At 51.9% G+C, this 70,771-nt stretch overlaps 1 protein-coding gene across 2 annotated transcripts; it reads right to left on the bottom strand.

The window, feature by feature from the left end:
* Positions 1-36,087: 36,087 nt before the first annotated feature.
* Positions 36,088-64,841, bottom strand: THBS2 (thrombospondin 2). 2 transcript variants are annotated; one of them, XM_068550726.1, is made up of 22 exons: positions 64,506-64,841; positions 61,756-61,824; positions 59,800-60,356; positions 58,539-58,623; positions 55,773-55,969; positions 54,038-54,178; positions 53,369-53,465; positions 51,811-51,978; positions 51,387-51,563; positions 50,469-50,642; positions 49,856-49,983; positions 49,621-49,773; positions 48,983-49,201; positions 46,485-46,592; positions 45,548-45,707; positions 43,979-44,097; positions 43,119-43,353; positions 41,580-41,807; positions 40,831-41,102; positions 40,193-40,290; positions 38,916-39,055; positions 36,088-38,017 (listed from the first exon to the last, which is right to left on the bottom strand). In XM_068550726.1, exons 2-22 carry the CDS (start codon positions 61,799-61,801, stop codon positions 38,010-38,012), a joined length of 3,510 nt encoding a protein of 1,169 aa, XP_068406827.1. In that variant the 5' UTR covers positions 61,802-61,824; positions 64,506-64,841; the 3' UTR covers positions 36,088-38,009. The 2 variants fall into 2 exon arrangements, with proteins under 2 accessions (XP_068406827.1, XP_068406828.1); XM_068550727.1 differs by having other exon boundaries at positions 51,811-51,975; positions 64,506-64,840.
* Positions 64,842-70,771: the final 5,930 nt, after the last annotated feature.

The following is a 70,771-nucleotide window of genomic DNA, read 5'->3' as shown; positions in this document are numbered from 1 at the left end:
CTCAGAGCTGAATTGTGACACCAAAGTTTGGAAGTTGTTCAGCAATCAACATTAATTTATTTTTTGAAAACAAATTCCAGCAGTACTGATCAGTTTTCCCCAAAGTCTATGAACCTCCCAGAATCCATAGCGTAACCAGGAGATGAGGTCCTGGGCCCCCGTCTTGTCCTTTCCTGCAGCACTCTTAACCGCTACTGCTTATCCCAAAGGAGCAATCTGCCAGCTCCACTTTGTCCTGTAGACATTTGTAAAATCACAGCAGGAACAGACCACCATCCACGGCACTGTTTCCCCAGGAGAGCGGGTCTGAGTCAGTCTCCAAGGAAAGAAAGGTTTTGTGAAAAATACGCTGTGTTTTTGGAAGTATCCCAGTGAATCACCTGATGAGGAGAGTATGCGACCCTCGCTGAAGATTGCTCCAGAATATCCCCCCTTCCTTGCTGTGAAGGGACCCTTCCCCTCTGCTCCTCTGCCAGAACTTAGCAGAGATGTGACCACACCTACCCCCTTCACCGCCCCCCTGGAAGCTGCGTGGGACCATTGACTGGTCTCTTCCAGAGGAGGTTTGAGCAGAAGTGTGTGTGGCGTCCACACGCTTCACAGGAACACGCTTGCCCTCTGCTTCTGGGTTCAGTCTGACTCTTCCTCCAGGAACCGGGATTCAGACACCTTGCTGATGAGCAGCTTTGAGGACCACATGCAGAAGGGTGTCAGAGCAATGAGCACCCTGGCGCCCTGAAGACCTGCTAAAGCACAGCTGCCCACCCACTCGGGACCAGCTGTCTTTCTGGGGAGAACGATGTGAAAAAAAAGAACTAACCGTTTGTTTTGCCTGGGAATCTGCATTTTGGTGCCCTTGGCACCCCGGCTAAACCTGTATCCAAACTGGACAAGGGTTTGCAATGCTCGAGACCCTGGATGTGACAAGAAGTCACGCCCACCATCTCATCCAGTGCCCATAATGAGGCAGGCACTTCTATTTCCCAGATCCTAAGACTGAGAGAGAGGTAATATTCCCCAAAGTCACAGGCTGGGAAAGGGAGGACCGGGACGCAGATCCAGCCCTGGTCCATACGGAGCTCGAGCGGGTGGTGCTGCCGTGTGCCAGCTCCGGGCGGCAGTGGGATCACAGCTCTTCCTGTGTCATCGGCTGGAGAAGGTATAGGATGCCTCACGCCGTCGGGTCCAGGGAGCTGAGTGTGATTGATTGTCTGGGGGAGAAATCTGAGGATTTCCCTTTTCCAAACCCAAGGCCATCTGAACACTGTCGTCTGAGCTATAGGCTCAGAGTAATCAATCACCTAAACTGCATGGAGAATCCAGGCTGTGGCCCTGAAATCAGTGATAGGAGCGGCCACCTTAACAAACCTCGCAGACCCGGGGCTGAAACAACAGGCATCCTGGAGGCTGGACATCCAAGATCAAAGTGCCAGCAGGTTGGTTTTGGGGAGGACTTTCTTCCTGGCTTGTGGACGGCCCTCCCGTGGCCTTTCTTCTGTGCATATATGAAAAGAGAGAGAGCTCTGGTTTCTCTTGCTCTTCATGTAAGGACACCGGTCCTACTGGATCAGGGCCCCACCCTTATGACCTCATTTAACTTCACCTCCTTAAAGGCCTTATATCCAAATAGAGTCATGGGGGTTAGAGCTTGAACCTGTGAATTTCAGGGAGACACAATCCAGCTATAACAGGGGTTGATCTTTGGGACCAGCCCATCTTCCCCGCTGAGACCCTGTAAGACTCACTGGGAGGGAAGAGGAGTTTCATTTCTGCTGAAACAAACAAACCCATGTGACCGTCCGACACTGACTCACACACGTTTCGGCAGTTTCACGATCCACGTGCACCATTTTCCTAGCAGCCTGGCCTTCGGTTCCTTGAACCCAGCGTCTGGTCCCCCGGCCACCTCTGCACTCCCTTGCAAGGTCACTACAGCCCCTCAGAGCTGCAGTCTCTGCGCCCCACACATTGACCATCTCCTCTGTCCTTCCAGCTCCTTCCCTCTGGCAAGGGACGCCAACCACCCTTTGGTCTCATGGAGAGCTCTAATCCTTTGACCTTTCACCTTTTGAGGGTCAGTCCCTTATCTCTCTATGTCCAGTCTCCCTCCCTCACTCTGTTTAGATTCCATAAAACTCCTCCTTTCTTGCCATCCCAGCATTTGGGGAATTCCCTGCTTTGTGGACAGGACTCTGATCGAATCACACGCTCTTCCAACTCCGTGTCTGCAATTATGCAACAGACGGTCACTGGTGGAGGAGCTCCCAGGACGATGCAGGGACCCCAGCGTCCCTCAGCCTGCTCTCCTGGCCCGGTCCTCTCACCCCCAGGGCCTCGGTCACCACCTCCTGCCCCCTTTCTCCTCGGCCTCCACCTCCTCTGTCCTCATCCCCACACTCAGCTCCCTGGAACATTCTCCGGTTCTCGGAAGCAAGTCCCCACGGGCTCCTGCCGTCCTACCCGCTCACCCCCAGCGTCGGTGCCTGGGAACTCTGAGAACTTGTCCTTGTCTCTGTCCTGAGCAGATGTCCTGGACGCCCTCCATCCCGCCCACTCGATAGCTTTCCTCCAGCAGAGCTCTGCTTATTTTTCCAGCATCATTGTTTTCTTACGGGATTTTTCCGTCAGCAAGAGCACACGCTGGTGTCTGCCCCAGTTAAACACAATCAAAACAAGCCTAGCAGAGCCCTTCTTTGGGCCACACTCTCCTGCCAGCTCCCTTTGTAGCTGAGCTCCTTGATGGGCTCTGCACTCTCGTTCCCCAGGGCCTCCGCTCCCCCCACCCTCCCCGCCCAGACCTCCGTCCTCACCACCCACTGAACTCGCCCCACTCCTGTCCCCAGTGCCCAGCCTCGCTAATCAATGGCCACTTTCTGTCTTAGCCTTTGTTGACCTACCAGCAGCACCTATACTCTGTGTGATCAGGCCCGTCGCCTCCATCCCAGCTCCCCTCCCCGAGACGTCCACCGGCACCTCTCCCAGCACCTCCATGAACTCTCTCTCCCCCTCCCCATGGGAGGGTGCCCCAGAGCATGCTCGCCTCTAACATACTGTGCAATTGGCTTACTTAGGTCCCTTCTTTATCGGCTGTTTCTGCTTGTAGAATGTAGGCTGCCCAAGGATATATTTAATTTTTTTAATTGATAAATTCTGAGCATCTAGAACAAAGCACACACTCAATAGAAGTGGGCCCAGAGGTTTGTTATTGGTGAGGAGTGACCGCGGTCCCCCGCCACCCGCTGACCACTGTCTGCCGGGTGCTGCCCTAAGTGCGCCCCGCGTACTGCCCTGCTGAGTCCGTACACACGCCGACCCGCAGGGCTCTGGTCCTCAGCACGTCCGCCCTGGGGGCTTTGGCCACGTGCCGACAGGAGTCACCGAGAAGCTGGAAGGATGCGGTAGCTGAGAGTGGCCGTGGCGCCTGTGACACTTCCCACCACAGGACGGCCGCCCAGTGGTGACCGTCCCTGGACACGTGCCACCCGCCAGAGCCCTGAGCCCCCCGGACTGTGTCCCGGCTGCAGTCACCGTGGGCCACATCCTGTGCTGAGAGGTGACTGGTCACCCTCCCCGCCCACGTCGGGGGGCACGCGGGCAGATGCTACCACGGCGCCAGCAGAGGCCAGTCCTGCCCACGACTCTAAGACCCGCACAGGGCGGTTAGGGATGGGGGGCGATGGGCGGAGGGTAAAGCGCACAATTCCAGTCCAGACGGGGTGAATGGAGGCAAGGACGACAGGAGCTGTGAAAAACGACAGCACCTTTATTCTTTTACTTCAGGGGCATTTTCAGTGCACCTTCTACTCATGCTTTTTGAAAATTACTCAGCAGAAAAAACTGCTGTATTTCCCAGTTATGGAGTTTAAAAGAACACTTGCTCAAAAATGCATGGGATTTGTGGCTTAAGCTTGCTTTTTCATTAAAAAAAGTGACTCCTTAAGGTTCAGGTTGTTTGAAAAAAGGCATAGCATTGCACGCGTAAAACCTTATCTTCGTTTCTCATATCCATCTTTAAAAATAAGTGAAGAGCACTGATTCTGGGACCAGCTCCATGCTGTGTACCCCTCCCCGTAAGACAATAAATATTAAAAGAGAAAATCGAGTGGTTACTAAGGAAAAGATGTGGTCTTCAGCTGCATCAGGACAGACAGACCCTCCCGAGAGGCTGCGGGTAGCCCGGAGCCAGGGCTGCCTCTGGACTTGCAGGTGGGCGTCCAGCAGAAGGACGGGTCTGTCTTTTAACCTCCTATTGTGGGGTTTAGTTCATGAGAGAATCTCAGCTTCAATCTTTGCCTACCTTTAAAAATAATAAAAATTGATCCCTTGCTTAGGAAACACCCCTATTAATGAAAATGAAGCATGCTTTGATTTTAGAAACAGGCATTCGAGGTGATTTTTTTCTTTTCAATGTTATATGAACACAAACAGCTATGATTTAAAAGATCACTTACGTGTTATCAATGTAAATGTGTTAACATAGCAGTTTTCTAAAAAAGAGCTCTCTTACAGAACTAGAGATAACTCGTCAAATGCTCATTCTTGAATAGTTTGTCAGTTAATAGGGACTAAACTCTCCTCCGGTCGATTCGAGGAAACATCCAGGGCGGCCAGGTTAAGGCTGGTGCCCTCCTCTCGGTGTCCCTCTGTCCTGACCCGTGTCTGTGGCTCACAGGGTCAGCCAAGATGAGTGGGTATTACATCCAACCTTCTCCACTTTTGGCTCCCTTTTTCCTGCCAAAGCTCCTTTATTGGTTGATTCCGTTGGGTTCTTTCAGGTTCTCATGCTTTCTTAGCTCAATACTTCAAAGATACAGATTGAGGCCCTGGAGTGTTTTTCATTGTGTGATTGTACCCGAAGTTCATGGAAAATAAACTGTCTAAAGCAATGCCAGTTCTCCTTGCTTATTTACAGTTTAGGTGGTTAAAGAGAGCATATCATTTTACTAGTGTCTTCAGACGTAAACCTTTTTCTTAAAAAACAGAAAACAAAAACCCTGTATATTCCTTGTGCTTTATTTCTTTGACCTCAACTTTAAAGCTTGAAAAATGTTAACACGTGGAGGCCAGTTGTTGGGATGGCATTCGCGTTGCTCTGATCCATGTGCCTTGGTCACAGTGGGCCCTCCTTCACCTCGAAGGTGGTCCTGGACCTCACTTTTGAAACCATTTAAAGGGTAAGGACTCCTCCTGCACAGGTGACCTGGGTCCTGTGTGTTAGTGGCCCCTGTGGACAGCAGTCAACTGCCCCCTACAAAGGACTGGCAGAGACCATTTTATGCCCACTTGACTGGGCTCAGGGACTCCCTGGGGGCTGGTCAGACAGGATTCTGGGTGTGTCTGGGAGGGTGTTTGTGCATGAGATGAGCTTTCAAATCTGTGGACTCAGTAAGCAGGTGGCACTGCCCAGTGTGGGTGGGCCTTGTCCAATGTGATGAGGCCCCAACAGGACAAAAAGGGGAAGGAAGGGCAAATTCCTCTCTCCCCTGGAGGTGGGGGGGTCCACCTTCTCCCGCCTCAGACCTCAGGTCTCCCGGTTCTCAGGCCTCCACCCTGGACTGAATGACACCACCAGCTCCCCTGGGTCTCCAGCCTGCAGAGGGCAGATCATGAGCCAATTCCTAAAATGAATCTCCTGAAATCAAGCATTTCACTGAAAAAACTTGAGGTATTATCAACAGAAAATAAAAGTGCCTCTACTCATCACTATTTCCTGAAAATTAAGTACTGAAACTATGTGTGGAAATGAAAACAAAAGTCATGTTCCTTTGCCCTTATTATCCCAGTCTGGCTTAAGAGGGGAGGGAAAATCATTATCTATCCATCTGTTTATCATCTATCATCTGTCTATCCACCTCTCTATCTATCCATCATCTATCTATCTGCTTATCATCTATCATTATCTATCTATCCACCTATCATCTGTCTATCTATCTATCACCTATCAATTATCTATCTATCATTTATCATCTATCTATCATTATCTATCTATTCACCTATTATCTATCACTTATCTATCAATTATCTATCTATCATCTGTCAATCATCTATCAGTCATCTATCTATCTCTCATCTATCTATCTATCTAATCTCTCATCTATCATCTATCTATCATCTATTATCTATCATCTATCTATCTATCATCTATCTATCATCTATTATCTATCATCTATCATCTATCTATGTATCTATCTATCATCTATCTATCTACCTATCATCTATCTATTATCTATCTATCATCTATCTATCTATCTACCTATCATCTATTATCTATCTATCTATCTATCTCTCTGTCTACCTATCATTTACCTATCTATCTATCTATCTATCATCTATCTATGTATCTGAAATAACTTCAGGAGCACACACAGGAGGCAGCCTCAGCAGGAAGCAGCGTAGTCAGGAAGGTTTAGGAAGGCAGTGGGACAGGACAGGCCATGAGTCACATGTACACGTAGACCCTGCAAAGCAACCCCGTGCATCTGAACGAGGTGCAGTGCCCTCCACTACAGATGATGCATCCAGTTGGCTTCTTGGTGGCCTGGCAGGTTGCCTGGCTGGTTAAAGACAGCACAGCCCTACTTCCTCCCTGTGGTCTGATCCCTCCCCCATGAAAGAGGGTCTATCCTCTAAAATGGACTAAGGAAGGGGCGTGGATTCGCTAGAGTGATTGACTGAAGCAGCTGTGCTTTTGGAGGCCAGGAACTAACCCTGCACGGAGACAAGAGGAGATTCAAGCTGGGTCATCAGGGCCCCAACCCCTTTCCTGCCTGGAGGCCCTGTGTGCTGAGGCAGAGCTGCAGGTCCTGATGCCCCTGGGCCACCCGGGAGATGTGAGACCTGCCCGCCCCACCCACCCCCTCCTGCAAATGCAGCTGCCAATCACTGTCCGGTCCCAAAGGGCAGCTCTAGGGAAAGGACGTGTAGAGCAGGTGGGAGGCGAGGCCCAGTGAGGCCCTCCGCCAGCACCTCGCTTGGCACTGCCTCAGCCAAAGCCCATCAGGACAGCACTGAGCCCCACACCAGGCCCACTGGGTACCCAGTGAAAAGCCAAGCTGATGTGGCTACTGGAAACGCACCCACACACGCTGATCTTCCCTGGTGGTCCCGTCTGTGTGGTCTGAAGAGCGCTGTGTGCTGAGACGCCCCACCTGGACTCCTGACACCATTTACCTGCCTTATCGTGGGTCTCCCAGCTGTAACTACTCCACATCACATCACATGGGTCTCATCGACTATCTCTGTAGCTCTGCAGAAATTGTATGAATCTCGGCCACGAGGAAAGTTGTAAAGGTTAACTCATGCAGGATATGTTCATAAAATAAAGCTGAAGTCCACCTTCCCCTTGTGGGGCTCCCGTGGGTCCTCCAAAGCTGCTGCTGGTCTCCCCCACTCTCCCCACGTGAGCAGGAAACGTCTGCTGTGATGGGGCTGTGATTGGCTGAACCAGGCTTGGCTCTGGACAGTTCAGGAGCCTGGGCAAGACGGCGGAGTCCTGGGGGCATGAGGAAAAGGGGACGATGTCGGGATAGTGACGAAATCCACCCACAGGTCAGGAGGCGTTTTATAGACAGCACAGCGGTGAAGCGTGTTTCCTGAGGGTTCACCACGTGCAGGCTTCATGTGAACCTGTTCACACAGGTTTTCTCGGGTCCCACAGTCACTCTGCCTTGCTCAGTGATGAACTGAACTCAGGAGGTGGGGAACTTACCCAAGACCCCGCATTCGGCCAGAGCTCGAGTCCCCCCGGGAGGCCCTCTCTGGGGCCAAAGGGGAGTCACTGGGCTTTGTCTCTGCACCTGACGGGGTCCCGTGAGGATCCAGCGCAGACAGGACTCGACCTCTCGGCACCTTGGCTCCGGGGACTTAGTGAAAGTCAGGGCCAAGTGCGCAGAGCATCTGTGAGGACAAGACCAAGTGCTATGTGAAGTAGCCGGTATGGAGCAGGGCGGAGAAGGCCCAGCAGGCCTGATGGTGCAGGGGACGTGCACACAGGCAAGCTCGGGGAACAGGAGACCCCAGCACTGGGGAGCCGGGCCCTCTGAAATGAGTTCGTCACTGGGCAGCAGTCCAGGCCCCAAATTAAACCGAGGAATAGCTTCGCATGCCAGGAAAGGATGTGTTCTTGGGGATGTCGTGATGGATCCCTGAGTCTGTGTGAATTAGGCTTCAGCTTCAGCGAGTAGGACAGATGTTCCAACAGGGCCACGCCCGGGGAGCCAGAGAGAAAGGGCCCCATCCAGGGAGCCAGGCCCAGCCTGAGGGTCCAGCCTCCACACCCAGAACAGGCCAGTGGACTCCATGGGGGCCAGGCTGGCCTTGCCAGGCAGCCTCTGGGCTCAGGCTGCGACTGCCAGCAGCTTGAGAGTGTGGCCCACTCACCAGTGGGGTCAGGCTCACGTCTCTCCCACTAAAGTGGCTTCCTTGGTGCTCATAAAATCCAATCTTGGCGCCAGCATCCAGCTGGCCTGCCGTACCCTCCCGGAGCAGGGCCTCCAGCCCTCCAATTTGGTCCCCAGAAACCGTTTCTCTATTTTTAGGTCATGGCAAACCTGATGGCTTTTACTGTTCTCTTTCTCAGCTGTCTTCTTTGTCTTTCCAAGCACAGGGAATAAGGGCTCATTTTTATTACTTTCCAGTCACAACACAAGCATTTCCTCCTCTGGTTCAAAAGCTGATAAAATGCTCTTTCATCATGGATGGTTTTATCTCGGTCCCAGCGGAGTATGGCTGGACACCCAGCCCCACGGAGACTTGGGAGGGCCTGAGGGCGGAGCCACTGTTCCCGGACGTCCCTAAATACACCCTTAAGTCACTCTCACGACCTCCACAAAAATTTGAACAAACTAGAAATCATAAGGTGGTAAATAATGATATGGTATCACAGGCAAATGGGAAATTGAAAGTTTAAGCAAAAAACAAGTCCAGAGGAACAGCCCACACCGAGACGGAGAGCCCGCAGGGAAATTGCTGTGTGCATGGCGGGGGCGGTCAGGGCGCGGCTGGCGGACTCGGGCAGGAGGAAACTCTGCTTATCTGAGGAATATTTTAAAGCAGTGTATTAATAGGAATTTTTAAATGATTTATCAAAGTCTGAGAAAGAAAACGTGGGAACCAGGAAGACTGATTTGTTTGAAAGTGATTATGATTAGCCAGAGGAGAGTTTGACGCCCGTGGAAAGGAAAGGACACGTGAGCACATTTCTGCGCAGTGTTTGCAGTGTCTTCAATCCGCCAGGACGTGGTTGCAATCAGTCTTCCATAGTTTGAGTGAGTAAAGAATTCTGAAGAACAAAGGAGAGAGGGGTGTGGGCCGTGCTCCCAGGAAGTCCCCCTGGAGCCCTTTCCCAGGACATTGGCCCAGAAAAGCACACTTTTACTTTGCGTGGTATCCTGTCTCCACCACGTGCTTGACAATCTCTACTACATGTGTAGAGGGGGCTTGGAGAAGAAGAGGTAACTGTGTCCTTGAACAATGCTTTCCAAATTTAACGTCCTGAATCAGGCTGCCGCAGTGGGCGGGGCCGTGCTGAGGTTCGTCCCGCCTGAGGGGCCTCGAAATGCTCCTGGTTGGTGGCTCAGGCCTGGAGGGGCTAGGCTGCAGGTTCAGCATTGAGGGAAGAACGTGGTGGGCGCTGGTCCCCCCAAGAGGTGCGGAGTGGGTGGCAGCAGGGAGCAGGGCCCAAGCCAGCACCTGCCCGCTGGGGCTGGGAGTGAGGTCGGGAGAGCGGCAGTGTAAGGGTGCCGTAAGGTTCAAGGGACTATTTTTCCTTTAAGTTTTGCTCCGTGTGGACTATGGATGGAAGAATTCTGGAAACATCTACTGCCGAGAGCCATTTGGAAAAGGAGGACCATGACGCTGATTATGTGACTGAACATCAGATTGTGAGCCTTTCAAGCTGTCTGCTGGGGTTCCGGGCACCCACCGGGGCCGCCGGAGAGCGCCGAGGGCGTGTCCCCCATCCTGAAGTCAGCACAGGGCGAGGGGGACGTGGCAGCCTTGCCACCAGTCCAGCCACACCAAAGTGGAGAGAGAGGTCGGTTTTATGTTGCAAAATGAGTTAAGAATAGGCAAATCCCCAGCAATTTTGTCTGGCCAAATTATACTTTTAGACGCATGTCTATAACTTTATATTTTAAATGCTCAAATTATTTTGTAATCTCCCGAAAATACATCATGTTGTTGTTTGTTTTCAAAACCTCACTGTAACCTTCATAATATTTAAAAACCTTTTCCTCCCTTTGGATAAAGAAATATTATCCGGGTAAGATCAGCACTGAATCATTTTCATGTACCTCCTCGGGAAGCGGTTTTGAGGGGAGGGTTTAACCGTCGGCGCCCTCAGGAGCGGGGCCCGGCTGCCACGGCACACAGGGCTGCAGGCCTCGGAGGCACGCGGCCTATTCCTTTCTTCTGAATGCGCTGGTGTCGTTGATGCTGTGAGACGGGAAAATGGCTTTGGCGCTTCTCCCCAGGGCGTGCGGGCACATCACGCAGAGAGCTCCCAGCAGCCCGTGTCCCTGTCCTAGGTCGTCTCATGGTCACCGTGGCTGGTCTGTCCCGCATTCTCTGGCAGGTGCCCTGGGCTGTGCCCGAGGGGTGGGACCCAGCGCTGCCTCCCCTCTCGCCGGCCCCGGCGGTCCTGGCCGTCCCCTCTCCTCCCCCTTGTCCCTCGACGATGCCAAACACCGGCAGGACCTCAGCCCCGGCCACTCCCAGACCGCTGTCCTCATCGCGGGCATATCTGCTGAAAGCCCTGAACTCTCTCTCACCTCCGGATCAGCACGACCTTTCCATTCTTCCCCGGAAGGTGTGTTTCCACTGTGTTTCCTCATCGCCGTTGTCGGAGAGAGAAGGGATAAGAGATAAGTACGTTTTATAAACAACATTTAAAAATGCTCTGGGGCGGGAGGGCTCTAGACTGAGTGTTTGACACGGATAACCCCTCTTCATCCTCCCAACCGGCCCGCCGAGCTGACATGTTTAAAGAAGAGCAAAGCGTGGGCCGCCTAGAGCCTCGGTGAAGGTTAAAGCGTCTAGCCGGTGGGACTGTGCCGGCTTGGTCAGTGGCCTGGACGTTGGTCCCGCTGTCACTTGTATTTCTTCAGGGTCAGGACGCTCCCTAAGGCCACACGGTGGTCAGTGGCCCAGTCAGGCCAGGAGGCTCGGCCCCACCTCATGCTGGAGCCCAGAGCAGAAAGTTCTAGATTTCTGTCTCTGAGTTCCCTGTTCTTTTTTTTTTTTTTCCTCAAAACTCTGGGATTTGTTAACAATGGATAATAAAAATAGCTCATTTGTTTCCTTTTTGTGGGAATATCTAGATCCTCCCGTCTTTGGAATTGGTGTAGCGCAGTGGTTAGGACCACCCGTCCTGAGGTCAGGAGACCCGAGGTCAGGAGACCCGAGGTCAGATTCAGCCTCTGCTGGTTCATCTCATCACCTGCTCCGGACACAGTTTATTCATCTGTAAAGCTGATGTAACGGCAGCTCTGGGTGGTTTGAATAATATAACTGTTGCAGAGCACTTACACAGAGCCAGGTAGGTACCCAGGAGGTTCTCCATAAAGGTTGCCTACACGTATTTGTTTTAAATTCTGAACTTTGTAAGCGATCACCGTCTGTGTACTGTTTCAGAGGCCCTGTGAGACACTGCTTTGACCAGTATTTAGTGACGCTGCCCTAACAATTCTCTTTTTCTCCATCAGTTAAGAATGACTATGTAAATTATCCAAGCTTCTGCTGCGCCATCCCCGACCACTCTTTCCAGCGATGAAAGTGCCCGGGGTCTGGCTTCCTCCGCCACCTGCCCAGCCCCCAACTCCACAGCCCATGCCTTCCCCACCGTCACCTGCTGCTCTGCTGCGGGGGACTTCCCTTGCGGTGGTGGCTGCCGAAACTCTCCCTGTTTGTCATCCCAACAGAGGTTCCAGCTCAGAGAAGACGTGGGAAGCAAGCAAACACTCTGAGCTCAGAAGATGTTTCTGAAGTAAGGAATCGAGACTACTGAGCAAAATTCACTCTGTGTTACAGAAAACAAAATTTGGTCTGTATCAAGACGTGTACTGACGAGGCTATTGAGTTTCAAGGAGTGAGAAAGAACATTTCAGGTATCCGTCCATGTCCTTAGAAGAAATCGATAACCAGGCTGGCCTCCGGGGTCTGTGTAGCAACTCTAATACCAGAAGAGAAATGCTGGCAAAATTTTGAAGAAGAAAAGGGATGAATCTGAAGTTTTGTTCCAACCGGGTTTTTCCTCCAGCACAAAGGCAGGTCCAGTTTCCTACATTCACCATCAGCGGATGACAGTACCCACGTCTAAGCTGGATTCAGAGCGGCCAGACGCATGCAGCCCTCCTCCTGCCTGCACACACCCCTGCCCGCCCTCCTGGCCACCCCAGGGCCGGGGCTCTGCTGCACCCCTGCCAGGACCCCAACCCCTCCCCCCTCCTCGGGGCTGCCCCAGTTTTCCTCTTCCTTGTCCCACATTCCTAAAATGGCTATTGATGGGGCAGTGAGTGGATGGTGAGAATTTGGAAAAGCTTCTAAATTTAGGTAGAAGAGGAAGAGAATTGAAATAAAAAAACAAGCCACTTTGAAAGCCCACGGCAGATGGTCAGTCACTGTTACAGAAATGAATGAACACACAAATGGATGAATAAAGAATGGAAAGTGTAAGTAAGTCTCCTCATTCGTGGACACACAATATGCATTTTTTAAATATCATCTTTTCTGCTTCTAATTAGTTTTGCATAGTTTAATGACTATCACATTGCATTACTTACGATAGATACTTTCTGGGCGTGGTCTTCATAAAGAGCAAAAGAGAACGCTAAGGCCAATAAATCAACGTATGTTTGAGAGAAAGTTCAGATCTGAAACCTCAGTGCGAGGCCTTTGGAGTCCTCGTCGGCCAGTGGGAAGGGTCAGAACTCTTACCGTAAGAGCCTTGGAGAGCGTGGCCCGGCTTCACGGCTGGCTCCCTGCCTACGGGCCTTCGTTCCGGGCCTGAGACTGAAGGGCTCTTCCCTTACTTATCGGACCCTCCTCTTCCCTGCCCACGAGGAAGATGAGCGATGAGTGTAAACAGGATGACATAACAAGAGCGGCCTCAAGAGTTAAGATCATGTGAGCAGCGTTCGGAGACACGGGCTGCATGTAATTTAATTAATGCGGGAAGGAAGACCTAAGCATCTGAGAATCTTTAAAAATAATATTTTAGCCAAAAGATTTATCTCACAGAAGATAATTTACAACCCAGCCCAAAGCAGCGAATGCTTGCTCATTCTAGAAAGAATGTGTCCTGTGGAGACGGGCTAGCAGCATAGTTTTAATGCATGTTCATCTCACAGACCCTCTGTGTCCTCAGTTCAGAGCTGAGCTCAGGACGACATGCGGCCTCGTGGGAGAAACGCTCAGGCCTGGTGAACAAAGGGCGTTTTGCATCACATTCTGGGCGTTTTCTGAGCAATTCCATGTACAGATGGAGATTCTCTCTAATTGACAGTGTTCTTGACATTTCACGGGCTGCTCCTGATAAATTACACCAGGAAACCTCCACCAAGAGGGAGGGGAAGTTAGGAACAAACAACAGGACGGCGACACAGGACAAGTCAAGTGTACCTGCAAGTGTGAACGAGAAACGCCTTATCCTGAATCATTGCGACTGACACAGTAATGCTGCTGACAGTAAACGCCACACTCATTCACCAATCCGCTCGGTCTGCAAACATCTCTGCATCACCGACCGTACGGCGGGCTCTTTGCTGGATGTGACAGAGCGCAGGTGTGGCCTGGCCCACCCCCCCGAGCGTCTCTGCAGGGTGACTGTCTGAAGTTCTCTTCAGTTAAGCCAGGGCCCCGACATAATCTGGGAATCAGTGATTATGGCAGACTTTTGGCTCCTAAACAAGAATAAATCCATACCATCTTCCCTACATTGGCAGTTAAAGTTTAGTCTTAAAATAGAGCTCTTTCAGTAACTGACAGGAAATATAGACTCTGGGTTCCTGCCTCACAAATGGGAAGATGTGAATGAAGTCTCCTTACTTTTGAGAGAAACTGGGTCACCTTGTAACCTCGAGCTGTCACAGAACTGGGCCGCACGCTTACCGCTGTGATGTCAGGAGAGCCGGATGCCCACCTGCCAGGTGGGACGCCCGGGGGGGTGTGGTCCCTGCGAAGTGAACGAGGATGCGGCTGCCCCTTGTTGTGCTTCCCGTCACAGTGAGACGCTCCAAGCCGCGCGTGTGCACGTCTGATCTGACCTCATGGGAACCCGGAGCCCAGACACCACGTCTCTTGTTCTCTAGAAGCCGTGGAGCTGAGACCTGCCCACTACAGGCTCCGGGGAGCCAGGGGTCTGAGGGCTTAGCTCCCGACCCCGTCACCACCAGGGAGGGGGCCTGTGTGGGCCGGGTGGGGGGAAAGGGGGGTCCTTTCCCGGGTGTCGGTCATCAGGGCTCTCAGGGCAAACAAACAAAACCTGGGTTCTAATACTTCAGGCCCCTGAGTGCTCTTGGAGCCCCTTGATCACCAGTCAGACAAAACCAGGGCCATCTTTCTGTTGGGGCCAAAAACATTTTAAATCTAGTGTTTGCTGTAATCTTAGTGGCTCTTTTTTCTCTGTGGAAACAGTGCGACAGTATTTTGAATTTATTTGAAAGGGGATGGTAGTGATTAGTAGTGATTTTTAACACGTTTGCAGAATAGGAAATGTTGCACCTATTTGCAGCGAGTCAGGAGAAATGAGAGCAATGCAGTGAGTGTCCTGGGGTCTCCCCACCTGGCCTTTCAGGGTTCGGGAGTTTTCATTCGGGACTGTTCCACCAGGTATAAATAGCCTGGTGCTGACTGATCCCTCATCCAAAATGTGGATATTTCAGAGAGACGCTGTTGGTGATGACGTACAGAAAGATTTCTTTTTGCATGTGGTCGTGAACACGATGCCAAAGGCATTTTTATTAGATTAAGCTCAGAGTCTGCAAGCCTGTGGGCTGACGTCTCATGCTGCGTGGCTTCAGTTAGATGTTGGGTGGAAAAGGCTGGGAAGGAGGAAACAGATTAGAGGCAGGAGCCCCAGGGGTCCTGGGTCCGCCGCTCATGTAGGCAGGGAGCGGGTGAGCCCTGAACCATCTCGAGCATCCCTGCGGGATCATGAAATAGACTTACTTGATAAAATTAACAAAACTGCATCACAGAGTTTTGATGAGGTGAAGTAACATACGTGAAAGTAGTTAAATTTATTCCCATGTGGCCCATGACTAGGGATCTTGTCAACACCCCTGATACTGGTCCCTGGTACCGACATCGAGGACCCGATACTCCCGCCCATGGCACATACACGTAGGAACTGCTTCCTGCTGGCACCAAAACCAAACCAGGCAGGATAAAGACATCGCTTGGGAAGCAGACGTTTTAGCGAGAGCTGATCTTTCTTCCCCTTTTCACAAGGAAATTCAGTGTGATGACAACTGCCCTCACGGTCGTGAGCAGATAAGGAAGGAGAGAACATCTCCACAGACGTGGCAGCATTGACCTTACTTGTCATCCCGTGAGGATAAAATTCACAAATAGTAAATGTAATGTGAAGCTGCAGCCACACACGTCCCACAGAAAAAGCACATCATTGACCTGAGAGAATCCATCTTGGGAAATGCTGTTGATGACATTTTCCTTCACTTAAACCAAACTTTCAATTTCTTCTAATGCTGAACCTCTTAAATGGAGCTGGCAATGAGCAAAGTCTAGAATTTGTGACCCCCTATGTTTATTATCTTTCACCTTACCCTCCGCACTCCTGCCAGGCACATGCATGTATATTCTGGAAGCTCTTCCTTGGTTGGAGTGAAGGCAATTTGTTAAAAGTGAAGCCTGCCTTCGATCCCACTGTGATGCCTTCACCACGTTTCTGGAGCACTGCCCGGGCAGCAAGCTTCTTGCTGGCCTTCATGAATATCATCTTATGCATCCATCTATGGATTAATTTTATGCGTATATCTCATGTATTAATTTTATTTTCCCAGGAAAATTTACAGAGACTCACAGCAAACTTTTGAAAGAAAGACTCATAGTGAATCACAGAAAAGTTGAAATGTCACATGGATTCTGTTTTCCATTCTTCCTTCTTGCAAGCTGTAAAATGTGATTCCTCCTTGGGAAATACCACCTAAAATGCAAATATTCCTTGGTAACAGGGTGGGATCATCTGTCAGTGTGGCCCAGATTCTTCCTGTGGATACAAGCTCTTAATGTTATTCTGAAGACTTTCCCTAAGTGGTTTTCAAGCTCCCAGAATTAATCGTTCGGGGATATCATTCAACAGAAACAGCTTCTAACGAAGGATCAGGGTAGCGAGCGTGTGCCAACAACAGCAGCTTGCAAATTAGATCTTTCCAACTGTCTTCAGGGACACGAGAGATAGAAAACCCAGCCCTAACAGATTGCTCCTCAATCACCTGGCCAGCTCGTCTTCTTTCCCTCTCTCCCTTTGTCAAGTGTAAGGGTGAAATGCAGCATTAGCAAAGGCCACCAGTTCCGCGTGAGGACCAGCCCCAGCTCACTTGCCCCCGCTGCCCCGATGTCCCACCCCGGAGTTTCTATGACACCTCTGGAGAGCTGCTCAGACAGACGTCCCAGCCGTCTGTCTTTCCGGTAAATTAGAGAAACTCAGCCCTCTCCTCGCTATTATTTTTCCTTCTCCCAAACTTGCTGACTAGCCCACCTCTGACGGCCTGCCCGCTGGGTGGTGGCGGTACGCCATGGGGGGACCGTCCTCCCTGTGGGAGGAGCACAGTCCCGTGGGTACCCAGGGAGCCCCGGGAGGCCCCAGTGCAGACCCAGGCAGACAGGACTCCACCTCCGGCCCCATGGTCGTCCCGGTGCGGCTCCTGTTCGCCCCACCGTGGACCCGGAGATGGTCCCCCACGCTGGGAGGACGAGGGGCAGGGGAGCAGGAGGGCGTAGGCTCAGGGTTGGGGTGATCAGACCGGCTTCCAGAGTCAGTGACTGGGAAGTGGCCTCAGGCCCTGGGTCCCATGTCGGTCAGGCCAGTTCTTCCCTGGGTGGAGGTGGTGATGTCGCACTGGGGGTGTAAGTACCAGGTTCTGCCTCCCTAGCTGGGCCCCCATCGGGGCGGCCCGGGGGCCCCTGGAGGGAGACAGGGCGGGATGGGGAAGGGGCCCCCTTCCTCCCCGGTTGTTCCCGGCAGCTGCCCTCCCCTGAGCAGGTCCCCCCGAGTTCTGCACCCCGACCGCGGTGGTTTCTTCTGCAGAGCTGCTCTCATCACACCTTCTGGGGTGGGGGACACCAAGCCAAGCCCCCAGCCCTGAGGAAGGCGCCCCGGGCCCGTCCTTCCTCTGCACGGACTGCACTCCAGCTCCTCTGCCTCCTCGTCCGGCTCCGGAGCCCTTCCTCCTGCCCTGGTGACCACAAGCTCCGCTTCTCCTCTTTCTGCCACCACTTAAATCTTGACCCCTACCTGGTCACTCAGAGCTGCGTTCCCGCTGTTCCATAACCGCAGCCCTTTCTGTCCCTCCGCAGGACCCTCACTGCCTCGCAGCTGACGATCGGGTTTCCTCCGGGCTTCAGATACCTCACTTTGTTTTTGGATGTGGGTATGTAAGCAGGGGCCCTCGGTGCTGTGGCCACGTTGCAATAATAGTGGAAATCAACTCAAAGTGAGGCTGATGCCCTGCTGACACACAGGGACAAATGGGGACATCGATGAGCTGGAAGCCCTCCTCCCTTCAAGGACCAGATTGATACCTCCCCAGCGTCATGGGGCCTGTGTGAGTCAGACGCTCTTTGACCTGCACCGGGAAATGTCCCCAGCGCTGTCTTCTGGCATCTGTGCTGTGTCCTCCATGCGCCGCGGCCCTTGCCTTCCTCCCTCTGAGCTCTGACACCGCCCACAGCCTGGACCATATGACAGCACTGCTTCGTGGCCGGGGTGTGCTGCTTCCTGCGTTTATCTTTGGCTGCCCAGCTGGGCGCTAAGCTCATTAGAACAAGGGCTGGGCTTTCTCTTCTCACGAGCCAGTAAAAGCTGCCATAAAACAAAAATTATGTTTGGTACCTGCCAAAGGATGACGGATCAAATGAGCATCTTCCTTTTGCTATGGGTGCAGTGAGTGATTTTTTTGTTTTTTTGGCATTTTTATATATCGCTGTATAATCAGAAGAGGTATTTGATAGCTGCTACCAGAAAGCCTCTCAGGGAGAAAGTTGTGTTTAGGAAGACAGATTCCTGTACAAGCAGCTCCAGGATGAAGGTGATTCCAGGGCAGGAGCTGGCGGAACAAGGAGGAAGGGAGGTGAGCTGCTCAGAACTGAAGTAAAGGAACAGGATGCAGATCAAAGGAGAAGGGGGGCCTGAGGACCACGGCAGAGGCTGCACGACTCTGGGGAACGAGCGCCTCGGCGTTGACCGAGAGCTGCCTGATGTACCGCAGTAATGCCCTCTCGTCGCCAGATCTCCTGTGTGCTCCGCTACTCACACAGGTCTCTGTGTGGTTTGCTTGTTTGCTTGTTTCTGTGTGTTTGTATGATGACTGACTTTTATGCAGGGGGTCGGGAGCTGGGTTGGGGGAGATGTGGAAATTGTGGAAACAGCACAATTCCTTTTCTGTATCAGCATTCGTAGAACACGGCAAGGTGGGGAGCTTCACCTGAGACAAACGCTAAGTCAGACCAGGAGGGACGGTGGGGAGGCTGGGTGGTGAGAAGCTGCACGTACAGGGCCAGCCAGTGGGGCGGAATGACAGCCCCTGCCATAGACAAACGATATATCGTCTACATACATATGTATGCAACCATCTACCCATCATCTACCTACGAGAGAGGATGCCATCTTCTGAAGGTAAACAAAGACGTTTGCCTCAGTCCGCTCAGGCTGTGTAACAGAACACCCCACACTGGGCAGCTTATAAACAACAGACACTTATTTCTCCCAGCTCTGGAGGCTGGGCCTCCAAGATCGAGGTGCCGGCAGATTCAGTGTCTGGTGAGGACCCAATTCCTGGCATCTTCTTGCTGGGTCCTCACATAGAGGAAAGAGCAAAGCAGCCTCTGGGGCTCTTTTATAAGGACACTAATCCCATTCACTAGGGTTGCACCTCATCACCCCAGTGACCCCACCTACAAATACCCTCATGTTGGGGGGTAGGGCTTCAACATGTGAATTGGGGGGGGGGGACACAGACATTTAGTCTGTCACAGAATCGACAACAAAGATGCCAGAGCTCCAGAGCCATCGGTCATAAAGAGGACACTCAGCACCCTGGAAATGGTCTTCTGCTTGCACCCACCTGCTTACACATAAAGAGCTACTGCTCGTTACAGCAACAGGTATTTATCAACTGCTCATTTTGCTCGAGACACTGCATCAGGCACTACGTATGCAGGCAGACTCCCCTCGGCTGAGCTTCCCAGATCTCGCAATATTTACAAATTGGAGTTTTGTGGCAACCCTGCATTGAGCAAGTCTGTCGGAGCCATTTCTCCCAACAGCATTTGCTCACTTCGTGTCTCTGTCTTACATTCTGGTAATTCTCACAATATTTCAAACTTGTTCATTATCATCGTATTTCTTATGGTCATCTGTGATCAGTGATCTTTGATGTTACTATTGCAAAAAGATTACCACTCGCTGTTGACTCATGACGGTTAGATTTTTTTTGGCAATAAAGTATTTTTTAATGAAGATATGTCCATTGTTTTATAGACATAGTGATATTGCACACTTAATAACCATGATATAGTGTACACATAACTTTTATATGTGACGTTCGCCTTGTTGCCGTGGTCTGGAACTAAATCCTTCAGTATCTGCAAGGTCTGTCTGTATAACAGGGAAAAAATAAGTAATTTCTTAAAGAATTATTGAACTGAAATATTAACTCAATGTTGTGAAGGCAAATAAAATATGGACGACCTTGAGAATACGTAGCAGGAGCTAACCTTGTACGGGGAGCAAGGCCTCTGTGCTGGTTGGGGGTGGAGGACTGCAGGGGAGACTGTCCCAGCGACGGCAGCAGGAGGAAGGCCCAGCCTGGGCCTCGGCTTCCCAACATCCTCACAGACCCGAGGGCAAGAGCTGCCCAGCAGAGGGAGCTCGGGGAGCAGGGCTCCAGGAGGAGGTGTCCGGACCTGCTTGGGATGAGGGGCCCGCGTGGTCAGTCGGCCGGGAGCAAGGTGAGGGGCAGGTGGGGGGGCACAGCTGGAAGGGGCAAAAGGGGCACCGGAGGTCCCGTGAAGGCTTGGACTGAGCTGGGACAATAGAAGTCACACCAGGGTCTTAGGCAAGTAAGAAACCTAGAGTTCTGTCTGCTTTCAGGTGGAGACGGAGGGAAGACAGGAGACCAGGGCAGGGCTGCGGACGCGGGCAGGGAATCTGGCGTGTTTGCTGGGAAGCAGAGTGGACCAGAGCTGGAGGTGGGCGGGAGGCGCTGGCCGGGCCTCGGTCCCCCAGGCTGGGAACGGCAGCCGGTGAGGAGGTCTGCAGGCCAGGCCAGCTCCACCTGCGCTGTCCTAGATCCCCAAGGAAAAGCACCTTTTGAGCCTTTTCCTTAGAGAAGTGATGTCACACGGAGTCCGGCAGTGGCACATTTCATAATAAACGTTGACTTATAGGCAAGAGGGTCGGATGATTAAATGTAAGTCATTCCCTCACACTCAGTGCTTTTATGTTAAAACCATCTACAGGCAGAGAAGGAAAGAACCTGACCTTCACTGAGCACCTGCTCGTGGGGTCCTTCACTGAGGTTATAACACGTGTCGTTCAGCTGCACTGAAGGAAAGCCGGCGGTGCCCAGTGTTTCTGGCCCATGGACATGTTGCATAAACACACATCCCCACGGTTAAGGTGATGTAAAATCCTGCCACCTCCGGGAACGATGATCCTTCTTCCATTCTAGATGATCAGAAACAGATACCGATGGCATTTTGCACATTTAGCCTCCCAGAAAGTCTCATATGTGTGCTTTAGCACAGTTCATACAGAAAGGCAGACACTGCCTTCAGCCTTGAGGACAACAACACAGAAGCAGTGAGACATGAGCAGCCAGGCCTGGAGTGCGGAGCAGAAGCGGGCCGCCCTGAGCTGCCCACCCTGAGCTGCGTGCCGCTGCCGCCCCCAAGGTGCAGCAGGAGCACCGTGGCGGTGGCCGAGAGTGAGGGACCATCATCTCTGTGGCTTGTCGGCTCCTTCTGTTTTATTGCTCCGGGTTCACAAGTCTCTCACTCAGCAGAGTGCCCGTTACACGACCCACCGCGGTGGGGTGGGCCGTGCTGGCGTCCAGCAGCTGGGGTTCACGGCAGGGTGTCTGTGCTAATTAGACAGCGCCTGGCCTTCCATGAGTAGGGCTGCTCTGTGTTCAACCCACCTTTGTGCCTCCCAAATGCGGGACTCGAATATGGTGACAGCCTCTTCAGACCCTTTCAAGTCCCGGCTTTAAACTCAGGCATCTTTGCTATTGGATATAAACTATACGGAATTTGACAATCTGTCACTTCCTTTATCCGACACGTGTCTGCATCATAACGTTATTGATGGCGTAGCTCTAAGCACAGTTGACTCAAAAAGATTTCACTCTGCCTAACCAGATTTCGCCCAGGCACTTGTTGGAGAAAATCCAGCTCAAGAGTCCAAGGCAGAGACAGGCTGAGCGTGGCTGGGCGCTGGGCATTGCCCCAAAATTGCCCGGGCCTACTCCAGTCCATGGCAGGTTCTTAGAGAAGCTTCCCGCACAAGCACAGAAGGACGGGCCTCTGCACCCCAGGCCCTGAACTTCGGCCACAGCTCGGTGGGCCAGGAGGCCCGGAGCCTCGGTCCCCAGCAGACACAGGAGGTGAGTTCACACGCTCTCCTGGCCCCTCCTCCCCCTGCTGGGCTCTTGGGGAAGTATTTGACTTCTTAACCAGAAGGTAAGTGTTCATTACATGCAAGTTTGCGTTTCAACATCAACAATTTCCATCATGCACCTAATAATCTGAATCAAACACCAAGAAAAGTTTGGTCTTTCCTCTTGCTTTATGGGAAACAGCACGCGTGTATGGTGCCAGCCTGCTAGAGCCTCTCCTAAGAAGGACGTGTCTGTGTTGGGAACTGGAAGTTAAGCTGCTCATTGCATTCTGTTCACGGCAGGTGGGGCCCCCGAGGACCTGACTGCCCCCAGGTCCCCCTCCCAGGACTCTTGCAGTCCAACAGGCCCTGGAATCCAATGGCACATGTGTCTTTACAACCAAATCCGTCTTCTTATGGTGGCTGGAGTGGTTTCACTCCTGACATCTGTACCCGCATAAATGTGTGAGGTAGGGTCCCTGTTCCTGATGAATTTCTGTCTTGTGAAGGACAGAAGCGCAGACAGATACTTTCAGTGCAACACAGTAAATATTTCATTGCATTTGTTGAGGAAAAAGCCTTGAAATTATAAGACAGGTTTTGCCCAATACTGTTACAATCTGTTTTAGTAATAGACTTTTTTTCGTCTGTCAATAAAGAAGTAAGTGATATGGATGGACAAATTGTATACATAGTTTTTCTACCAATAATATCTGGGATTCTTCGTGCTTTATCATTATAGCAATAAGAAAAGATGACACAAATGGAAATATATAGCAATATGCATATTATTTTTGCACAAATATTGCAATTCACCAAGTCTTTCCTACATTCCTTTATCTGTGTCTGTCGTGTTGTATAATTTAGCTGTACAAGAAATTGCAGAGGACGTGGGAAAGGGATGCTTTAATTTACCAAAATCCCATACTGATTTTGCACGGCAAGTCCACGCAAAAATCATCCAGCCCCCAGGTGAGTTCTGCTTTGGGGTGTGCCATGGGTTCTTGCTCAGGTTAGAAAAACATTAGAGCGGGGGCGGTGAGATGAATTGGGAGATTGAGACTGACATATATACACTAATACGTATAAAACAGATAACTAATGAGAAAAAAAAATATAAAAGGATACACTTCAAAAAAAAAGAAAAACATTAGGAACAAAAGAAGCTGTTAGGCTTATGGGTTCTCACTCTCTACAGCTAGAATATATAAATCCCTTTCCACATATTAGCTAACAATTCTGCCCCTCTCAGAAACGCAAGATTTATTTCTCATTTCTCATGTGGTTTGTGTCTTTCAAAATGTGAAGTCACCTCAGTCTATTTTGATATGGTCACCTGTCTGAAAGGGGCACACTGTAACTTCAATGATGGTTCTGTGAGTTCCGTGCTGGGAGGGTGTCTCCCAAGGTGCCTGTGAAGGTGCGTGCGCGTGTGTGTGCATGCGTGTGCGTGTGCATGTGTGTGTGTGTACGTGCGTGTGTGTGTGCGTGGGCGTGCGTGTGTGCGTGGGCATGTGCGTGTGGGTGTGGGTGTGCGTGGGCGTGTGTGTGCGTGTATGTGTGTTTGCAGGGGTGAGGAGAAGATTCACATGGGTAAACGTTGCTCTCATATCCATAAGGTATGTTACCTACAGATATTTCATAAAGACACTGTCCTTTATTCCAAAGCATATATTCGAAAGAAAAACAAAATGTAATTGTCTCAAATGACTTGTGAAAACGTCTATTTATAGTATTAAACCCGTAGTTCTCTGAAAGAAAGCACAGCATGTTTGGAATTAAAGTAGACAAAACTTTTGCGTCCATAAGTTCAGTTTATTTTCAGGAAAACAGTGATGATTACAGTCTAATATAATATAAAGAGATTATGAGCCTATTTAGGCAATGTAATGTTTATGAAAAATAGACAATATGTTTGAGGAGAAGTCTTGACAGTTAAAACATGAAGAAATAAGGACTCAAGATTTGTGGGTTTTGTTTAATACTTGGCTTATTTTATGTCATGTACTTAGGTTTGTCTATTTTTCATGAAAAGGCTTTCCTCTGGTGTTTCTGCTATGGCGGGAGGATTGTCGGGCTTGGGGCTCTGGTGCAGCAGGAAAGTCACCCGGTCCTTCTTCAGCCCATCCTCCCTCAGCTGTAAGAGGAGGGGAATCACCCCACCCCACCCCCATCACCCAGGTGCACAACTTACACACAAAGCCCCGATGCAGCTGGGGTCCTGGCAGGGGTCTCCAGGTGCCATGCACAGCCCTGGGCTCCTGGGGGGTTGTTGAAGAGAAGGGTCCCCAGGCCTGGGAGCACAGAGGCCACCCCAAATCATAGGCCAGGTCTTCAGACAATGGAAGGCCATTCAGGGAAGGGCTCAGGTCTCCACCAGAAACTGGAAGGGAGATAGTAACCTTTGCGTCCGCCATAGGGGAAACCCTGTGGTTACCTCCACTGGACACAGGGCCGGGCTCAGTGGGAGACCCTGCCTCCCCGGGACCAGAGGTACTGACTAGACACAGGCTGTGGAATTAACACCCAGTGAGCCAGTTTGGGGAGGTCAGGCCCTGCGTCTGGGTAGGACGGGCCCGCAGGCTTGTTGCAGGGATGGAGTCAGCTAATGTGAAATGCTTGGTGAAGTACAAAGCGTGTCTATTTCTAAGCTGAAATCGATTGACTCCTTTACTTTCTGTGCGTGAGTGTCCAAATTATTACCGAAGAGGATGAACATGTGCTCTGGTTCTCACGGACCCACGCAGGTGCCCGACGTGACTGCCGTTAACAACACCACCTGCAGGACGGGCCCGTGTGCCGGAGCCCTCCCAGGCGACGGCTCCTGCCCTGTCCTGATAGCTGTCAGTCACGAATCCTGAAGTTACCTCTGCTCTACCTGTGCCCTCCTCTCTCCCCTGGTCCTAAGAGTGTGAGATCCGTGAGGGCCGGGCCTCTGCCAGCATCCTCACGACCACATCCCACACACCTAAGTGGGTCTGAAACATATAGGATTCCAGGAAACGTTGCTGAACGGTGAGTGAATGAATCTTTCTAAGGCCACAAGTGATCATTCCTCCTCTCGGGTTCCCTAGTTCCTAACGCTGGAGCCACTCCCCAGCCCCGTGCTCGCACACACAGGGAGGATCCCCTCCGACAGGCTGGGCATCTCACAAGCCCTGGAGTGCGGAGGGGCACATCTCTGGGGGGTCCAGCAATCCTCGGCCCGCCAGGTCTCATCACGCCCTGGATTTGCGCAGCCCTGGCCGCAGGCATGAGTGTCTCCCCGGCCCGTCCTGCCGGGCCAGCGCTCCCTGCCACATCATTAGCCTCACAAAAGGCCCCTGACTGGGGTGCTTGTGGGGACTGTGGCGGCCGGAGGCCATCGGCCCCAGGATCCGGGTTCTTCTTACTTGAATCATCATAATTGCACTTTTCTGGGAAGCTTGGAATCTTGATGTCTGACAAAATTCATGTTATTTATTGAAGGTGGATGTTGCAACTCGCCATTTCATAATAAAGTAAAAGCTGGATATATTCTCACTAGCCATTAAGGGAACCACAAATTATTTGCTGACTTGTTTTCATAGAAATATTTTTTAAGTCATGTTTTGGCAACCAGTGTAGTAGCTCTTTCTGGGTTTTGAGCTTTTCTTGAACAAGAATTCTGGACTTTTGGTAGTGTATATATGCCCATGCCACTCTCTCACTTTGTCACAGCTTACCCTTCCCCCTCCCCATATCCTCAAGTCCATTCTCTAGTAGGTCTGTGTCTTTATTCCCGTCTTACCACTAGGTTCTTCATGACCTTTTTTTTTTTTTTCCCCTTAGATTCCATATATATGTGTTAGCATACTGTATTTGTTTTTCTCTTTCTGACTTACTTCACTCTGTATGACAGACTCTAACTCCATCCACCTCACTACAAATAACTCCATTTCATTTCTTTTTATGGCTGAGTAATATTCCATTGTATATATGTGCCACATCTTCTTTATCCATTCATCCGATGATGGACACTTAGGTTGCTTCCATGTCCTACCAAACGTAAAATAGATAGCTAGTGGGAAGCAACCGCATAGCACAAGGAGATCAGCTCGGTGCTTTGTGATCACCTAGAGGGGTGGGATAGGGAGGGTGGGAAGGAGGGAGATGCAAGAGGGAAGAGATATGGGAACATATGTATATGTATAACTGATTCACTTTGTTATAAAGCAGAAACTAACACACCATTGTAAAGCAATTATACTCCAATAAAGATGTAAAAAAATAATAATAATAATTCTGGACTTAAAATGTTGAAGACTACTTCTATTTAAAAACTAAGATAACCTACAAAACACTGTGAGAAGATGAACACTGTATAACTTAGTGTCATTAAAAGATGCAGATTCTCAGTTTATTAAGGTGCAAGGGAAACACAAACAAAATAAGCTCAAAATAATGGTTGCAAGAACGGAAGTGGGTCTTGAAAACGAAACACAGACAAGACTGAGAACCGTCCAATCCCGGCAGCAGGTGGGGTCCTGGGAACCCTGATGTGGCCCCGACAACAGTCCCTGAGTGTGGAGTTGGGGGCTCAGGGAAGGGAGACAGGAAGCAACGGACCACCAGCACGGCTCGGGGCCCGTCAGACACTCAGAGGGTCTCTGCAAACCCGCAGGGGTCTCCCCGTTTCTCAGACGAGAAACTGGATTGTTTAGTCAGAGCCACACGGCTCGGAGATGACACACCTAGAATTTGTGCCTGAAACCTCTGCTTCTTAATTACAAAACAATGTCTGCCTTTTACAAACGTTAACTTCTGTTCATGCATGCAAGTTATTTTTTAAGTGAAAGATTATAAAATAATAGCCCAAGAGTCACAGGGTCAAAATCAGAGACCCTGGGTCCCTCACATATTTGCTTTATGATCTTACAAAGCTACTTACCACCCCCTTCTAGGGTTTTCATTTGCAGAAAAGGGCAATTCCACCCTCCTGGACCAGCTCATTCGTTATCAGAACTAAGTGAGAAAATAAGGTATCAAAATGTCTACTTTTTCTTTTTACAAATGAATCATGTTTCAAATGTTATTTTTCTCCATCTGGAATGTATTTTGACGGCACTTTCTGTTTCATCATTTTACCGCTGAGCAGGATGAGCAGCGTGGAGTGGGGGACGAGAAGCACAGAAGCTACAGAGACCCTAACCCACTTGACCCCTGACCCTCTGCCTGACGACCCTGATCCACGCCCGACGATCCCAGATGATCCCTGGGGTCCGACTCCTCATCCATTTGAAAACACACTGGAACCTCCCTCCGCCCTCTGATTAAACTCAAGTTAGATTCACCCTGCCCTCCATCCCTCTTACTTGATGCAAAGATCAGGTCATGAAGACACTTCCAGCTGGAAGATGCCACAGGGTGGCCCGTGCCCATCAGCTTGGTGATGCCCGAGTCTGGGGAGGTCCTTGCATCTCCTTCCGCAGTTTTAACAAGTTTTCGTGGCCCCAGGCTCTCTCATCCTCCCACTCAGAAGAACAGCCCCATTTCCCCATCGTAACAGAGGGCTGAGCCCTCGGTCGCACCTCCTGAATCAGAGGACAGCATCTCTGCTCTTCTGGTTTCCTGCTGCATTGGACCCTTCTGTACCCAGGCCCTTCACAGGGCCCGTCTTCATTTGTTCCACGGATGCTTTTGCTTCTTGTGAACAGGTGGCCTACGCTGACACCCCACTTCTCTCCTCTCCCCTCAGCTCCAGGTCGCGGGTCCCCCTTGGGCTCTTTCCCACGGAGCCCGCGTGCCCATCTCCAGATGTGAGGGCTGCTCCGCTAACTTCTTTTCCTGGGCCTCCCTGCAGGGAAGCCCGGGTCAGCTGACCTTCTCTGCTCCTCCCCCTCCTCCCCCTCCTCCCCTTGTGGGCCTGCCTGACGGGTCCCCAGATGCTGCAGAGGAGGAAATGGGCTACTGGGGGTGGGGGGTGGGGATGGTGGGGACCACGGGAGCTGATTTCAAGTTGTGCCCAGTTTCACTCCGTTTTGCCAAAGGTCTTGAACTCTTTTAAACAAAATCCCTGGTATCCTTATGCTGCAAAGACAGTCATGCCCCACCAGAGGTTGGCATGAGGAAAGAAGAGAGAAAATAACACGCCTCTGATGCGGACACGTGGACATTTGTGGCGTCTGTTTTGCGCCTGGAGTCAACCCCTATTCTCTCCATCTGGCCGTCAAACTTCCTCAGCAAACGATGCAGGGTTTCTTCCAGGAATTGGGGAATCCTTTCCAGAAGCAGATTCTGTGTGCTCCAGGAAATCCCAATGCATCACATGAAATGTTGTTTCAAACTCAGAATGGTGAGCCTCTCAGAAGACTCTTCTAAGCTGGGAAGGTTAGACTCCAGCCCTTCGAGGAAAGTGGCAGAAACACAGCCTGGACACCGTCAGCCCTGGTCACATCACTGTGGTTCTGTGTCCACTCCATCTCTTTGGTGGCGAACCAGCTGCTTTTGGAGAAGAACAATGTAAATGCACGGCTTTGCGCTGTCCTGCGGGCGGGACGGGGCCTCCTGGGTGGTGCCGTCCCCCTTTGCAGGAACATCTATACACAGCCGCAAGGTAGATGTCCCGTGTTCCTGAGCTATGCCCGTCCCCTCAGACCAGCCCCAGCCTGAGCTGCAGCTGGGTGGACACGGCCATCCCTCTCTGACCCTTCCCACCTCAAGCACCGATGGTCTCCCATTTTCATCCTCACGGCCTCCTTCTTCCTGCTTAGCCCACAGGTGGGTGCAGCCCCAGTCATGGGACGATGAAAAGCACTAGGGGTTTGGGGTTGGGGGGAAAACGGCCTGGACTCCTTCCTTTCAGAGGGACCTTCTGTTTCCTCAAATGGGCCCGAGGACTATTGAGGTTGAATTGCCCACAGCAGTGACCCCTTGGTGACGGACACGTTAATCCCCTCTGTCACTTTCCGGATCCCACTCCAGCACCAGGAATCACCTCCAAGATAAGTGACCTGATCCCAAGCCCATGGCCACGCTCCCCTTTGGGGCAACCAAGCTGAGACAAAGCCCAGTTACAAAGTCTCCTTGGTTACTGGAGAATCGACAGAGAAACTAATCGTATCATCATAAAAGCCGTAACCTTCAGACTCTGTCAGCGTCACATCATGACCGTCCGGCCCTCCGGGAATGAAGCCGTCTGGCTGTCCACACGCTTCACAGGAAGCCCTCGCCCTGCACAGGCTCCCGGCTCTCCCTCTCTGCTGCCCCTTTGTCTGTGCCCCGGGGCTGGCTGTCCTTGCTCTGATGGCACAGTCTGCTTTTAGCAAATCAAACTGCAGGGAACACATTCAAGCTTTTAAAAATGCATTCCTCTGGAAGGTTACACCCAGGACATTTTGATTAGGATTTGGGTGTTTCTCCTTCAAGGTTAAGGCTTGGGGAGGTTCCCCTCCGTGAGGACGGCCTCACCTGAACCAGGCCGGCTCATCAGGACCGGATTTTCCGAGGGTCCCACCTTCTATTCAGGCTCAGAGGCTCCTCACAGGGGGACTGCATTTCTCACGCCTCCCCCACGTCTGGCCAGAAGCAGGGCGGCCGTGGGAAAGTGACTTGAGCCCTGCTGAATCTCCTCCAAGCCTCCTTGGCCTGGTTTGATTCCTGCGGAAGATTTAAGGGGAGTCCCCGCTGTAAGAGTTCACATTAGCAAAGGCTGTTTGCCAAGTCCCTTTGTCAGCACGCTGTCCCCCGGGAGGACCTGCCCACATACATCCACACAATGGTACGCGTCGTAGGTGTCAGGCTGGAAGAAGAACTTCCAGACACCAAGTATTCTAGAAAAGAGTGAGTTTATTGAGAAGAAACAGCAGAGTTAGGGAGGGCGCTGCGAATCCGGCGGGCGACTTCCCGATGGACCAGGGAGAGCCGACTTCCCAATGGACCAGGGAGAGCCGACTTCCCGATGGACCAGGGAGAGCCGACTTCCCGATGGACCAGGGAGAGCCGACTTCCCGATGGACCAGGGAGAGCCGACCCCCTTTGTGGGCTGGTAGCCAACTTTTATAGCCTCAAGACAAAGAAGATTCCTGCTGGCAGGATAGCATTAGGTGATTGGTCAGGACGCTACAAGGTGACTACACGGTGATTATTTTGCCTAATACGGAGTGCCACCTTGCAGAGCACGAGTGAGACTCTGTGAGCACGCCCCACCTGCACGGCTGGCAGCATCAGAGCTAAAGTCAGAACATGGGTGCCCTGGCTCCAGAGTCTGTTTCCAGCTCCGAAGTCACCAGGGATTAGCAGGAAGGGGACACAGGTGGGCCTGGGAGGGAGAGGGACCAGAGGTAAAGAGCAAGACACCCAGAGAAGGCGGAGGGTGGAGGGCGGCTCGCGGACATCGTCCCAGCTTCGCCCTGTCCTGTCCTATGTGTTTACTTTAAACCTTTGCTTATGCGGAGCAAAGCGTCAATCTAAGTTCTCACCTGACCAGTTCATTTACTATGTACTATAGATATGATCATGTAGTTCCCATTTTTACCTTAAGGTGAAATTCATGTCACCTAAAATTAATCATGTTCAAGTGTACAATTCAGGGGCATTTAGAGCACTCACAGTGTTGTAAGACTATCACCTCTGTTTAGTTCCGGAACACTTTTATCCCCATGAAAGAAACTCTTGTACCCATTAAACAGTCACCCCCATTCCCTCCTGCCCCAGGCTTCCGTCACCACGCATCTGCTTTATGTCTCTACAGATTTACCTATTCTGAATATTTCAAATAAATGGAATCATACAATATGTACCCTTTTGTGCCTGGTTTCCTCAATATTCAGCATAATATTACTTAGGTCCAACCGTGTCACAGCAAGTGTCAGAGCTTCAAACCTTTAAGGCTGAATAATATTCCTTTGTCTGGAATCCATTCATCTGTGATGGGCATTTGGGCGGCTTCCAGGTTTTGACTGTTATGAGTAGTGATGCAAAGAGCACACATGACACGTCCTTGTGTGAGTTCTTGTCTTCAGTCCTCTTGGGTTTATACCCAGGAGAGGACCTGCTGGGTCACGTGATGTCCCTGTGCTCCACTTCTGGAGGAGCCACCAGCTGTCTCCCTCAGCGGCTGACCCGCTTTGCAGCTGCAGCAGCAATACGCTCGGGCTCCAGCTTCTCCGCGCCCTCACCAGCACTTGTCCTTTTTATTATTATAGTGGGTGTGAGGTGGTACCTCGTGGTGGTTTCTCTAGTGACTGATATTGAACAACTTTCCACGTATTTGATGGCCATTTGTATGTCTTTAGAGGAATATCTCTTCAAAGTCATTGCCCATTTTTAATTGTTTTCTTTTTTTTCTTTTTTCTTTTGCCTTTTGTTTTGGGGTTAGAAGAATTCTTTATGTATTCTGGACACCAGACCCTTATCAGATCTATGATTTCTAAATATTTTCTCCCATTCAATAGATTGTCTTTTTACTTTCCTCATAAGGTTTTTTGATACAGAAATGTTTTTTAATTTGATAGAGTCCAGTTTATCTATTTTTTTTTTCTTGTGGCTCATGCTTTTGGTGTCATATTTAAGAATCCGTTCCCAAATCCAAGGTCATGATGATTTATCCATGTTTTTGTCTGAGAGTTTGGTAGTTTTACCTCTGATATTTAGGTCGCTGATCCATTTTAAGTTAAGTTTTGTATATGGAGTGAACTAGGAGTCAACTTTATTCTTTTGCACGTGGAGATCCATTTGTTGAAGAGACTGTTCCTTCCTCACTGACGACCTCAGGACCCTTGTTGAAAACTAATTGGCCGTGAATGTCTGGGTTTATTTCTGGACTCAGTTCCAGTCTATTGGTCTATGTGTCCGGCCCAGTGCAACACCACACTCTTTTGAACACTGTACCTTTGTAGTACGACTGGAAATCAGGAAGTGTGAGTCCTCCAACTTTGTTCTTATTTTTCAATTTTGTGTTGGCAATTCAGAGCCCTTGCAATCCCATAATGAATTTGAGGATCATCTTTTCCACTTCTGCAAAAAAAAGTTGTTGGAATTTTGATAGGGATTGAACTGAATCTGTAGTTTGCATTGCATAGTATCACTGTCCTAACAATGTTAAATCTTGCAGTCTATAAACGTGAGATGTCTTGCCATTAATTTAGGTTTTTGTTAATTTTTTCACAATGTTTTGCACTTTTTATTATACAAGTCTTTCACCTTTTAGTTGAATTTAGTTCTAGGTATTTTATTGTTTCAAATGCTATTGCAAATGAAATAGTTTTCTTAATTTTATTTTCGTATTACTTCTTGCTGGTGTAAAGAAACACAACTGATTTTGTGTGTTGATTTTGTACTCTTCAACTTTTCTGAATTCCCCTTTTTTCTCCAACTTTATTGAGATATAATTGATACCATTGTTTTAAGTTTAAGTTGTACCCCCATGTCCATTAGGGTTTTGTACACCCATATCCATTTTTTAAATCCCCCAATCCATTAAGAAAGAAAGAGCTTGGGAATTAAAAAGAGAAATTACCTATGAATGAGATATCATGGCATTCCAGTAATGGATTTTAGAATAGTCTGATATTGTATTCTTTATCAAACAACATGCAACAGCCCAAAAGGATAATCAGCTACATGAATAGGTTTTAAGAAACTGCCAGGATGGACCATGTTAACAAGTCTCCTTGTCCAATTATTTAGGACCCGAGCTTTGATCAGTCTGGGGTTGCATGTCCTATTCTGGAACTGGCTCGACTCACCACAGCATGGTGAAGGTCTCTCCTCCCCAACATAGCAAGAAACTCCAAAGTCTGGTAGAATTCTCCTGATGCTAGTCTCCTAATTCTTCCTTCCACAGCAGCTGAAATCTTTAGCTGAAGTGCCAATGATTCTTGTGTGCAAGATGGTAGTTTCTAAAGAAATGGCTCCTTATAGAGAGGCTGTATCTTCATGAGGCATGTGTATGTGTGTGTGTGTGTGTGTGTATAATATTAAATATATGTCATTAAATATTTTTAATATATTCATGCATTCTATATTAAGTGTACATGAATATGTTTTGTATATACAGATATATATCTTGTTTAATAATTGTAATTTATTCCTGAAACCATATTAAAGAAAAATAATTCAAATTTTTTAAATTGAACTATAGTTGATTTACAATGTTGTGTTAGTTTCAGGTGTACAGCAAAGTGATTCAGACCTTTTCAGATTCTTTTCCATCATAGGTTATTATAAGATATTGAATATAGATCCCTGTGTTAATCCTTGTGGTTTATTGGTTTTATATATAGTGGTGTGTATCTGTTAATCCCATACTCCTAATTTGTCCTCCCTCCCCCTTTCCCTTTTGGTAACCATAATTTTGTTTTCTATGTCTGTGAGTCTGTTTCAGTTTTGTAAATAAGTTCATTTGTATTATTTTTTAGGTTCCACATATAATGGATATCATACGATATTTGTCTTTCTCTGTGTGACTTACTTCACTTTTAGTATGATTATCGCTAGGTCCATCCATGCTGCTGATCATTTGAAAGTTTAAATGGGAAAAATTACATGCATTCTATCCCAACCCAGGATAACTGAACAATTTTCACAGGTAGAAAAATAAACCCACTGAACAACAAAACACATTTATATAAATAATAAACAACAATTTGGAAGTAAATTAATAGTACACAAAATGAAGTGTGGTCAGGTATTGTGGACTACACTTTTTTCCTCTCCCTACACTACGTTTTTCAAGAATCAACCCTCTGGGTGCAGACAGCTGTCTTGCAGTCAGACTGTCTTCTTACCATGAGGCTATAGCCCAGAAGAGGCCCCTCTGGCCAAAAAAGGCTGACCTCCCAAGAGCCTGGGGTCTGGGAACTGAGCCGGTGGCCAGGGTCTGAGATGCTGTGGGTGGCTGTTCCCCAAGCTGACCATCGGGTCCCGTCCGCACTCAGGCACTTATATAAGCGTGTTCGCTGGGATGGCCTCTGACCGAAGCTGTTGTGTCAATGGTGTGGAGAACGTGTCTTTGCTGGAAATGTCAAAATCTCACTTCTCACGTGTATTTGGTGTGTTTCGTAGCCACTCTACGAAAAAGTGACGGCTGAAAGTGGTCCAAGTTTCCAGGCCTCCTTACAGCTGAGGGACCTAAACTGAAAGGCAGTCGGGGAGACAGCCTGTAATCTCAGGCCCCCTGCCCTGGCGACCGGGGACCCGCGTGGCCTCCACGGGGCTCAGGGCCTCCTCCATGTCCACCACTCAGGCGGCCACACACAGGGGACCCTGGACAGGGAGGACCCAAGTGGGGCGAGTTCAGCCAGGGTCAGACGTGGAGGCGAGGCCCAGACGTCTTGGCAGGAATTCTGCGGCTTCCCCAAAGCTGAGGTCCCTGTCTGCCCAGCCCGGAGTCTCCATCATCTCTGGACCCCTGCCCTCTGCCAAGTCACTCCCCTGGGAGCAGGGGCCCGGGCTTGGCCGGGCCCAGACAGCCCCGCTGTTCCCTCCTCTTGCCCCGGGATTCCGGGGCGTGGTCTGTGGGGTCCAGATGGGGATCCTTTAGTCCTTAGCAGAGCCGTGCAGGCATCCGTGATTGCATGACCGGGGCTACGGAGCTGTCCGGTGGCAGCTCCTACGTGTCCCCTAAGCCCACGCACCACTCCGCTCCCGTGGCCAAAACGCCACTTTGTGAAGCTCAGACTAAGTGAGCAAAACCTGCCTGAGACGTTTAGACCCACAGCAACCCCCGGGCAGTGCGAGAGGCTGGCAGCCAGGGGTGGCGGAGGGCTGTGCCTCCACTCTGGACCCTCAGCCGCTGCAGACTCCACACTCCCTGGCTGCGGTGCCGTGGGAGGGCGAGCTGGCCTCTGGAGCCCTCGGACCCCTGCACCTCGGGCTGGATCCCCCGTTCAGAGTCACCCGCAGCTCCCCTAGATAAGGGCTCAGGAAGCGCGGCCTGAAGGAGCACAGCTGGGGCAGGGCCGGGCTCTTCGTCTCTTCTTTCAGGGAAAATGACCATGCACAGTTTCACCTCGTGTGTTAGAAGCTCACACAAAAGGAAAAGACTCTCCACAGAGCTGCCCTGCACGTGGGCCACCTAGCCCCCCGTCAGGCCACAAAGACACTAAGAATTAGTTCTGGGACTACCAGGCCGCTGACAGGGAGTCTGTCAGAAATTGTATTTTCAATAAACTTCCCCCAAAAGCTGAATGTATGAAAACTGTATCTTGTTTTAATGTCTTGACTTCTCAGCATCGTTACTAAACACATGATATACCTGCTGGTTCACCAGTGAAGCGCACGTGAGGGTCTCCCAGTGGTTACGTTACCCACAGTCAACCCTCACCCTTCTCCTCATCTCCTCGTTTCTAAACTTCTCAAAGGCTCTTGGGTCACTTCTGCAGGTCTAGTCTCTTCCTCCGTCTCCATGTCTCCAAATCCACCCGTTCTCAACCCCAATCAAGGCCGGGGCCTTCGGCTCCATCCCGTCCCCGCGGGAGGCCTTCCCTACATCTTGTCGCTTCCCTGGCCGACTCCTCCCAGCCTATTTCAGCCAGACACGCTTGTGTTCCCCTCCATCTCCCCGCTCCCCCTGCATCTCTCGCTCTCACGTTTCCCCTATAATTGACGCCACCGTAATGCTCAGAAGTCCCAAGAGCAGGGGGGCAGCCAGAGACACCCCAGGCCGCCCTGTGGCTCTCCTCCCACCCCTGAGCAGCTGGTTTGCTGCCCACGTGACGTCATGATCTGACACGTGTCCCACCGGGTCTTCTGCTGCTTCTCGCTCCGGCTGGGAACGAGACTGGGTCATGGAAGCAGCGCTTGTATTGATGAGGGGCCCCACGTGTTGCCCCCTTTTTCTGAGTCATCTCAGTGGTGCTGGCACTTACTGCACTGCTCTGTCCCCTGTCGCACAGCAAGAAGCAGCGGAGGATGGCTTCCCTAAGGTCGTGTCGTAGCGCGTGACCCGGGCGGCTCCACAAACCATGACGAGACCTGCCTTAAACAGCTTCTTTCCGTGAAGACCCCAAACGGCATCTCAACCTGAGACGCGCACGAGGAAGGACTGTCACGGAGGAGGCTGTGTCCCTGGCCCAGGGGACAAGGCGTCAGCCGGGGTCCCTCTCCTTCCCCCCGGCAGGAGCCCTGCTAGCTCTTTAAAAAAGGGAGAGAGATTCATTTATAGAAAACCTTTTTACAATTTATTTCCTGTTATGAATCTTTAAAGTATAAAAATGAGGCTCTAGCTAAATGCAGGGTTTCAGTGGTGAAATTTTGACAATGTGAACAAATAAATAAATATTTACAGTCTGTCAAAACAAAAGAAGTTTTATCCATCTGTACGAGAAGTTTGTTTTTTAAAAAAAAGACATAAATAATTTACAAAAAAATATGGTACATTCTAAATATTCACATCATCATCAACCCACGCCACCGTATTGTTCGGCCAAACACCACCGACACAGAAAACCTACACACTCTTCACAATTGTTACATTTAATGAAGTCTCCCAACACTTCCTTGTCTTGGGAATACAGTTCCACCAAAAAAAGTAAAAAGTGCAGCAAAATGAAAAGAAAAATCAACCTCAAAGGAAGCAACAAATGTAACTTTATCAGACGGCATGAGCAAATGAAGACAAAGTCATGGACCCTCTCCCTACTTGACAGAGGAGTGAAATCGCTATTAACAGGAAGAGGAGAACAGTTTGTCCGCATCAGATCAACAAGACAAAGTCTTCTTCCTAAACCCCTATGTGGAGTGAGATTAACTAATATTTCCTGCAGAAAGGTCATGCAACTTAAAGCAAAAAATAAATCAAACCTGTGTATATGACAATATGACTGATTAAGGGGTATGTCTGCCGAGGCAACACTGGTTTATCCTCAGCATTCCAAGTCTTTAAAATCCTATGTACAGCAGATAGATAGCACTAAAAAATATTGAATTAAAGTCACCGGCAACAGTATATATTAAGGTTCCATTATAAACTCTTCATTATTATTTATTTATTCTATCACATTTTGCAGCATGTTTTATGATGACAACATAATATTATAAAGTCTTGTATTTTGAAGATATTTTGCGGTAACTGTATCTTTATATTATTATATGCTAGTTATATGTTTACTTTTAGATATTATACTTACATAAGTGCTACTTGTCATATTTAAAATAAGTTATTGGTGAACGGAACTGCATTCTATATCCACTTAATAAATATTAGCACAACATTTATAACTGGAACCTTAATGGAATGTGTTACCAAGTTAGGTAAAAGCAATCCGTCCATAGTTTCAAAGCCTAGAATAGGGATTAGATGCCAAAATGCATTTGCTGATTTGTTTGTCTGCCGACTCCTCCCCAGCAGCTGGGAAAGGAGCTCCAGCAAGGATTCTAGGGATCAGACTGCGGAATCAAGTGACAACTGGCCACGAGTTCTCTCAGGTCCACAATGGCTGGAGGGGCCAACCACGGTGACAGCACTTCGCTCGGTTAAGCCCTCACATAGACGGGGCTTTGCCAGGCCCACGACTGGACCCACATTAGAGCCGTTTTGCCAGGATATTCCTTCTTTGATGAGACAGCACCAGGGAGGGCTTCCATTGTAGGACAAGAGAGTGGGGGAGGGGTATTCATTTACTCCCATAATTATTTTTGATGTTCCAATTAGTTACTTGACATCCCACATATGTGACTGGTATCTCCTGACCTCTTTCTGATAATGGCATTACTGCAGACTTGAGTTGACCCTTCTTTATAATTGACCTAACAGGATTTGGGTGCTCTCGCACCAAACTTAAAGCACTGGAAGTAGTGTAGCAATATTAAGCATAAATGCTTAATTTATGACAATTGCTTATACACAATATTCCCTTCAACTCCATATACACATAAATAAAATAAGTGCTTACATTTCATACGTAAACGTCATTCTTTTTAAGCACACAAGAGAAAACAATGTAATATCATGCTCGATTTTCACGCCACATAAAGTCTCATAGATCATCAAACTGTTTTTCCTGTAGTGGGTTGGATGTTCATTTCTCGTTTCCATTAATATTCATCCTCTGAAGGCACGTGGGCTTGGGTTGATGACAGGAGGTGAAGAACCACTCGAGGCTGGGGTCAAGGACAGGAGATCTGCTAGAGAGAAGCTGGGAGAACTGGGATGGACTGAGGTGTCTGGGTAACAGCGTCTACAGTACTTTGCTGGAAATACAGCAAATCTTGTTCAGACATCTGCAAAACACAGTGAACAGAATTTGGGAGATTGGACCATGCATTTTATTTTGCTTTATTTTGTTTAACTATAACCTAAATATCACTATTTCTATTTTTTAAAAAAAAGGTTTCCACAATATGGATGGATGTGTGAATGGTTGAATGAATGGATGGATGGTGGATGGATGGATGGATGGATAAATGGAAGGATGGAAGGATGGATGGATGGATGGATAGATGGATAAATGGATGGATGGATGGATGGGTGGGTGGATGGATGGAATGAAGGATAGGGAAAATAACACCTCACCAGAATCAAGAAGACAAATCAACACTCTTGTTGTGTGATTTTTGAGAAGCATCTCTGAGCCTTACTTACCTTATCTGTAGAATAGGGATATTTTCATATCTACATGAAGACACAGGCTTAGACCACATAGAAGCCAAGTTCCCTTCAGATCTATAATATTTTGATTCAGATATGCTCCTAGAGTGATAACTGAAGAGAACCTTTCCCTCCATCCTTCCTTCCTTTTTCCTTCTTTCCTTCCTTCCTTCCTTCTTTCCTTCCTTCCTTTCTTTCTTTTTTTCTAGCAAAGATAGCAATCTAAAATGTCATTAAGGGCCTAGAAGGTGTAGAAAATATAAAAAGCTACGGGATAGAGTAGAGTGGGACAAGTAGAGCCTGTGAATAACTTAAAAGTGTTTGTCCTACCAAAGACATTCACACTGAATTTAAAACAAACAAACTGACAGACAAAACCAACTCAAGCTGACCAAAATAAAACATCTGCCTGACAGGCCACCAGCTTATTTCCCTGATGTGTAGCTTTTGTAAAAGGAAAAGTAAAATATGTGTTCCTTCCCCATCCTCTGTGCCACTCACGGCCCCAATGAATAACGTTCTCACACCCACCTCTGCATTCATATTTCAGGTCCGAGAAGTAGACCATTTCTTGAGAGAAGACAAACAGACCCAGCCGCCCACCAGCGTAGGTTTGGTCATAGATGGGTCCTGAGTCCGCCATGACCTGTTTTCCTTCATGCACTAAGACTCTGAAAACAGGAAAAAAGGAGAAAGAAAGAGAATGTCAGCTCTTTGAAGCACATTCACCAGAGGGCAGGAGGTCAGTCTTCTCCTCACGAGGCTGGCCAAGAGTTACACAGCACCACCCCAGAGCCCTCCTTCTTCCCCATGACTCACTGACAATCATCCACCCAAGCATCCAAGTCGTCTCCACCTTCAGGAGTCATGGAACAGTTTAGTGGAGTCAGGAGGCCCCTCCCTCTGCCTAACCCTAACTCTAAGCCTCCCCCATGTCAGCAAGCTCCTGGTCTTCACACTGCACTAAAACCACGAGCTCACCTGCTTCCTCCCCACAAATTGTGAGCTGTGTGATAGCAAGGACCAGGTTCCACCCTACACGTACAGATGCACTAAAGCTTCCCTGGTAGGAGAGGAGTGAATAAACAGGGACACTCCACAGAAACATCACACCCCTGCCACCAGCCTGCACCTCCCCTTCTAAGACGTGCTTGTTGTCACCGAGGACATGCACACACTCCTGGTGAAGAATCAGACTGGCTCATGCTCTTAGTGACTAAGTTTAACTTTGCAAAAAATTTAAATTTAAATCATCCGTATTTCATTTTATAAAATTAGAAATTCTCCCAGCTTAAAAAAATAAAAATAAAAAAAGTTGATTACAAATGCTGTCATGCCAAGAGAACAAAATTCTGTTGGACTGATTTGCCAAAGTTTTGTTCAAGATGTGTTTTAAATTCAGCCATTCACAATATCAGAAATAAATAGGAACCTGTGCACCAAAGAAATCACATGCTAATTCACAAAGATGCAGTTATTTTAACTGCACTTTCCCTCCCATGCCCATAACGTTCATTAGGAGGAGAGATGCTTATCACCTTCTGGGTTATTTTAACAAGTTTGATTTTTCTTCTCTTCAACAGTTTTGTTTTTGCTTTTTGCTTTTTTAAAAAATGTGAAGAAGATGCTGGACAGAAAAGAGAAGGCACTTAAAGTGGAAGAATCCAGGGGACAGCGTACAAATTAGAACCCACTTTGGCTTGTTCCTCTGTTAGTGTTCTAACTTGCCATCCAGTGGAAAGATGTTCTTGGAATGTGAAAATTACTTGGTAGAAATACAGCTGCTACTGAGCTACCCTCTCACCTACCTTATGTAACCTGTCTTAGGTCTGTGGGTCAGATGCCACCTGTAGGCAGTGTAGTCCTTCCAGCCAATATTTTTGGGGTCATGCCATAACGTGCGAACCTGAGGAAAAACATCACTTGTGAGTATAATTGGCACCCTGAGTCTTAACCACAGTTTTACGGCACAAAGGGGGGAGACGAAAACATTACTCTGCTAAGTAATCCCTATGACTCCTGCTGCCACATCTACCTCCGATATATTTCATATTATAAATCTCTAGCATGAGCAAAATCCACTGATAGGCAACAATGGAGTTCAGCCAAAGAGCACAGGCATTTGGGCCGAGTCACAGATTCTCTGCTTCCTCAACGTGGGACCTTGGGCGAAACACTTAAACTTTTGAAACCCTGTTCTCCCTATTTCTGTAAGTGAGTACACCTACGTTTCATGTGCAAGAGGATTACCAATTGTGTTTATAAAATCACCAGGCCTGGCATCTTTAATAAGTGAGGTACCCAATAAAAGATTATTAAAAGCACCGTGACTTGAGGTAAAATGAACAAAAACCGAGGTGGGGGTACTTTTGCAATGGGCAGGTACTGCTCTCCTGAAAGCCCAAAGCAGCTGCCGGCCTCGGTCAGAAGAGCCCGTCCTCCTCACCTGTCCCTCTGTGTTCCCCGTGTGCCACAGGGCATTCCTCAGGTGCTCGCCTGTCCCCGTGGTGGAGTTCACCACCTTGAGGGACACCCCTGAGTAGCCGTACGCCCGGGTGGGCTGGTCTTCCCAGTAGGTCTGAGTGACCTGCTTCCACATCACCACGTAGAAGCGGCTGCTGGACTGGTAGCCAAAGACGAAGCCCGCGTAGTCGTCGTCGCGGTCGGTGTTGACGTAGAATGTGCCGCTGAAGTCCACCGACCCAAACTCATCGAAGCCTGGGGGCCAGAGGGAACATCTGGTCACAAAACCAAGTCAGAAACAGCCCTTTAGGGAATTCCTGGATGAGCCCTGGGACCACTGGATGCAGGTGGAAAGAGGCTCTCCTCTCCCATCTAACTCAGGGTCTGTTCCTGTGGGATTAACAACACTTGTGGAATTTCATCTCTTTAGATCCCACTTACAGAGTTATGGCAGAGCTTCACCACCCTAGGTAACAATTTACAGACCAAGTCCATAAAACGAAATGGCTTGCTGAATATTAAATCGCGGAGAATCTGGAGAGGCAAATAAGTGCTTCCCCAGGTTCTCCCGTGAAAAATATGTAGGCAGATGGTTTTACAAACCAAGGGAGGATGGGGGCTACCAGAAAGACCCGCTGCTCCTGTCCACTTGGTCTTAAAGGGCAGCCCACGTGCTCCGTGGGCACCTTGCAGGCAGGAACCGGAAGTGGCGGTGCGTATTCTAAGGCTCACCAACAGCGATGCCAGGGTCGGAGTTGGCCGTCTGCACCAGCTCTTTGCCTTGATGGCGAATGACCCAGTTGGGATCGATCTGAGTGGTGCCCTTGGGGTCCAGGTGGACCATCTGGAAGTTCCGGAAGTCCGTCTCACTGATGGCGTGGTTCTCAGGACACACGTCGTCAATATCGGGGATGTTGTCGTTGTCAAAGTCTTCTTTGCAAGCATCACCACGCCCATCACCTGCCACCAAGGACAAGCAGAGAAACATGCAAAGTAAGGGTCTGCTGTCCCCCTCTCTGTGTCTGAGAAAACTTAGCACGTGATTCTCTGAAAATTCAAGGCTAGGCGCTTGGGAGCATTTCCTGGACCAGCGCCTGCAATCTCTGACATTTCACCCCAACGCTGCGAGGAGTCTGGACGCTCTTTTCAAAACGTTGCTGCGATAAGCCCTGCAGCAAAGCACTCCATAATCCAGTTCCTGTAGAGTCATTTCTCACTTCCTTCTGAACGTGAAACTGGGGGTACAAAACCTGAACGCTGCCAAGTGAAATCAAGCTGAATTTCCAGCTTTTTCCTCTGATAGTCTTCAGAACCTCTACTGTTACCTAAATCACCCCTGCCTGTAATCTGTTTGGCACTGAAAGCAGAACTCTTTCATGAAAAATGATTTCCCTAGGGAGATGTGGACTTCTGTTTTTTGGAAGCATCTTGTCAAATTTTCTAATGAGCTGGGGATGCGGCCATGGGGCCGTGGACCAGCCTGGCACACAGAGAGGTGCCTGCTGAGACCTTCACGGCCGTGCAGTTCATGGTAACAGTGACGATCCAGATGACCACTTACCACTGCAATTAGGCCATTGCAGCGCCTCCTGCTTTACAAGGAGAAAAAGACACCAAGTTCACCCGAATTTCCATCACAGCCTTCAGACTATCCTTCCGTTCTGTTCAGCAACACACATCCACGCACTGGGTGACAGGCACACACTCACGCAAAAACGAGCTTCCAAAACCCCTAAGACATCCCTGAGCACGCCAGCCTTGCCTCCATCCCAGCCTCCCTCCTGGTACAAGGCTGCTCGGTAGCCAGCAAGCGCCCCCAAGCCCCGCTGTGGGGACTGAAGCCATCTGTCCTCCTGTCAAGAAAGAGTTCTGTGCTGCTCTCGGGGTGCGGGGGGTGGTCCTTGGAGCTGCCCTTCAGTCAGTGAGTCTCCACGTGCCTCTGGGTCGTGTGGGCTCAAATACCCCACACCCCGTCTCATCCACGGTGGATGTGTATCCTCCAGGCAGCACCCGGGTCAGCCGGGATTGCACCCACAGCCTCCAGCAGACGCCAGAGGACAACCAAGCCACCACTGAGCCCAGCTGCGCACCTGCCGCGTTACCTGCCGCGCTACCTGAGACTCTGACCCGTCCTGTGCCCCTGCTCCCTCCAGATCCTGTTCTCATGGACCACTTACTCACGTCAGCAGTCGGGCTACATACTTCTTTTTCCCGGCATTTCACGCTCCTGCCACCTCTCTGCCTCTGCGGGGCGGCTGGCACGGGACCTACCGTCTGAGTCCTCCTGGTCGGGGTTGGCCACCAGCCGGCAGTTGTCCCTGTCATCGGGGACCCCGTCGTTGTCATCGTCCGAGTCGCAGGCGTCCCCCTTGCCGTCGTGGTCGTGGTCAGCCTGGTTGGCGTTGGAGATGTAGGGGCAGTTGTCCTGGTTGTTTTGGTGGCCGTCCTCGTCGATGTCTTCGTTGTTGTCACACTGGTCTCCCACGAGGTCATTGTCCACGTCGGTCTGGGAGACAGAGTTCGGGGAGAGCAGCATTGGGCATCCATCCCGTGAAACAGATGCCAGGTTGAAAGTCGCCGAGGACGCGTGGCCTGTACCCCCTCGCTCCCAAGGTGAGCCGTGACCGCAGAGAGGAAACGGCCTCCAGAACCGGGACTGAAGTCCGGGGATCTCTCCATCCTAACCCACCTCCCTACGGGGATTCACTTTCTTTAAGGAAGACTGGAAAGAATTAGCTGCAACAGAATCAAGTCCTTTCTGACAACATCTGCTGCAACACGTTCTAGGAACTACATCAGTATGTTATGTTCTCACCGTGTCTTCCAAAGGCAAATCTGGAAAAGCAGCCAATTCCTATGTTTGCATCAGGGAAATACGGAGATAATTAGATGAAGACTCTCTCCTTTCAGACAGTGGGACAAAGGCCCCCACTCATCTGGCCAGTGGCCATGGAGATACGAGTCATGCTCAGACCTGAGTTCAATGTTTTCAATTTCAATGATTGAAAAGCCTGTGTTGTCGCATCCTGGCAGATGGATGGAAAGCTGCAAAGCCATGCATGTTCTGTGACTGAGAAGCTCCTCCACCCCCGCTGCTCTTAGCCACACCTGATCAGTCATCGGTCAATTACCTGGTCTGGGTTGTGCACCAGGGGGCAGTTGTCGCAGTGATCGCCCACGCCGTCCCCGTCGGTGTCCCTCTGGTCAGTGTTGTAGACGTAGGGACAGTTGTCTCGCTCATTGAAGACATCTGTAGGATTCAGGGGGAAAAACGGAAGTATACGGAGTTTAGAAAAGGCACGTTGCTTTTCCTATGGCAGTAAGCAACTTACGGCCAAACTTTTGTTTAATAAAAAATGATCTAAGAAATCATAAAATGTAAAGATTATTAGATTCATGGCAGATTTCCCATTAAACTTAAAATTCCCTCAGTTTGAAGCAGAACCAACTCTCGGAGGTCTCTGGAGGACAATACACACGGGGGGCTGACGAGTGAGTCATCACAGTGTAAACACGCTATCTGCCCTAACATCCATTCAGGAAATTCGCCTCGCGCTCCTAGGACCTGATCAGCTTCCGGGGCTCCACTGCCTCATCTGTTCCCTGCGTTAGCAGGAAAATAACAATGGCAGAGACTGACAGGGGGTTTAGCTACAGTGCCTTATACCAAGAAATCTGAAAATAGATAATGAATTTCATCAACTTTGGGGTTATGAAAACTGAGTTAACAGTAATCAGGCTCGAAGGGCAAAGCAAAACCTCACAAATCAGTGAGTCAGCAGGAAAGCTTGAGCCAGGCTAGGCAGCTGTCTTATCCTGGCAGATGGGGAGGTCCTGGCAGGTGGGGGGAGCCAGGGGCGAGGCAGTGAGAAAGGACCCCTGAGATATGCAGGGGGTCAGACCTCACAGACGGAGGATTGGAGGAGATGCCCGGCTGCTGGAAAGCCCTAGAGAGCAGCACGGCCGGACGCTGTCTCGGCGCCGGTGGAAGCTGGTCAGTGTGATGCCAGGTTACACCAAGAAAATAGCCAGGAGACAAATGCAGGTGGGGGTGGGTGGGCGGAGTCGGAGGGAGTGGGTGTGAGTCTGTCCGAGCTGCTTCCTGAGCGTCAGACACCCAGGGCGAGGCTGTGCCGTGAGGTGTAGAGCTCGTGCCCGCGGCACTGACATCTAGGGTTAAATAACCTGGTGGTGTCGCAGGTTTCTGAAGCCCGGGGATACCTGGAACCCCTCGGGGAGGCTTTGCAATGAATGATTCAATGAATGGCTAGAAATACAGCATGGAGGGAAATGGGAGGAAACACAGGAGAGACAAAGCTGTCCTCAGGCCTTTCTCAGAAGCACGGCTGGGTCAGGACAGGGAACTGGGTTCCGGGGGCTGTGAACGGAGGTGGACCTGAGAGAAGACACCAGGACTGGGCACAAGGACACAGGGCAAGAGCTCGGGGTCAGGAAAGGAAGGTGACAAACGCGTAGTTTTCCAAAGCGGGGTCCTGAGGCCGTTGACCCCTTCCAGGAACCAACGGGGACAAGGGGCCGAATGAGGCTGGGCCCCTGCGAGCCAAGCGTCATGAACCACGTTGTCTCATGTTAGTGCACGGGTGAAGCTGGGCTTATGCAGTAACACAGAATAAAGCATGGAGTCTGGGAGCTCCGCCGACCGCGAGCCCTGAAGCGCGTCAGGAGGACGCGGGACTGACCGTCCCCATCGATGTCCACTGAGCAGGCGTCGCCCTCCCCATTGCTGTCCGTGTCGATCTGCGCTAGGTTGTGCACGTAGGGGCAGTTGTCACAGCGGTCCCCGACCTCGTCTTTGTCGTAGTCAAACTGACGTGGGTTGAAGACAAGCTGGCAGTTGTCCTAGAGAGAAAGCGAGGGAAGAATTTAAGAAATAGGGTAGGGATGTTTGCTGAATTGCTTCTAAAATGGCTTAGCACTTACAGGCTATGTGTTCAAAGTAGATCAAGAGAATCAAGGTAGCAATAAAGTGTCGGCAAAGGTAGCCTTTGCCGACACTTTCTTGATATCAAATCATTTTATAATTATGTATGCATCTGTCCCAATGAAAAATTTTGATATTTTCTATAGCAAAGGTGATCTGGGACATATTTCATGGTGAGGATAGAAACATAAATGTCAAGGGAATGAACAAATGAATGAGTTAATGGATCAATGGAAGCCAGATGCAGTAAACCTGTGAATAAGAAGTTGGCCTCTCTATCTCTGTTAGTGCTGAATTACCAACTAACATGTCAGATCACTTATGTCTGCAACACTTCTCCCGGGAAATGGTAACATCCAAATTCTGCCCTAAAGGCAGGGAGTGGCAATATCACTCATGCCACGCAGCCCCCATCGCTGGCGCCCGCCCCAGAAGCAGAGGGGATGAGTCCCTTTTATGCAGTTCAAGGTGAACTAAACCACCGAAAGCGCTTCTGGCAGAGCACCCCAGGCGGCTCCATGCTCTGGCTGCCCCGTCTGCTTGCGCGAAGGACAGACGTTCCCTGTCGGTGACTTTCCGTTACTGGCGCGGGAGCGCTAAACCCGGCGGCAGTTCACGGGGGCCGCTGGGTGCAGGGCACCGCGCTCCGCCTGCTCCTGACCCCGAGGGCACGTGCTCAGGCCGCGTGGCCCCACCTTCTCATCGCTGACGCCGTCGTTGTCGTCGTCATCGTCGCAGGCGTCCCCGATGCCGTCCTTGTCAAAGTCTTCTTGCCCAGAGTTAGGCAGGAGGGGGCAGTTGTCCTGCGAGCAGAGGAAGCAGGCCAGTTACAGAAACATTCCCAAGAGCGCCCTTCTTTCAGATGAGATAATGAGGGCGGAGCCGGCGACATCAACGCCAGGCCCCTGTCCTCGCGGGAGCAGGAGAACGGAGACCTCGCGGCGGGGCGGGGAGCCCCGCGTTTCCCCACAGATGCTGCTCTAGGACCAACATCACCACCGCCAGTGAGTTGAGGCAAAAGAAGCCTGTGTCCTGAGCTCGGGATCCCTGTATGCAGCTGAACAACGGCAGGAACCAGGAGAGAATGAAAATACACACAGGGCAGAGCCCCCCGTCCCATTGCTTCCCACAAACTCCAAGCATCCACCCAAGAGCCAAGGTCATAAACCTTCAACCCTCACTAGCCAACAGGTGGCCTAGAGTCTCTGTTCAGGAACCGAGGCCCAGCGCCCCAAACCATCTCCCTGATTCAGCTCTGCCCAAGAAGTGGAGAATTCCCATAACGCGGGAAAAAAAGTCGTTTTGTTTCAGTCCAATGATATAAGGACTCAAACCCGAGCTGTACAGACACTGCAGCCTGAGGGAGCTGGAAACACCAGGAGAGGGTCCACGTGAAGGTGTTTCGATGCCATTAACACAGGTGTCCCAGAAGCCCCAGGGGTTCAAGGGGGTCAGGGGCCTGATCAGAAGCACAGCCCAGGGCCATGTCTGGAGCCAAGTTTCAACTCCAGCCCGTGAAGGAGGAGAGCATATTCCTGTGGTGTGGACACAGGTCCTGAGGGAGGGATTCAGCACCCTTGCAGGGATGAGTGAGGGAACCTCTCAGACGGGGTGAGGGGGCTTCTCATGAACTGTCTTACTTTTGCATGTTTGTTCCCATAAGTTATATTTAATGCAAATATAATGTGCAAATTTTGATGTGCCACCTTTTTAGTTATTAAATTCCTGTCTGAAGTTCCACAAAAATGAAAAAAAAAAAAATGTTGTCCTTTGCCTCGTGGACACCTTCCATTGTTCCTGCTACGGTACCAGGGCACCCTGGGTCCCTAGTGGAAATCTTCATCAATAATCGCATCCAATAAGCACCCACTTCCTGCGGGGATTTCCAAGCTTGACACCTGACCTTGTTAGGTCAGGGAAGGTGGTCAAGGAGATACAATGAAGGTTGCAAACTTTGCCTCTATTATTTCAAAGCAGATTCACTTTTTGTTTCAGTCAACATCTGCCATTTTTAATCAAGAGGGCGAAAGAAAATATTTAAAACTCTCTTACTCAAAATTCACAAGAATAAATAAATATTAAACAGATTAATATATTTACATTTGCAAGTAATGTCTTTCGTGAGTTTGTAGTATTTATATTTCTGAAGCTTCTAAGGTATAAAACTTCACTAAAATGTTCTGGTACACCTTGTTTAATGGTCTGAATGGTGATCCCCTAAATATATGCCATGTCTTAACCTCTAGAAGCTGTCAATGTTACCTTAAATAGCAAAAGAGTGACTATCACCTTACATGGTAAAGTTAATATCACCTTATATGCAAAAGATGCGATTGATATAAGGGTCTTGAAAGGACGAGTTTACCCTGGAGTATCCAGATGGGCCCTAAATACAGCCACACGTGTCCTTACAAGGGCGTCAGGGGGAGTCTGAGACAGACGCACAGAGGAGCAGGCAGAAGCAGAGGTTGGGATGATGTGTCCACAAGCCACGGACACCTGGAGGGCCCAGAAGCTGGGAGAGGCTGGAAGGACCCTCCCCTGGCGGCTCCAGGGGAGCTCAACCCTGCCACACCTTGACCTCAGACTCCTGGCTCCGGACCGTGAGAGGATGAAGTCCTGCCGTTTAAAGGCACCAGGTTTGTGGTCATTGGCTGCAGTGGCCCCAGGAAAGGACTCCACCCTGTGACGGGCCCTAAGGAAGCCCCACTCACCCGGGGGCCCTAACCGCTTCCTGTGTGCAGCACATGGGGCTCTTTGCAAAGAAAAATGTTTGCTAGACTCTGCGTGACCATAGCCCGGCCCACCTGCAGACCTCAGGCCCCCATAACCTTGGAGGAGGGTGGGGCCTGTTTACGTCGCCCCGCCCCCAGTGATTTCAAGCCTCTCTTTGTGTTCAGTTAACAAACATGTATTAGGCACCGTGTCCTCTCCCAGCTCCCAACAATCAACTGCTTTTCCAGAGTGATCCTGGAATTTGCAGAAACCCACTAGGCAGACGCCTTGGAGGGGCTAGTGGGTGGGCAGTGACACCCCGGCTCCCGTCAGCTTCTGGGGTGGGGACCACACGGACTGCAGGGCCCACAGGGAGCCTCCGACTGTTTGGACCCGTAGAGGCACCTCCAGGGGCACAGCTGCCCCGAGCTGGAACCACTGGGGCCTGAGGAAGGGGGACGCCCCGCCCCACCCTCACCTTGATGCAGTGGTAGGTGGCGTTGGTGGCGCAGACCAGGTTCTTGTTGGGCCAGCCATCCAGGTCCGAGTCCTCCCCGCAGATGAGCCCATCACCCGCATAGCCCGTCTGGCACTCGCACTTGTACATGGGGTCGCTGAAGTGGCCCAGGTAGATGCACTCCGCATGCCTGTGGCAGCTGTGGCTCTTGTCCTTGCAGGGGTCCTCAGGCTCACACAGCTGCGGGAGGGCCGAGCGGGTTAGGACGCGTGCTGACCCTGACCCTGACCCTGACGGGAGGGCCGCGTGCAGGGCGCAGGGCTCCCGCCCGCCCACGGGACGCTGAGGAGGGGGCAGCGTCCAGAGACCAGGGGCTCTGCTCCCCTGGAAGGGCCCGAGCAACAGCAAGGTGACGTCAGGCCTCCGGTGGCGCCTGGGGTCACGGGGAGACCACGAGTCCCCACCCTGGCCCTCTGGGATGTTGTGAGTGAAAACTCAGCCCTGTGGCCCCTGCGGGTGGGGTCGCGCTGGCCGGCAGAGTGAGACCATCTCTCCCCCTGGCCGCCGTGCCCGCTCCCGTCCTGTCCACCCTCCAATTCCAGCTCCCGCCTGACTGCCCTGCTGTCTCTCACAGGAGCACGGAAGGCCGAGCCGCTCACCTGCTTCTCCGTCCTGGCCGCCTCCAGGCCAACGCCGAAGGGCTGGCTCCCCTTGTAGCGCGGGGGGCAGGGCAGGCAGTGGAAGCCGGGGTTGGTGTTGATGCAACGGTGCGCCTTGCTGGTCGTGAAGCACACGTCGGTGACCACGGCACACTGCGGGGACCAGCAGGCCAGACGTGAGTCCCCGCTCCCCACCTCCGAGGGACGCCCCGCCTCCGGGAGAGGGGGCACCCACCTCATCCAGGTCCTCGCAGTGGGTGCCGTTGCCCAGGAAGCCCAGCGGGCAAGAGCCGCAGGACCAGGACCCGTCAGGGAAGCTGCGGCACTCGGCTCCGGGGAAGCAGGGGTTGGACAAGCAGCCGTCTGCGCGGAGGAAGCAGGGCAGAGTCAGCAGCTGCCAGCAGGCAGCACTGTAATGAAGCCACACGCGAGGCCCGGGTGATGCCCTTCACACACTCTGGGGCTCAGCTGTGGCGAAACTGAGTGGGTTAGGAAGATGCTGGGGACAGCCACCCAAAGCCACCACCCCCAAGGATAAAGCGTCAGAGATGTAGGGGGTCACGGGGCACGCGTCCACTGTGACCGCACTACCTACGATGTTCCACTCTGCACGGCATGCTTTCTGCTTTTATGTAAAAATGCCAGAGGGACATAGAGCAGAGGGTAAAACTTCATGTGAGTAGAACTGATTTTTCTTCTCTGTATTTTCCAAGCATTTTTATACATTTAATCAGAATTAAAACCCAGTGGTGTCTTCAAAGACGCCTGCGGCTGGAGCGTCCAGACCCCACGACAGACGCCCGTCGGCCGAAAGGCTGGAGGCTGTGGGCCCGTCCGTGCACACCCACCTACGGGGCAGTTCCTCCTGTTACACATCTGATGCTCCTTGACGTCTCCGACGCAGTCCTTCCCTCCGTACTGGGGTTCCGGGCTGTTACAGAGGCGCGTCCGCTCCCGGATCCCTCCGGCACAGGTGACCGTGCAGGCCGACCATGGGGACCAGGGGCTCCACCGACCATCGACTGGGGGAGAGAGGACAGAGGGGTCACTCGGGGCGGGGCGCGGCCTGTGCTGGGGGCTCAGGACAAAGAGCCTGGGATAAGGCCATGTCTCCACACGTGGAGGAAACCTGGTAGGAAAGTCCTCTCGGGACCGTATGGCCAGGGAGGGATGCAGATGATGACAGTTCAGTTGTTTTTGTTTTGTCTCCGGGAAGGGAAATCACACAATCTTTTGCACCCAGAACCTGGGACCACTGACCAGGGGCCGCTGGCTACGGGTCCACCCGTGCCACGGAAAAGAGGTGCTCACGTCTGAAAAGCTGTGTGGAGCTGAGTTTCATTTTAAATGGCTGTCACTCATCATCAGTATGGATAACTCAGTAGGGAGAAGAATCACAGCACAGCCTTTTCTGGGTGAAGACCCTGCCCAAGTCCCAGAGCAGGCCTGGTGCGGGGAGCACGTGTCCTCCCAAACCCAGGCCCCAGATGCCCCAGATGCAGGGGAGGCCGCCTCCTGAGACCCCCTCCTATGCCTGCTGTCGCTTCCCCCTCGGTCCTGGCCTATTTCTGCTCCATCGTGGATTAACTGGAGCTTGTTCAGGGGAGGTCAGAGCTGAGCACCGCGATTGGTATCCACCCCAAGGCCCAGCTTCCAGAAACCAGCCGACCAAGGGGATCCCAGTGCCTTGATCTCGCGGGGCCGCGCTGCGCCTGTGTCCTGCTGAAGGCCGGCCCCGAGCCTGGTCCCCGCCGTGGTCCACTCACCCGGGCAGGGCGGGCCCTGGCAGGCCTTAGTCTCGCGGCCGCTCCCCTTGCAGCTCCGCCCGCCCATCTGCGGCACTGGTGAGTTGCAGAGCCGGATGCGGGTGACATTGCCGGCCCCACAGGTCACAGAGCAGGAGGACCAAGGCGACCAGTGGCTCCAGCCACCATCCTGCCGGACTAGCGTGTGGAGGGAACAAGGACATCAGAGGCTCAGGGCGCTGAGTGAAAGGCCGGGGCTGGCCCGTCCAGGGAGTTTGCTCATCAACCGGGCAGGAGCGGGGAGCCCAGGTGGGGAAGAGCAGGATGCCTGGGCCGGGTGGAGCACCTCCCAGAAAGGGCAGCAGCAGGGGTTCTCAGGACCCCCAAGACCCCAGGGGCTGGGCCCTGTCCCCCACCCCGGGCCGGCCCGGCCTCTGACACTCACTGCGGTGGTCGCACTTGCCCAGGCTGCACGACCGCGTCTGGATGGATGGCCCCAGGCAGGTGTTACTGGTGACGTCGCAGGACCGCCCCCTCTGCTGGGTGCCAGGCCCGCAGGTGGCAGAGCACTCGGTCCACTCCGCCCATGGGGACCAGCCTTCCTCGCCGTCTGCTGGGGGGAACACCACTGCCCATCAGACCTCCCCAGGGACTGCCCCACACAGCAGAGCCCAGCCCTGGGGTCCGAGCTGGATGCCCCAGGTGGGTGCTGGCAGGGGGCAGACACCAAGGCCACCCCACGTCTGTGCCAGGGTCGGAGCTCAGGGGCTGCCCTCCCAGGAAAGGGGAAGCAGGGGGATGCACGAGGAGCTGGGCCAGAAACCCAGTGTCTACAGGCAGGAAAGGGGTCTTTCTAAGGTGGATGTTTCTAACGGCTTCACAAAGGAGAGCGCTGAACCCTGCCTGCACAAGGTTTCGCTGGAGTTGCTAAGATGTGAGTTGTTTCCGCTTGAACCTCCGTGTGTTGATTTATATATGGTGATGAAACTTCAATTTTTGGTTGAAATTACAGGACACTAAATTTCATTCCAAATACTTTAAATTGGAACAAGTTAAATAAAAAGGCAATTTCTTGCCAAGAAATTCTTCACAGGAAATTATCAATCTCTAAATAACAGAAAAGATGTACCTTAATGCAAGAGATCTTTCTGGTAAATAGTAAAGATACCATCACCCTGCTGTCACATTCAGGGAGGAAAGAACCCTGTGAACATGCTACGATTCAACGTCTCAGAAGCAGGAAGAGAAGAACTTGAGGAGACCTTTCCTGGACTTCTACTCAACAACATGAAACGGCTCCCTCTGGGCAAACGTGGACCCTCAGGCTCCCGCAATTACACTGTTACTCTCTGTAGCATGTCCGGTTTGGTCTCTGTTTAACACCTAATATACGTCAGGCACTTTTGTACATATCGTGCTGTTTATTTTCATACTAAAACTAACCCTGTGTCGTGGGGACACTCATTCTGTATTTTACAGATTAAGAATCTGAAACCTGGAAAAGCCACATTTTGCTCGGATTCATGGAGGGGCAGAGCCTGTGCTCATGTCCGTGGGCTCCCCGAACAGGGAAGCTGCCCAGCCCCACCCCGGTCACCAGGCTCAAGGCCCCCAGACCAGGATGAGGACCAGACAGCGAAAGACAAACAAGGCACGCGGAGCAGGTCTCAGAGAAACCACCCGATTCAGTCAACGCTGCTGATGACACCACGAGGAAGGGGGCGGGGAGCCGGGTGTGAAGGAGGCGCAGGTGCTCCAGGGTCAGCTAGGGGAGGGGGACGGGGTCTCCAAACAGAGGCGGGGGCTGTGGCTTTGGACCAGCGCAGGAGGGAAGGCTGAGGGGGAGCAGGGGCGCCGCGACCCCGGAGCCACGAGCATCCGGGCGCTTCGGGAGGACCTCGGAGCCCCGGCCCCTGCGGGACCGTCCGACACAGACCCGCACGGTCACACGGCCGGGGCCGCTGGAGCCGAGGCCGCCGCCCGCCCGCCCGCCGGGCACTCACCGTGGAAGCAGGAGGGACAGCACTCGCCGTCCACAAACGACGGGTCGGCGCACGTGGCGGGAGGGCATCTGATCTGGTGGCAAACGGTTTTAAATTTCTACAAGGAAAAGAGGCGTGTATGTCACTCATTTAGGAACGTGAACACTGAGCCAGGGCTGGATTGGAAGGTCGGCAGGAAGGCTGGAGGTCTCTGCCCGCAGACCCCGCCGGGTACAGGGACGCGCGCGCATCTCTCGCCGCGCCGCACGTTCCTTTCTCCGTCCGCAGAGCCACGGGCACCGGGCCTTCCGCGCGCTGCGGGCGGGAGGACGCGCAAGGTCGCAGCGGCGTCCGGTGTCCAGGCCCCCAGCAGTGGAGACCAGGTGGCAGGACATAAGGAAACCAAGTGGCATGTCGTGTCGTGGTCAGTGACCCCACCCCCATCGGCTTGTGCCAAACCCGAGGCCCTCGCAGGACGGAGTGGCATCAAACACAAACAAGCGGGGGGCCGGCCAGCCACCGGGTGACACTGGCTGCACCCTCCCCGGCTCTCTGGGCGCAGAAGCACGGGGCCGACTCGGGCCTCCCTGGAGGTGGCCCCCTTCCCCACGCCCCACGCGCGGCACGGGGAGCAGCGCGCGGGAGGCCCCCAGCCCGGGCCGCCGCCAGGAGACCGTGTGCCCGTCTCACCTTGCAGGTGCACTTGGTGCAGCTGTCCACCACCCAGGTTTCATTCTCCGCAAAGAACCTGCCGTCCTGCCAGCAGGCGGACATGTTCCTGGTCTTGGGGGGTCCTCCAATGAGCTCCCAGAGAAATTGGTTGTCATTTGACTGCAAAGAGGAGGGAAAGGGGTCAGCACAGCCGCAGCATGGCTATGCAGCCATCGTACACGGGCGGATGGAGGGCGTCCAGTCGTGAAGGAGCCTCATGCTGGACCACGGGGGACGGGGTCCCTCCCGCCACCCGCAGCTGAAAACTAAGGTTCACTTCTTGAATTCATCCATTCTTCCAAGTGTGACAGACACGGCTCTGATAGCACAACGGCAAAGGCAAACAGACATAAGCCCTGCTGTCTTGGGGGTTACAGACGGCCAGAAACGATGCAAAGTTTTTTAAAAAAAATCAACCAAGTGAAAGTTACACCATTTGTCCCCTGAGCACGTGTGTGGTCACCTCCCTCCTTCTAGGCACCCTGCTCCCGCTAACGTTTCTGATTTGGGGATAATGGGCGCTTTGAGAATCACCCAAAAGATATGGACCCCCCCCTCTGGCGCAAAATGGACAGAAACACGCCATCCTGATGTTTTTGTGTGATTCAGGGAACTGGCGAATTTCCTTAATCCCCGACTCCAATGTAGGTAAACTTCTCCCGAAGCTCTTTCCAGTTGAAAGAGAGAAGCGTCGGGGGCAAAGGCTCCCCCGCTCCTGTCTCGGCCTCCCGTCTGCAGCCCCTCCCCCGCCGGGACCACCCGGATGCCACCGGCCCCAGCAGGGCCGAGGCGCTGTGTCCCGAAGCAGCCGGAGAGTTGCAGGTCGCACGCCACGTGCAGTTCGGGGGAAGGTCCTCCACGTTTATGAAGATTCCCGCCCGGCAGGGCCCCCGCCTGCAGGTGTCCCTGGTCTCGGCGCCCCCAGCCCTGGCGGCTCCATGAAGTGGTGAGCGCTGGGCGGGGAGGGTGGTCTTACTCACCCTCCCGCTCCTGCCCCTGCCCAGCACATGGTAGAACATTCCAGAAGCCACACTCCTCGTGGGTAGTGCCCAGCCAGCGCCCTAGCTGGAGCGGAAGTGCCCCATCCAGGACTCAAGTCAGAACCCGCTCAGGGCCCTTGGGTGGAGCAGAGCCTCAGGGGCCTGGGGACCCCTCCCCTCTGTTATTCTTTCCCTCGGCCTTGCCCCCCGCCCCGGGGCACAATCTTCCTTCGGGCTGAGCTCAGCCTGAGGACGACATGGCGGGAGGATGGGCCAGCGGAGGCTGCTTGCCGCCAGCAACCTGCTCTGAGCCCTGAAGCACGCTTCCTAAGACGAGGCACGTGCTCTCCGCCTCGACGTGCTGTGGAGAGGAAAACCAATTTGCCTGTTATGACCTCGTGCCTTCGGGGACAGGTCCGCTCTGAACGCCATTCTTTAAATGAACGTGCCTCCCTCCGTGTGCAGGCTTTCTGTTTCCTGGGAGACGAATCCCCAGGGCTGAAGGACTGAGAGGAAGGCCGTGGCCCGTGAGCACATTTTCCAGAAGCATCCCTCTCCCGCCCTCTAGCCACACGGCATTTAACCACACATCCGGGACCGCCAGCCTGTTCGTCCAGGGAGCCGGGTGGTTACTCCTGGCTAGCAGTGGCTAGTGGGGGTCGTGGTGGATAGTGCTGGCTAATGGTGGACAGCTGAGGTTACTCGTGGTTCGAGGAGGGTCCCCGGGCACCCACCACTTTGCGCAGGTTCTCGTGGAGCTGGTTCACGATGACGTGCAGCCCTGACAGCTCCCTGATCATGCTGCCCAGCTCCTCGCAGGACTGCTCGCACACCTCCGGGCCCTTGTCCTCGCCCCGGCCCACGTGCTCCATGGAGACTGGGGGGCTCAGGTGCAGCGTCTCCGTGTTCTCGCTGATGGCGTTGGCTTCGGCTGCGGGGAAGACACGGAAGAGTGAGCCCGCCGGCCTCTGGCCACAGCCTGGCCGGGCCCACGGGGCTCTATCCAGAGCACTTGAGCTACGTGGTGCCCAAGAACCCGAGAGCTGGTGGGGGTGTTTCCCATTACGGCCCTGCTTGTACCAAAGGGCGCTGCCCACCGCACAGCACCATGGGGACTGAGCCTGAGACACCACCCATCGGCAGAGCGAAAGTTCAGCTCAGGGATGGAAAAATGCAAAACGCCTCGGAGACGTACATCTGCATCATGCATCGTGTTCAAACTCATTAGAGGCAACAATTTCCTGTTTCTCTTGTTTTTATATAAATATTTATATAATTTATTATCTAAGATAAGTTCCTTCTTTTTGTCCCCCACCCTAAACCTGTTTCCAGCCCCATATTCTCCATAAATTCCGACAACTCCTTTCACTCCTCATTTATCCCATTTTTCCATCCCAAACACCTTTTCTTTTGGCTACTGCATTAAGGCAAATTCAGTTCTTTTCTTGCTAAATGAGTCATTTCGTCATTTCTCTGCTGGCCTCACGAGACCCCCGAAAGGCAGAATCCCAACCATGGGCTCAGAGCTCACTACCCCAGAAATAGTACAAGCCCCTGGAAGTCCCTGAACGTGGGACACACGCGGCTATGCCACTAGTTACAAAAGTGATCTGGGCAAGTGCCGAGACGGGTGTCGCCCTCGGGGGAGCCTGGCCAGCTGGGGTGCGGCCGACAAGCCAGCCCCAGTGTCCTCTCCGTAGTGATGCTCAGCTGTCTTGTCTGATACGTTCCGTTACTGAGTTACGACTTGTCAATGTTATAATTCTGTCAGACAGTCTATGATCGAGTTTTGTTACTTGGTTGTAAATCCTTGTTGCAACTCACCTTGATACCTCAGACTCACCAGACCTAAAACCATATATAACCGTACAGACGTAAGCATATTAATCACTACATGTATGTAGAAGAATAAAAATACAGCAACAACAAAAGCGCCTGGAAGTCCCACGGCTGCCTCATGGAAGATGGGCAGAGCCCTTCCTCAGGATAGGACACCCCCCGTTCGTGGCATGCAGGGCAGGGACCGGGCTGAGGGCCACGTCCACTCTCCGCCCCCCATCGAGGGTCAAGTGGCCCCTTTCCTTTTCTCTGTCACGGAGACGTGCCCACCCCGCCGGGTGACCACTTCCAAGGATGCTAATCTCTTATCTAGAGACAAGCAAGTCTCCCTCCATCAGGGCCCCTGGGACCACCTTCTCTTTCTGTGTCCTGTGGGATGTCAGTTAGTACTGTCTTAGCCTTTTTAGAACTTTTGCTTTTTTATGACCTCACCTCCCCACAAGAAAAGACTATGACCTAATCCAAAGGGGCTGATATTGGCATTTCAGCCGGAGCTGGCGGTTTGGGATGGGATGTGGTCCAGAGCTTCAGAGGCTGTGGTGCTCAGCGAGTTTGGAGCTGAGGGTGTGTGACAGGAGGCCTTATAAGGTCCTCTCACTGCGCAGGCCACCAAAAGTCACAATTTAATTTCTTTCCTTCCCTGAACTCAACTGGCCAACTGTTGAAAGACGCACAGATTGAAAGGTGGATGGCCTTGGATGGAAAGACTTGGATGTTGCCTGCGGTGCCAGCACTCGGGGCTCCGGGCTCTGAACCGTCAAGCCAGCACTCCCGCTCCGGGGTCAAGGGCTGGGTCACAAAGCCACAACTGTGCATTACAGACATCAAATCCTACGTGTCCTTACGCAAGGATCCATACAAGAACAATTTATATTTGCTTACAGTTGACATGAAGAAGGCTTTTAATGGAAGTAAATCGGAAAATGGGATCACGTGGCAGATAAGAGCCTCTTGTGTGGGACTCAGCCTGGGGGCGGGAGGTGCGCTGCTCCGATGCTCACAGGCCACTCCCCCGACAATTAGCGGGCCCTCCTGGCACCTCGCTTCTTTATTTGTAAAGTGAGGAAAGTGGATGAGCCCAACTCAAGGGGTTTTGAAGATGAAATGACACATTGCATTAAAAAAGCCCGGCATAGTGACCTTCAAATATCAAATGCTCAAGACAATGTTGACAAATTATGGTTGAATGTAAATTCAAAATGCAATCAACAGACAGCGTGGGATTATCTGTCAATGATTCAAGTGGCGTCCATTTTCATAATAAGGCTGTATCAACAGTTGTGAATAGTATAAAAAACTTCCATAAACCAGGTTGGAAAAACATCTGTGGTGTTATCTTATTAAGATGATCTTCACACATCAGTAGACTGGAATAGTTGCATGTATTTAAAATCATGTTAAAATGCCAGGGATTTATTTTTTGGCATGTAAAATGGATTATATTGGATAATTAAAATATATTCATAATTAATCCTTCAAGCAATGTATTGTTTCAGAGGCCAACACATCCAAGCTGACCAGCGAACTCATTCAAGGCCATGGCGGCACTTGAAACATATTCCAACATGTTTACTTATGTGCCACCGGCCCCTACCCACACACCAAAGGAGGAACCCATCAGAGGTGGGACATGGGGCACCACACGCAGCTCAGACACCTACCTCCCTGGCTTTGCTGACAACCTTTCTTGCTCAGAAGATCTTCCACAGAGTCTTCAAACACCAAGTAGACGTTCTGCAGCAAACCCTGAAATGTACAAGGAAAGAAACAGAGTTGGATAAACAGCAAATGTTCGACACCACATTAAACGATATTTCAAAAATAAAAGATGTAACCTTATAGCAGTGAGAACATTTTCTTCTGTGCTTTTACCCTCAGCAGGTCTGAAATCTCATTAATGGGTTATCTGTATATGTTACCTTGAAGCTTAATTTGAGGCAAGAGGCAGACAGTGGGGTTGACCCGAGGAGAAGGAAGAGTGTCTTAGAGAAGGGGCGGTGGCCCCCAGAGGGATGGCAAGTGTTGTCTTCTGAACACGCTCAGGGGAGAGCGGGGGCCACACTCTCTCCGCAGGGGACTCTGAGGGTGCCTGGTGTTCCCGCACGCGGACGTCCGTCTCGGGAACGTGCAGTGCTCCAACCACGGAACAGACGGTACAGCTATGGGACCAGGCCGTCCGCCCTGTGACAGTGAGGGGCTCGTCCCAGCCGGGCCGGTCGGCCACGTGGGCCTGGGGGGCTTCCTGACAATGGCCAGAGACCACGACCAGCATCTCTAAGCCTTTACTGAAATAACTGAGTCTAACCATACATTTATTTCCAAAGAATACACACACACCTGGGGGAGAATAGTTACTAACCCTCCACTGCAGCTTCTAAACACTTGCATTTAGAAAGATCCTCTTGTAAAAAATATTTTTAACTGAGGTGAACATGGAACTATTCCCTCATAAATCAATAGCCCCTTCCTTAGAAAACATAGTTTTCTCTCCTGTCATCCTGTCATGTCAGTACTGAACTGGAATCTGGGGGTCTGGGATTATAGAGACATTTGAATGGGGTTGATTCCTCAATCATCAAATCAATCTTCAATCAGGAAATCGGTGACCATTTGTGCAGCTAAGAAAAGGCAACTGTGACAGCTGGCTATGCTCATTCCTGGTGCAGAAAGCCATGTGTGCTGTGTATGCACGTAAGAGTGTCTATGAGTGTGTGTGCATGCGTGTGTATACGTGTATAGTGTGTGTACGTGTACATGATTGCATGTGCCAGTGGGTGTGCATTGTGCACGTGGAGCTTGTTGTAGGTAGGTGCACGTGTGTCTGCTTCGCCAAGGCCACACCCGACCCCTCAACAAGGCAGCGCACTAAGCGGGGCCCTCACTGGGGTCCCCAGGCCCTAGGCTGCGTCCCGCAGAACCTACCCTGAAGTGACTCTCTCGGGCGGGGCCCTTGGCCACGTACATCCTGCTCTTCTCTGTCTTCAGCTGCTCGTAAAAGGGCTCGTCCAGCGTGAAGCTGTCCATCAGGTTGCAGCCCACGTAGAGGCTGTAGGTCTCTCCGGTCACCTGCACGGTGATGTTCTTCCACTGGGAATCAGCCAGGCCCACGTCCTCCAGGGAGATGACGTGCTGGGTGCCGTCCACCCAGTACGTGAGGTCCAGGGTGTCGGCGGGGCCATTGGACACGATCTCGAACTGCCTGTGTGCGGCGCCTGGGCCCTCCAGTGCCAGCAGGGTGCCCCTGGACTTGCGGTCCTGCTTCAGGCTGGCCGTCAGGAAGAAGCCCTCTTTCTGCCGCATGGCCTCGGCGATCCGATCCAGATACTCCGCGCTCACCGGAGGGATGTAGTCAAAGCGCACGAAGCGGTAGGCGGGCACGCTGGGGTCCGGCCCCCGGAACTGCTTGGCCCCGATGGTCTTGCGGTTGATGTTGCTGATGCTGAAGAGGTCGAAGGCGGTGTCCTCGTCCTGGTCGCCGGCTGCCCGGGGAGCAGAGCAAGGAGGTCACGGAGAGCAGGAGGTGCAGGCATCCTCAGCTCGGGGCCCCAAGTCCCCCCCCTTCCTCACCGGGGTGCTAGGGCTTTATCCCTCGAAACCCCCCACTATCCTCCCTCCCCGGACATCTGCTTCCACAGGACCGGCTCCGCCCTTGACCAGTCAGGGGCCCTCTCTTCAGACCAGCTGACGCTTTGCCCAGGCAGCCTTCCTCCAGGAAGGATGCAGCGTCCGGGTCATGCCCGGTCCCCCCTGCTCCCAGACCAGGACCCTGGCCGCCTGCTCTTCCACCCAGAGCTGAAGCTCGAAGGCGACCTTCTTTCTAGCATCTGATTGCCCACAAAGGCGTCCCGCAGGGACGTGCACCTCCGGTCTTGCCACTGGCGCGTTATTAGAAAGCGATTACATTTCATGTCGCTTTCTTAGACAGATCAGCTGACTTGAGCTCGGCACGTGGGACTCCCTTATTTTGCAGAAAGACGTGCTCCCACTCAGAGCTCACCCTGCAGGGGGGCATCTGAGAGGTGATGGGCCGTAAGGCCACAAATGAATGGTCTTAAGTCACCGTCTAAACTACTGGAAAGAGATGCTGTCAGACCTCACCAAATCCTAACACTTTAAGTCATTCACAACAAGTTTCTGAACAGAAAGTTTAAACAGAGAATAACTTTTCATCTAGTACTTGGCAAATTAAAGCATTGTAATACATAGTGTTGTTGATAGAAGTGTCATTTTACTACCTGCAATAGAGCTATTTGCCCATATATCAAGAATCCTTAAAATAATTAAAACCTTTGACTCAGCAATTTTACTTTGGGAAGCCATCCTACATATATAATCACAGACTCTAGGATATATGTATTCACGGCAGTATTCCATGAGGCATCATTTATACTAGTGTAGATGGGATGTGTAAAGTAAACGGGAATTGACCTAAAAATACTGGGGGTTACCTTCTAATGGAATATTATACAGTCATTAAAAATCATGTTGTAAGAAAAGAAACACATGGAAAAATATTTTTGATACATTTTTAAGAGCAAAAAAAAAAAAAAGTGGGAAGGAAAGAAGTTATAAAACACCAAAGAGTTTAGTATGTTGTAAATATCACATATGAAAAAAGGTGAAAAGCGCCCAGCAGAAGACTGCATCTCCAGGTCGGAGGGTATCTTTCTCTACCACCTGGATTTTCCAAAAATAAATGATTTCCTGGTGTATGGACTCAAAAGTAATTGAGGATTTATCTTAAACTAAGTTAAGAAGGTTCCAAGAGGTGAGGTGCTCCCTCCAGGCCTCCACTTTGTCCATCCTCCTCCCGCAGGTGAGGCTTGCTCCAGGAGCCCAGGTCACCGGCGGGGGGGGGGGGGGGCGGTCCACACTCACCCCGAGCGCAGGGCCAGAAGGCCAGCACCAGCAGCGGCCACAGCATCCTGCCTCTGCCCAGCTGGACCCCTGCAGATAAATCAGACCCGTTACTTCTGAATACATAACCTCAACGTCTAGTGTACATTGGAATTTTTACTCATACGACCATTTAAAAAGAATTTGTACAGGAAAATCAGAAACACATGGATTTGTGGGCAGTTAAAGCTAGATAGGAAATGTGCTTTTCCGATGGATTCTTCTAACTGTAGCTGGTATTCACTGGTCTAGCATTTGCTGACAAGCACTGTGCTAATGGCGTCCTAAATATTCATATTATTTAACCCTCATGATGACCTAGGAGGCAACAACTATTATTATCATCTCCATTTTACTGACGGGTAAGTGGAGTTCAGAGAAGTTAAGTGCTTGCCCAGAGCAATGATGCTACTGAAAGGTGTAGCCAGGATGTAAACCCAGGAAGTTTGAATTCAGAAAAATGTCAGCTTGGGGAAAATAACCTATGAAGACATTTTGTGTAAATAGCCAAGAAAAAAGCTGCACATGACTTAATTAAATAGAATAAATATTAACTGTATATGAGTCAGAAGTAAACTTAGTTTGGTGGATCATAATTACAAAAAAAAAAATAGCCTTCTACTCAGTAATCATTTTTACTTTGCTTTGCTATTTTCCTGAGGCCTGTTTTTCCATTCTTGAGGATTCTCAGTTGGCAGGCTCAGCAGACACTGGCCCAGAAGTCAGAGGCTGGCCAGGAGCCCGATCCACCGTTCACCCCTGCTCGGCCTCCTGGTCTCCCCGCTGAGCACGTGGTCCCAACGCCCCTCCAGCGATACACTGCGTCCCGCTGAGGCGAAGCCAAGCTGAGACCCTCACCCCTCCCTGCTTAGGGCTTCAAAGATCCTGAGCTTCTCAGTGATGAAGAAATCCAAGGAGTCCCCTCTTCAGAAGGATCTGGGAACCTGGAACTACCCATTCCCCCCAAGATGGGGACCATCCCCTGGGGAAGCGGGGTCCACACAGGACCCTCAGGTTTCCCCCTGGGATCCAGACACTTTCTTTCAGTCTTTCCACAGCAAGTCCAGATTTCGCTGAGTTCCACCTGCACATCGAGGAGCCAGCTGTGTACCCATGCAAGCCCCCGCCGGGCCGGGCTCAGAGCTGCCTTGTCAGGCACCCTCTGTGCAACCTGGGGAAACTTACTTACCCTCTCTGGTCTCAGTCTCCTCCTCTGTAGAATGAAGAATAGGCATTTAAATTTTCTACTCATGGGGTTATTGTGAGAACTAAATCAAGCCAGTTAGTGTCTATAAAGGCTTATGAAGCCCAGCAAGCACAGGGCACATGGCTGCTAGTTGGAATGCGCTGTCCCATGACCACCCAGCGCAGTACGAGTGACAGTAAGGATGTTACTAGGACTCTGGCGGGCTGAGCTGCACGAGTGAACCCTCGTAAGGGACTTAGACTAGCACTTGGCACTCAGTGAACACTACGCGAGTGTTTCAGAGTAAACGGTGGGCAGGCACATCTGCAAAGCTCGGGTCTTTTCCCCCTTCGGCCACACGTGCACCTCTGTCCCCTGCAGACAGCAGTGACCATTGCCTCTGGCAAAGACAAGCTCCATCCAAAATGTAAATTTCCAAATGCTGGAGGCTCAGCTCCCTATCAGCCTCAAGGGAGTACACTGAACTCTGTTGCTAACAAAATCAAATCCTCTGATTCTAAGCAGAAGTAGCGGCACTCTGCCATCTGTCCCATCTTATCTCAGGGGGTCGCGACAGCAAAAAAGAACACAGCAGGGTTGGAGTCGCGGGTATGGCTGGTACAGCCTTATCAAGTCCTGTGTTCTTAGAAGGCAACACGTATGATATCCTACGACACACGCCATAGGGACGGGGACACACGCTCCCATATCCTACGCCTCACTTCACACATTTAGTGCTTGTTTAAGGTCATATTTTTTCCAAAGGAAAGGTTTCCAAAGCAGTCTGCAACAGAATATCATTAGAACTTGTAAAGATCTTTTAAAATTCTTTTTATATCAACAATCAAAGCAAACATAACTTCACTGAGAAATACCTCCTTCCCTCGGTGGAGAGTGCCGCGATTTCCCCAAAGGAACCCAACTCGGATTTACAGAAGTCACACTAATTCCCCGCTGCCTTTTCATCTGCAAATTATTCCCCACACTTTCAAGAACAGCTGGAGTCCACGGACAGTCAGAACACTCTTCACAGACTTACTAAATATCATTCATTAAGAACGTTCAAAAACACTTGTCAGCTGTGAAAAATGTTTAGAATTTGTCTCTATAACCTCTCTGCTTATTTTCCACGTTCTGAGGAACAATTTTTTTCTAGTTTCTTTCTCATGGCCGCACCTCAATAACAAACTTTATGTGGAAACGTCTTATTTTGTAGCTGAAAACAGAAGCCTCTGCCCAAGTTTCCAGGCAGGTACATGCACGAAAGTAACAAGAATCCTCAGGTGATGCGAAAGCCCAGGAAGGTCACAGCATCATTCCTGCAAATAAAGCGCTGAAAAGGAGTTTACCTGCCTCAGTTTTCCAACTGAGCAGCACAAATACACGGTGAAGACAGGTTTGCTGTTTAGGTGCTAATAGGCATGCCCTCTCCTTACTTTAAACCTATTCTGCACTTTCTCCTTCTCCCCTCTTAGAATCAAAAAGAGCCTTTTCTGAAAATTAAACTACAATGAAATGTTTTGGTAAATTTTTAAAAAGCTCTTACCTGGTATGTGGAAATCCTGCAGGGATGACTTCTCTCAGAGTTGGGAATGGGTTCCCGGAGGTATGAGGGTCCGGGAGGAGACCCAGCCCCACTCAGCAGAGGACCTGGGCTCAGAGCTCGGCACCCGCCGGGAAGCAGGCGCTCCTTATATGCGCTGGGTCCTGTGTGGGGCTGTCAGTCAGACACACGCGGAAGCACGCTGAACTCACTCCTTCGGAGAAATGACATAATTCCTCCTCTGATCTCGCATTTGCTGGAGCACCGGGCACCGGTCCGGTCCAGCCTCCCCCCACACCCGTAGCCCCGCCCCTGCTCCGACCTGCAGCTGGGGGACCACAGAGGAGAAGCCAGATGAGTGAGGGGAAGACTGACTTTTCCTGTCTTCTCTCAGGAAATAAAATGCTATAAATAAAACCAGCAAGATTGGCTGGAACTCCCCTTTTCGCTTAGGAGAAAGAATGCAAGTTGTAGGCTTCAGATCTGGTTCACATTACCCAAAGTGAGAATGGTCTTTCTAAACCAAATAAGTAACAATCAATAAAACGCAGAAGAGTAAGTGGGTGGAAATGATCAGTCCACCTACTGATGAAGTTATACGGATGAATTCATTTGTCATGTGCGGAAAGTACGATATTTAATCTAAGGAAGTCAACACATCACCTAGATGACAGAGAAACAGGATGGGGAATTATTTTCATCCAAATTCTACTTCATGAGCTCAGCCTGGACCCCATAGGATGGCCTCTCCCTGGGGACGCCCAGGGTGCGGCCAAGAGCCTCTGGCACAGGCTTTCCCAGCGGCATGAACAAGCCGTGGTCAGCTTCCACAAGCTCGCTTACCAGGACAGCCCGATGAGCGGGTCGTGCAGGAGGAAGCCTCGAGAAGGAAGAATAGCAACAGCCAGACTCCCTGCCACTTCCCAGAGCTCACACATCCCCTGAGGCCAGGCTGGACCCTGGACGGAGGGAGGAGTTGGATGGGAGAGGGGGTGGATGAGGAGGGGGTCAGGGGTGGAGTGGGCAGAAAGAGGGCTGGGTGGTGGAGGTATGGGCGGAGGAGGGGTTGGATGAGGAGCAGGTGGATGGAGGGAGGAGGCGAGGCATCCCCAAGGCCAGGCTGGACCGCAGACAGAAGAGGAGGTGTGGTCGGCTGCATGGGCTGACGACCTCCGAGGTACCGGGCAGCGGTGTGGCCAGCAGTCAACAGGTCAAGTCTCAGCTAAAGGGTGTTAGAGGGAGTTTGCTCTAAGCCACCTTGGAATCTGATGGGGTAACGTTGCTGAGGGACCTGCACCCTCTACACCTGGGTCCTTGCCAGGTGGGGGCCACAGAGGGTCAGCAGGTGCACACAGAGCCAACCACACTGCAGTCTAGCCAGGGCGTCGTTGGGGGCTTGGAGGATGGAGTGGGGCAGGGAGAGGGCTTGTAACCGAGCAGGACCATGACCTTTGCCCACTGTTTGCATTTTCTGAAAGCCTTTGTTTATGGTGACTGTACATTTATTACCGGGTAAACAATATCAATTTCTGATGTACAGAGAAAGAAGAAACTTGACTCAAAGAATATATAGTATATGTCTTGTTCAAGGTAAGATATCTTGCTTTTGGTCAACTAATTGGTGACACAGTCATCATTTAAATTAAAAAACCTGGACTCTATGTAACTAAGTTGATGTTATCTCAGACTCCAAAGAAGAATGTATAACCCAGTTTCCCTTAAAGCCTTTTTAGTGGAGAATTGTTGATTTGCTAGTTGACCTGACTTTGCTGACAGGTTGGCTGTTCCTTGTCCAGAAAGCGGTGGTTAAACCCTCACGCCCCATCTGCCAGCAGACGGAGCCGTCAGCGCCCTTCTTTATCTCCCCACCCGTCTGACAGCCACTCACCCAACGAGCTTTAAGACACGAAGTCCTGCCGTGCTGAGCACCTCAGGGGCACACGGGGTGAGCAGGAGTCTCAGCACCTTCGTGGTTGATGAGAACAGACCACAAGCAGCGCCAGGTCAGAGGAGCGCTTGGCCAGGGGGACCACCTTGCTGGGGCTCCAGAGAAGAGGTTTCTTCCAAAGGGGAAGCTGGACTTCCGCTGCACAGGGGGCATTGGAGGGTGGGGCGGGCACAGAAGGTCCTGGGCGGCCACCACGGGACAGAGGGACGTGTGACCACGAACCACAAAGCAAAGTCGGTCACAGCCGGCAAACGGGAATTCTGAAGAGTTAACAGACACTTGAGCAGAGTATCAGTGTTCGGGGATGAGGAAAGTGTGCATCTAACAGAAGAGGGGAAGGAAGGGCCAAAGCAGGCCGGTTCACATCCCCCAGCGCGTGCCCACCTGGAGCCTGTGACCGGACACTGTTTGGAGACACGGTCTCTGCAGATGAGGTCGTACTGGAGCAGGGTGACCTACGTCCAGTGACTGGCGTCCTTATAACAAGAAGGACATTGGGACACAGGAGACCATGTGAGGACAGAAGCAGAGATGGGAGGGGTGCGGCCACAAGCCAAGGAACCTGAGGATCATGCAGCCCCAGAAGCAGGAGGACCTCCCCAGAGCCTCCGGAGGGAGCACAGGCCTGCCTGCACCTGGACCTCAGATGTCCAGCCTCCAGATGGTGACAGAATTCACCAGTGTTGTTTCAAGCCACCCAGTTTGTGGCACTTTGTTACAGCAGCCCCAGGAGACCAACGCGGATGCACTGCCAGGTTCCAGAAACTTTCATTTTCACAGTCATTGTGGGAGGCCCGGGGGGAGTGGAGTGAGGCAAGCTACGTCAGGACAGCAGGACCAGCTACTGACTGGGCCAGTGGCCATCCCCGGCTGGGGACGGGGTCAGCCTGGCGATGACTCTGAGTCTGACTGGGAATCAGGGGCTCTGGGATGAGGAGGACAGATGGGGGTCCAGGCAGGTTCCTGCAACGGGATCAAACATCACCCTGTTTAGGGCATCCTACACAGAGGGTGGGGTACGGGGTGCAGCTCTCACCCAGGTGCCTAGGCCTGGCTGTGTTCCCACAGAAGTGCCCAGTGCAGGTATAATCCCCCCCATCCAGCCCCACCGGGCAGGTGCCCAGCTCCAGACACTGGACTTTAGATGGACGTGGCCCCTGGGGCAGGAGGGGGAAGGACGGGCGGGATGGAGAGGGGACCAGAGCAAACGCCTAGGGGGCCACGCCGCTGACTCCAGATGCCTGGAGAAGCCTCTGGCAAAGGTGTCTTCGTGTCTCTGGAGCAAAACCAGAATTTACGTACCAAGGAAACAGGGTGAGATCCCCGCTCGTTCCTGGCAGCTCCCTGTGTGTCAGCGACTTCCAGTCACAATGAACACCTGGGCGTCACCTGATGGCCATGGACCCTGAAGGAGACGTGGCAGGGGATTCACCAGAAATGCCGGACGGTCCTGGCACACGCAGGCCCGTTGGCCAGAGGACGGGGTCTGCTCTGTACCAAGTGCTGCAGGTACTCCTTAAATACCTTTTGAGCTAGAGAAGGAGCCAGTGGGTTCACAAACAAACCAACAAAATGACCGCTGAGCTCTTCTGATGTGAAAACTCTGAGCAGGTGAGGTTTGGGTGGAATCGAAGGAGGGTCAGCCCAGCGCGGCCCCCTGGGGCATTCCGAGCACCCCTCGCTCCGGGATCTTGGTCTCTGCGGGAACCGAGGGGGTCTGGAGGTGAGGGCGGGGGGCCGGGACCACCTGACCCTCACCGTGCTGAGCTGGTGGGGCTGCAGGGGCGGAGCCGGCGAGGGCGCAGGACCGGAGCCGGGCGCAGGGAGCTGGGAGCCCTGGATGGAGACACCGCAGCTGCAGGCATCTGTTTCCTCTTATGCTCTCCTGGCCCTGAGTCAGCAAAGGGCTTTCTCACCCTCCTGTGGGCGGAGGGTTCCTGGAACTCGCTCTGCCCTGCCCGACAGCAGAGGAGAAACAACCGCGTGTGATTCTGACATGAGGGTGCGGGGCGCCGGGAGCAGGAGAGGATTCCTGAACAAAGGGTCCCGTGAATGGAGGCCAGACAGGACGAGGTCGCGGGTTATTTCCAGTCCCGGTGGGAAGGGAGCAGCCGCCCAGAAATGCTAGGGGTTGAGGAGGTGGCCAGCGGCCTCGGCCCACGTGAGGCCGGGCAGAAGCTGGGGAGGCCGTGAAACGAGGCAGCGAGAGCGGAAAGCCTGGATCCAGCCCCAAGCCGTCCGCGACACTGCCAACGCCCCGCCCTGGGCCTCGGCTTCCTCCCCGTGAGACAGGCACACTGCAAATCGCACCGAGTCGGAGCCCGGTTCTGCGCCAGCCCAGGGCTCTGTGCTCTTCTGGCAACGTCAGCAGGTGGAACGAGGTCCCCCTCCAGGGTCCCCAGCACGCGGTGGGGATGCTTACCAAGCAGGGGACACCACTTTATGGCTCCAGGCCAGAGGGCGGAGAGGCCACAGTGACCCCCGAAGCTCTAGTCCCACCGCACAGCCGGGAGGGAGCCGGGGCTGCTCTCGGGCCCAGGGCTGTGCTCTGTCCTCCCATCAGCGCTCTGAGCTACGAAACGCCGCATCTCTGCCCTTTCCCCGTGTTTGCTGCTTTACAAACCCTCCGAGACACTGTGAAAAGACAAATGTTGCAGGTTCTTGATCCAGTGGGGGACCCCGGGGATCACGGGGACCTGGCTGCAGCAGCGCGGGGCCGGGTGAGGCCAGGCGGCGCTTTCCGAGCGCGCTGGACCCCTTCCCTCGGCTGTGTCCTGCACTCCCACACCTGACGCTCAGCTCCCGGTGTCAGGTCTCCTCCTGGCTGGCCTCCTGGCCTCCGGGCTCACTCATCTGGCCATCCCGTCGGGTTTCAGGCCTCACCCCAGCCAGGCCCAGCCCCGTCTGGCTGTAGACTCACCTGTCCTACTTCTGTTCAAACGTGCCATCGGATGGAAACCCATGTCCACAGAAGCCTTCCTCATCCACCCTCCACAGAGGACGTGGCTCCTCGAGCCCAGGCTGGTGAGTTATCCTGGTCTTACCTCTCCCTGGAACTCCGGATCCCACATCTGCAAGGCTGGGAGCAGCCCACCCCCAGCCTGGGCCGAGACGTCACTCTCCCCGTCTGTCCCTCCCACTGCAGAAGCCCCAGACTCCGCTGGCGCAGAGGGCCAGGCCGGCCAGCCGCTGGGATGCGGAGTCCGGGGCCCCACACCTCGCGCAGCTCCCGGGAGTCAGCCCTTCTGCACCGACTAAATGACAGCGAAATGGGAGCCCCAGTACCTCTCCAGGGACCTGTGAGCCCACAGGGGGCTGGGGAAGTGCCTGGTGCCCCGCAAACCCTCAGCCGCCTGCAGGGGCAAGAGAGCCTCAACTGCTGTGCCTGCCCCCCTGCAGTCATCCCCCAGAGTGACTGGAGGGACACTGCAGGAATGACACCCGGAGTGCCCTGCTGACACCGCCCCAGTGACCTCCCTCCCCAACTTCCGTCGCCTCCCCTCCCCCTCCCCCTTTCTTGTCTCCTTTGGGCTCCCCTCCCCCACCCCGTCACCTTTCTGTTCCTCAAATGCTATTCTCAGGGACCTTGAACTTGCTACCCCTTCTGCCTGAAACACTTACTTGACAGCTGTCAGACGGCTGGTTCTTTCTGCTAAAGTAGCTCAGGTCTCAGCTTCGAAGTCTTCTCCAGGCCCAGCCAACCAAGACCCCTCTCTGCACCCGCCACTTTCCACTGTCCTCTTATCTCTCAGGACCCCATTTACGCTGAGCTTATCTGCAGATTCCTGGAGGGGGTGCCTCCCTCTCACTGGCCTGTGACCTCCAGGAGAACAGAGGGTCCAGGACAGCAGGGGCTCACCCACCCCCTCTCCAGGGCTATGGCCCGAGCCTGGGGGACGTGCCCCAGGGGTGTGGGCACAGACGCCCACTCTCGGCGTCACTGAGGGAGGGATGGGGGCTCCCCTGGTGACTCCATCCTGAATCCCATCTATCCTTGCCTTGTGCATCAGAGGAGGACTTCTGATTACCCAGCAGAAGTTCATTGATAAACATCTTTTTTCTTTTGCTAAGCCAATCAGTATAAAGTCAATATACACCATGTGCCTGGACCAGGCTGGTCTCTGGGAATGTTGCAGGCGTGAGGCTGAGGCTTGAAGGGGCTGACAGGCTCCAAAGGGCTACTTCCTACAGAATTCCTCGCTGCGCCTGGTGGAGAGGTGGTCTACAAGTCTGAAAGCCAAGTCTCAGCCGCTGCTACTGCTGACCAGGAAGAATCTAAAGTGGTGTGAGGGCTGCTTCTGCCTCAGAACTACGCCGTCAA

The sequence above is a fragment of the Eschrichtius robustus genome, chromosome 9 (genome assembly GCF_028021215.1).
Source record: "Eschrichtius robustus isolate mEscRob2 chromosome 9, mEscRob2.pri, whole genome shotgun sequence".
NCBI lineage: Eukaryota > Metazoa > Chordata > Mammalia > Artiodactyla > Eschrichtiidae > Eschrichtius > Eschrichtius robustus.
The sequence above is the reverse complement of the archived record's forward strand: the minus strand, read 5'-3'. Positions and strand labels throughout refer to the sequence as shown.

What these genes read in the sequence shown, in the direction of transcription:
- THBS2 (XM_068550726.1), bottom strand. Translation starts at nt 61,801, where the DNA reads ATGCTGTGGCCGCTGCTGGTGCTGGCCTTCTGGCCCTGCGCTCGGG. An exon ending in CTTCTGGCCCTGCGCTCGGG is followed by an intron (nt 60,357 to 61,755) that starts GTGAGTGTGGAC and finishes CTCCCCGGGCAG; the next exon opens with CCGGCGACCAGGACGAGGAC. An exon ending in ACTGCGAGGACCTGGATGAG is followed by an intron (nt 49,774 to 49,855) that starts GTGGGTGCCCCC and finishes TGGTCCCCGCAG; the next exon opens with TGTGCCGTGGTCACCGACGT.